This window comes from Marmota marmota, unplaced genomic scaffold (genome assembly GCF_001458135.2).
Source record: "Marmota marmota marmota unplaced genomic scaffold, marMar, whole genome shotgun sequence".
NCBI classification, from domain to species: domain Eukaryota; kingdom Metazoa; phylum Chordata; class Mammalia; order Rodentia; family Sciuridae; genus Marmota; species Marmota marmota.
The window spans coordinates 5,929,885-6,001,973 of NW_025999863.1; the positions used below are offsets into that span (position 1 = coordinate 5,929,885).

The 72,089-nt window shown below is 41.3% G+C and overlaps 6 protein-coding genes across 6 annotated transcripts; 4 read left to right on the forward strand and 2 right to left on the reverse strand.

The window, feature by feature from the left end:
• Positions 1–8,430: 8,430 nt before the first annotated feature.
• Positions 8,431–9,435, reverse strand: LOC107157563 (olfactory receptor 24). Its single transcript, XM_015503915.1, has one exon. The coding sequence runs from the start codon at positions 9,379–9,381 to the stop codon at positions 8,440–8,442; it is 942 nt and encodes a 313-aa protein (XP_015359401.1). The 5' UTR covers positions 9,382–9,435; the 3' UTR covers positions 8,431–8,439.
• A 12,372-nt stretch (positions 9,436–21,807) lies between these two features.
• LOC107157489 (olfactory receptor 7G2-like) lies at positions 21,808–22,800 on the forward strand. Its single transcript, XM_015503864.1, has one exon. It carries the CDS (start codon positions 21,829–21,831, stop codon positions 22,798–22,800), a length of 972 nt encoding a protein of 323 aa, XP_015359350.1. The 5' UTR covers positions 21,808–21,828.
• A 6,844-nt stretch (positions 22,801–29,644) lies between these two features.
• LOC107157565 (olfactory receptor 7G2-like) lies at positions 29,645–30,567 on the forward strand. Its single transcript, XM_015503916.1, is given in 2 exon segments — positions 29,645–29,900; positions 29,903–30,567. Coding segments are annotated over 2 exon segments (918 nt in total). The 5' UTR covers positions 29,645–29,647.
• A 6,441-nt stretch (positions 30,568–37,008) lies between these two features.
• On the forward strand, positions 37,009–38,502 carry LOC107157490 (olfactory receptor 7G2-like). The gene is made up of 2 exons (XM_015503865.1): positions 37,009–37,023; positions 37,516–38,502. Exons 1-2 carry the CDS (start codon positions 37,009–37,011, stop codon positions 38,500–38,502), a joined length of 1,002 nt encoding a protein of 333 aa, XP_015359351.1.
• Positions 38,503–47,175: 8,673 nt separating this feature from the next.
• On the reverse strand, positions 47,176–48,135 carry LOC107157491 (olfactory receptor 7G2-like). Its single transcript, XM_015503866.2, has one exon. It carries the CDS (start codon positions 48,112–48,114, stop codon positions 47,176–47,178), a length of 939 nt encoding a protein of 312 aa, XP_015359352.1. The 5' UTR covers positions 48,115–48,135.
• A 17,318-nt stretch (positions 48,136–65,453) lies between these two features.
• On the forward strand, positions 65,454–66,401 carry LOC107157566 (olfactory receptor 7G2-like). The gene has a single exon (XM_015503917.1). It carries the CDS (start codon positions 65,463–65,465, stop codon positions 66,399–66,401), a length of 939 nt encoding a protein of 312 aa, XP_015359403.1. The 5' UTR covers positions 65,454–65,462.
• Positions 66,402–72,089: the final 5,688 nt, after the last annotated feature.

Below are 72,089 nucleotides of genomic sequence, written 5' to 3' on the forward strand. Positions count from 1 at the left end.
TCACTTAAGATGGTCGTCCAGATGCTAAGCAAGGACCTTATGTTGGCCAGTGCTCCTACATGGGAAATCTAGAAGCCCCTAGGTTAGCACCCCAAAATGGCCCTTGGTCTCGGGTGCCCTCCCACACCGTGGATGCTCCGTCTCTTCTCACTTAAACAAACAATACTCCTCTCCCTCTGGCCTTCTGATGTTGTCTGTGGATTTTGTTCTTTGAATCTGTGGGACAAGAAGCCAGAAAGAAATCGGTGGTGAGCTACTGGGGTCTGCTGAGACACGGCTGGGGGTCCTGGCCCACCATGAAAGGCTGTATCAAGGGGCCCAATAGGAGCAGAGACAATCCAGCTTTGCCATTGGGACCCTGGGAGCTGACTCGGGAGGCACCCCCTGCTGTGACTAGCTGCTGTCACTGAAACAGGCTTTCTGGGCTTTAGGGGACTGCAGGTAGAAGCAGAGGATCTGGTCTCATGTTATGAAAACTCTGGTTTCATAGTTACTGTGTGTCAAATAAAATATATTTAAAATTTAAAGTGAAAACAACACTAATCCCGTCTGCATAAAACTCTTACATGAAAATGGGCATAGTGATCTTTGTAACAGCCAAAAGTAAGTTGAGTGTTCCTCCAGGAGAGAATGGATACAATGCAATGGGATATTATGTAGCCACCAAAAGGAACGGAACACTGAGATAAGCTAGAGTGTAGATGAACTTGGACACATTATTCTCAGTGAGAGAAGACAGGCAAAAAGATCTCACGACATGTGATTCCACTGCCACAAACTATCCACAATCACCAAAAGACAGAAAGCAGATTGGCAACTGCCTATGCTGGAGGATGGAGAGTTGGAATAGAATGTGGCGATTACCCACTGGTTCTGGGTTATTCTGGGATGAGATTGTGTATGTGTGTATGTGGGTATGCGTGTGCGCGTGTGCAGGGGTGGGGAGGGGGGATTGAAGCCACCACCTCCTACATACTCGGCAAGTACTCTACCACTGAACTACATCCCTATAAATATATATATTTCTTTTTAAATTTTGAGAAGAGGTCCTGCTAAATTGCCAAGGCTGGCCTTGAACTTGTGATCCTCCTGCTGTTGTTACCAAAGCTCAGTCCTTATCCCCAATGCCAGTCAATAACAAGAACATCTGGAATGAAGCCTTTGAATAGCTTCTTTAAAAACACTCTGTTCTCCCAAGATGGGCAGAATCACAGCCTCTCATAGTTATGCACGGATTGGAGAACAGCACAGCGTGTACCGGGTTCAGCATGTTGGAAATTCCTAGGTGTCGCAAGGAATCGAACACGTGCTCGGAAGTGGGTGGGCAAGGCAAACTCTTCTTCTGCCAGAGGGCGTGCTACAGAACCTGGCTAGCAAGCGCACCTGGGTGGCCAGGCGCCTATTTTTATCCCTAAAGCAGTGCTCACGCTTGCCCTGAGCTCAGGGTTACAATTTATGCAATTAGCTAATTTAAAAAGTGTGTGTGTGTGGGGGAAATGGCTACAACTGGATCTTACATCCCAATTAGAGAGAAATACTATATTCTGAAAAGGCCCCACTGGAGTTCCTAATTCTCACAAGCATTACCCACAAAAGCTGGCAGCCACTGGTGGTCTTGGAATGTACCCCTAAAGTAAAGGGGGGGACTAATGTACTCTCAGCCCTGGGAACCTGTCAGGTACACAGATCGTAGGGGAATGTTGAGTGATCTGAATTCCCAATTATCCTGCCAATAATGTTTCCAAGTCCTGCCCTGGTGTCCACCTCTTGGATGAATGGACTCTATGTCCCACCTTTTCCCATGGATGCCCCAGCATGGCCTTGACTATTAATGTGGGTGGCTGCTGTCACTTTATTTTTAGTTGTGTGATCGCTTTCTCCTCCTCCCTCTCCTCCCTATGGAAGCAGGCCATAGAAATGAGAATTTCTTCTCCCCAAGGTGGGTCATACAAACTCATCTTCCTTGACCTTCCTGTCTTGGATCTCATCAAAGGAATTCTCTGTTCTACCTAATCGGATCATAAGCACATTCCAGAGGGGTCCCGTCCTGCACAGTAGAAGAAGAAAGGCTGCCCAGAGAGGCCAAGAAGAATCTGCCGAGATAGACTCGGATGTCCCCCCTTCCTACTTTCAGCTAGCCTGTTGGGGTTAGGTCACATTCAGAGGTCCATGCTTCATAGAACCTAGGCATGGAAATGGATAGTCCACTCTGGGTCTTCGATCTGAAGTCTCTGGTGTCATGTAAAACTAGGATCAAATAAATTTGATGCTTTGTTTTTTTGCTAACCTTTTTTTTTTTTTTTTTCGTTTAGGGATGATGGGCAGGAAAATCTGCCTCTAAGCCAGAAAGACAGAAGGAAATTCAAAGAATCAGTGGGCTAGTGGGGGAGGGGAGATGTGATGAGCTGGGAAATGCAGGATGTGTAAGGTCACTTTCCAAGTCCCAAGTTGGGAAGTCCCTGGACTTGTGGCTCCTGGGAACTGAAAAGGGCCGAGTGGGGTGGGGCGAGGTCCGAATTAAGCAGAATGCACCTGGAGCTGAGACACTCTGCCAACTTCCTTCCAGAGAACTTGAAGGATGAGAGCCAGCAATCTATGCATTCCTGCTGCCCTCGTGTGTCTCCGTTTGGAACTACAGGAAGTCGGAGTCCAGTCTCAGAGGACCTTTGAGGATGCCCTCACTGTCCAGTGACTCTCCTAAAGAGGTCAGCCAGGGGAATGTTGGCATGATGGGCAGCCTCTAGGACTGGCTAAGATCCCAGAGACCCTCACTTCCTGACACTGGCTTCCAGTGAAATCCCTCCTGAGCGTGGAGGGGTTATAGATACAGAAAAAGGGATGGGACCTCACCTTTGGTTTTAGACTGCAAGGGTCCTGACCTTGGATTTCTCTGTTCTCCTCCTCCTCCTCTTCCTAATCTTCCCTTCCTGTTCTCCTCTCTTTATCCTACTTCCTCCCCTCCTCTTTTTCTTCTACTTCTTCCCCTTCTTCTTCCTCCTCCTCCTCTCCTCCCCATCTCCTCCTCCCCTCCTCCTCTTCCTCCTCCTCCTCCTCCTCTTCCTCCTCCACACCCGTGACTCTGGGTTTCTGCCATCAGGAGATCATACCTTTTTGTTCAATCATATTTCTACATGGTTGCCTGTGCTTCATCAAACCTATCGGTCCAGTCTCGATGGACATGTCCAGACCAATGCCAAGGTCCAGCTTTGAGGATGCCCTCAACCTTCCTCTTCCTCCTCTGCTCCTCCCCCTCCTCCCTTTCCTCTTCTTTCTCCCTCTCTCCCTCTCTCCACTCCTCCTCTCTGCCTCTGCCCATATGTCTGGGAATTGCTGTCCTCCATCAGTGAGGAACAGGTCTGCTCAGGGAGGTTGGCCGTAGGTCCTCTAGCCTGGTGAAGACAGGCTGGCCACAGCCCTAGCTGAGACCTGGGCTGCAGCCACGGGAGAGGACTGGGTAGCTGAGCCACTTCCAGTCTCCTGACCTACAGAAACTGCGGCAGGTCAACTGTTGGCTGTTTAAAATTGAGTTATAAGTTGGGCTCATAGTACTAAGTGTGTGTGTCCTGAAAATGTGTTTAAATGCTAACTTGTTCCTCGCGGTGCACGTGCAGGTCCCTCTCTCTGGCACGCTGTCCCACCTCCTTCACAGGACTGTGTCCTGATTCCCAGGTTCAGGTCTCAGCTCAGAAGTCTCCTTACTGAGCAGCCCTCAGCAACCCCAGCTTGAAGACCTCTCTGTTTCTGTGACATCACCTGGGTCATGCCTTGAAAGTCCTGCTCTTCCCAGGTATGCAGTTTGTAGTTTATTGTCATTGTCCCCAGAGGACTGGGAATGGTGGTTTTATTTTTCCTTTTTTACAGATTCTTTTTAGTTACATGTGACAGTAGAATCCATTTTGACGTAATTGTACAACATGGGATATATCTTATTCTAATTAGGACCCCCCTTCTTGTGGTTTTGTTTTGTGTGGTTTAGCACAGACAGGTCCTGACTTATGGCTCAATGGTACTGAGACGTAATGACAGTGTGAAAGTGACCACACTCAGTCTCACCATTCAGAAACCAGACTTTGAATGTTGAAGTTTGGTCTTCTCCCAGCCTGATGGTGAAGCTCTCTCATGATGCTGGGCAGCAGTTTGAACCACAGCTCCCAGTCGGCCACATGATCAAGAGGGGGAACACTGGACCCCAGAATTTGCTGCATTTAATAAGTTGCAGCAAGGAGTCAACACTTTATTAAAAGTTGGTTGCAGGATATAAAAGCAACACCATAAATCAAAGGCATTTCTGTACATCAGTGACGAATCCTCTGAAAGAGAAACTAGGAAAACTACCCCATTTACAATAGCCTCAAAAAAAAAAATACTAGGGAATCAACAAAAGAGGTGAAAGACCTCCACAATGAAAACTATAGAATGCTAAAGAAAGAAATTAAAGAAGACCTTAGAAGATGGAAAGATCTACCTTGTTCATAGATAGGGAGAATTAATATTGTCAAAATGACCATACAGACTTAATGCAATTTCAATCAAAATCCCAATGGCATTCCTCAGAGAAATAGAAAAAGCAGTCATGAAATTTATCTGGAAAAATAAGAGACCTAGAATAGCCAAAGCAATCCTTAACAAGAAGAGTGAAGCAGGTGGCATCACAATACCAGACCTTAGACTATACTATGAGCAATAGTAACAAAAACGGTATAGCATTGGCACCAAAACAGACGTGTATACCAATGGTACAGAATACACAGAGACAAACCCACATAAATACAGTTATCTCGTAGTAGACAATGGTGTCAAAAACATAGAAGAAAAAGTAGGCCCAAATCTCCATTCTGTTGGATTAGGCCCTGACTTCCTTAACAAGACTCCTATAGTGCAAGAAATAAAATCAAGAATCAATAAATGGGATGGATTCAAACTGAAAAGCTTCTTCTCAGCAAAAGAAACAATCAGTGAGGTGAAGAAAGAGCCTACAGAATGGGAGCAAATTTTTACCACATGTACATCAGATAGAGCACTAACCTCCAGGATATAAAGAACTGAAAAACCCCAACACCAAAAAACCAAATAACCTAATCAATAATGTGCTAAGGAACTGAACAGACACTTCTCAAAAGCTGATATATGAAAAAATGTTCAACATCTCTAGCATTATAGAAATGCAAATCAAAACTACTCTAAGATTTCATCTCACTCTAGTCAGAATAGCAGTTATTAAGAATAAAAGCAACAACAAGCATTGGCAAGGATGTGGGGAAAAGGCACACTGATACATATTTCTGGTGGGACCACAAATTGGTGCAACCAATCTGGAAAGCAGTATGGAGATTCCTTGGAAAACTTGGAATGGAACCACCATTTGGCCCCACTATCCCACTCTTCAGTCTATACCCTACAGACTTAAAAGCAGCATACTACAGGGACACAGCCACGTCAATGTTCATAGCAGCTCAGTTCACAATAGCTAAATTGTGGAGCCAACCTAGATGCCCTTCAGTAGATGAATGGATAAAGAAACTGTTTTTTATATACACACACACACACACACACACACACACCACACAATGGAATGTTATTCAGCATTAAAAGAGAATAAAATCATGGCATTTGCAGGTAAATGGATGGAGTTGGAGAATATAATGCTAAGTGAAGTTAGCCAATCCTCCAAAACCAAAGGCCAAATGTTTTCTCTGATAAGTGGATGCTGATCCATAATGGGGGACTGGAGGGAGCATGGGAGGACTGGAGGAACTTTGGATAGGGCAAAGGGGAGGGAGGGCAAGGGAAGGGGCATGGGGGTAGAAAAGATGGTGGATTTAGATGGACATCATTACTCTAGATCATGTATGAAGACACAAATGATGTGACTCTGTGTATAACCAGAGACATGAAAAGTTGTGCTCCGTATGTATACTATGAATTGAAATGCATTCCGCTGTCATGTATAACAAATGAGAACAAATTAAAAAAGTTGGCTTTGTGTTAAATGATCTTGTCCCACTGTAGGCTGATGTATGTGTCCCGGAGTATTAGGTAGGCTGGGCTGAGCTAGGAGGTTTGGTGGGTTAGGTATAGACAATGCATTTTCAGCTTAGAATAGTTTCAACTTCTGATAAGGTTTATTGGGTTGTAGCTCCATCACAAATTGAGAGGCCTCTGTAATTTTATTTTTGAGAATGAACATCAGTAAAACTGACGTTTTTCATATGAGTGTACAGGTCTTGGAATCTTATCCTACATAGACATTTGTGGAATCTTGGTAACAAGCACGCCATTTAAAGACTCATGGACTTCCCTTGGGAAATGACAGTCTTCTCAAATTCTCTAATTTATTAACCAGCGCATCTCTTTAATGTTGCTGCTCAGCAATCAGGATATAGAACAGTCCTGTCACCCTGCAAATTGCCGTTAGAGTCGCAAGAAAGTGGTTTTACTCTCTCCTGCTTACCCTTTGTAAACAACGCCTACATGATAGCTTGCCCTTGGTAAATATTTGTTGATTGAATGAGGGAAACATATCAATGCCAACAAGTGATGAGAGTGGATATTGTAAGGGCCACCAGAGCAGATCTCTGGTGGAGTGGTGGTCTTTTTTCTCCTCCTCCCCACTTTATTTTCTCTTTCTTTGCAGTGCTAAGCGTTGAACCCGGGGCCTCATGCATGCTAGGCAAGAACTCTACTAGTGAGCTACACCCCGACCCCTTGGCCTTTATTGCTTAATATCGAATGATACAGAGATGAGATGACAGAGAGGATTTAGCTGACAAATCCAGAGCAGTTTTATTGGCACCTGCAGCATCTCCCATTCCACAGGAGAGGGAGGGGGCAAAGGGGAAAAGATGCTTCAGCTCAAGCGGGCTACAAAGAGACAGATTTTCACAGGTTTCTAGGAGCCCCCAGGTTGTAGTAGTGTCCCAAGTCTCTGGCAATTCTAAGCCTCTCCCAGCCAGCACTGTTACCACTTGCATGCACATGGCTAGAGAACAGAGGGAACTTCCGTGGTCTTTGGTCACTCCAAATATGCCTTAACCAGACTCAGGGACTTCCCTTGGGAAACGACAGTCTTCTCAAATTCTCTATTTTATTAACCAGCACATCCCCAAGTTGATATTCTTTGCCTTCCCAACCTCTGTTCTTATAGAGATGTGCAGCCGAGTCTGGGGGCTCCTAGTTCATCTGTGAAATCCCAATTTATTTCCTTGGAATAAAAGCAGCCAAAGCAAATTCGATGCACGATTACTCGAAGCCATTCTGCTTAGGATGATGTCAGCTTCACAGCACCGTTTGAAAAGTTCTGGTCCTTTCCAAGTCACCGTTCATTCCCTTTTAGCTGCCGTGTCCAGATGAGCACGAGGATTGCCCCACAATAGACCTAAGTTTGCAGCCTTCGTAGGGACTGGAGTGTGATGCAGTGAGACAATTCAAGGAAACATGGCGAGGAGGCGTTAGGAGCTCCGTTGCTGGCTTCCCCTGGGCGGGCAGGATCTGTGTCCACCAGACAGTGATTCCTTGTCCTTTCAGGGCAAGGTCCGGGTCCTTTTCTCTTCTTCCTGGGCCTTTCTCAATCTTTCCCTAGTGTAGCCCGCCCCGCGCCCTTAGCTCATCCGGAAGGGGGATGCTTTGCACCATAGGCTTCCTGATTTGGGCCCTTGAATGTCAAGTTGTTAGGAGAAAAGTCAGACTCTCAGGTCGGTTTCCAAAATCCACCCTGACCTGGCATTCCCCAGCGGCTTTGGCTACGACTGGATTTTCACTTCTCAAAAGCGTCTTTCACTAATATTTTCTCATATGGTTGTCCCTGTCTGAGATGCTCTTTTTCCTTGTTTTTACGTGGACAATATTTCTTATTTGGATCTGGGATCACCTCTCCCAAGGAAGCTTACTTAACCTTCTCTTCCAGACTCTTACCTTTCCCTCAAGGTTCGGATTCTGCTTACTGTAATCACCTGGGCTCTGTCCTCCCCACGCTTAATGATAAACTCCACACTCCAAGGATCCTGTCTTGTCTGCTTGCCGCCCTGTGGCCAGCACCTAACATCAAGCCCTCAGTGAGTAAGTACTTAACAAACAGAGTCACATGGCCCTAATGACATTCAGTCAATGACAGACTGCATGTATGACAGTGGTCCCAATGAGATCAAGCAATGCACGACTCTGCGTACTGAGTACTATCTAGACTATGAACCAGGGCACCTCCAATTGGGAAGGGCTAGACTCACCCTTCTGGGAAGGTGGTGTGAGATATACTCGGCAGGATGCTCACCGGTTCCAGCATTTGGGGGAAATAGTTATAAAGCCTTCTTAAGATTTCCTTTTGAACTTCTGCATCTCAAAATCCAAAGTGGCCACTCTTCCATCCCATGCAATTCCAGACTTTGTTCCAAGCTCACACATGTTTCGTTTCTCCTCTCTGGGAATTCCCCAGTGTCACGGTGGTCAGGAAGATGAGCTGACCTTTCTGTTGATGAGCTTCCTCAGGGCCCCCTTCAGGTCCCTGTTCCTCAGGCTGTAGATAAAGGGGTTCAGCATGGGGGTGACCGCTGTGTACATCACAGCGGAAGCCTTCTCCTTCACAGCTGTGCGCACAGAGGAGGGACACAGATACACCCCAATGGTGGTCCCATAGAAGAGGGCCACCACAGAGAGGTGGGAACTGCAGGTGGAAAAGGCTTTCTTTCTTCCGCCCGCAGAGGGGACCTTCAGGATGGCCACAATGATGCGAGCATAGGAGGCCAGGATGCAGACGAAGGGTGTGGCTATCACCATCCCGGCCACAATGAGGACGAAGATCTTGTTCACTGATGTATCTGTGCAAGAAAGCCGGAGAAGAGGAGTGAGGTCACAGAAGTAGTGGGGCAGCTCATTGTAGCCACAGAAGACAAGGCGGGCCATCAGGAGGATGTGGGTGAGGGAGAGGAAGCAGGAAGTCACCCATGGACCCCCAGTGAGCAGTCCACAGAGGCGGGGGCTCATGATGGTGGTGTAGTGTAAGGGGTGACAGATGGCCACGAACCGGTCATAGGCCATCACGGCGATCAAGACGCTATCCATGATACCAAAGAAATGGAAAAAGTACATTTGGGTCAGGCAGCAAGGATAAGAGATGGACTTGCTCCTGGTTTGAATGTTCACCAACATCTTGGGGACAGTGTTGGTGGCCAGGCAGAAATCAACCAAGGAAAGGTTGGCCAGAAAGAAGTACATAGGCGTGTGGAGGTGGGAGTCGGAGCCGATGGCCAGGATGATCAACAGGTTCCCGATGACAGTGACCACATACATGCAGAGGAAAAGGGAAAAGAGAAGAGTCTCATGTTCTGGCTTTTCTGAAAGTCCCAAGAGGATGAATCCAGATGCACTGGTTTGGTTCCATGGTTCCATGGGGGTGGTGCTGCTGGAAGCATTGAAAGGGAAGTTAATGGAGGTCAGGGAGATAATTTTAGGAGGTCAGATAGGATCACACCCTGGTTCTCATCTGGGTTAATTAAAACACCTTGAACTTTTGTCAAAGTGCTTATATTAACTCATCTTTCAAGGCTTAGTTCCTCTTCTGAATATTACCACTTCATACAGAGATCGAGAGAGTGGATCATGCATGGACACTTGCGGCAGAATTAACCAAAGGGTGTTCTTCAGCATAAACAAATTGAATCAAGAAAGACATGATGTCCAAGGAGCAGTGGTCAGCCAAAAAGTTGGCATATAGGTAGAAAATCTATAACCCAAACACTGAGTTATCAATAGTAATATTATTTAGAATGTGTATGTATAAAAAGTGGATTGAAATATGAGGCAACCAATATATTTATGAAAAATGCACCAAATCTGCCCGGTGCAGTGGCGTGTGTCTGTAATCCCAGTGGCTCTAGAGGCTGAGGTAGGAGGATCGCAAGTTCAAAGCCAGCCTCAGCAAAAACTGTGGTGCTAAGCAACTCAGTGAGACCCTGTCTCTAAATAAAATATAAAATAGGCTTGAGATGTGGCTCAGTAGTACAGTGTCCCTGAGTTCCATCTCTGGAACAACAACAACAAAAAAGGCACAAAATCACTAGCCATCAGAGAAATGCAAATCCAAACTACAACCAGATATCATCTTATTCCAGTTATAAGACCGATTAACAAAACTTTAAAAAGTAAGAAACGCTGGTGAGGATGTGGAGAAAAAGAAACCCTAACACACTGTTGGTAGGTACGTAAATCAGTACATCCACCATGGAGAACAGCATGGGGGGCTCTCAGAAAAAGTGAAACCCAATTACCGTAGAATCCAGCTCTCCCTTTCCTGGGTATGTAGCCAAAGGGAATGAAATCATCATACCTAAGAGGCACCTGCATACCCATGTTTATTGCAGCATAATATCAAATCAATCTCGGTGCTCACCAAAAGGTGAATGGAGATAGAAAATAGAGCATGAGCACAAGAATATCATTCAGTGACAAAGAAAGAGGAAAGCCTATTGTCTGCCGCAGTGTGTGGACAACATAATACTGTGTAAAATAAGCCAGATGCAGAAAGAAAAGTACTGCATGGAAATAAAAAAAAGTTGACCTGAACATAGAAAATATATAAGATAAAAAAGTAGAGTTAGAATAAAATCTAAGTCTAAGGTTCTCACATTGTAAAGAATAGACCTGTTGAGTATGCTGCATTTTCTCCATCAGGCATACGTGACTAAAACATAAGGATGACCACTAAACTAATGGATACTGCCTGGGCGACTTCTAAGGTGGCAGTCGGGGTATTGCAGAAAGGCGTGGGCCAAGCCAAGCAGGAAAGGCGAAGCCCCCCATAGCTGCTGGCTCCACACCCACAGGGTCAGCCAACTGCAGGTGCGATGTACTTTCAGAAGTTGCATCTGAAACAAGCCAGGCACAGAAGGACAGGTACAGCATGAGTCTTCTCACCTGGGGAGGCTAACAACATCTCTCTGAATATGGAATACTGGTTTCTAGAGGTTGGGAAGGTGGGGAGGGTGGATCAAGGGAGGCAGGAGGCTGGATTTAACAGAAGTGTCCCATAGGCGTGTGTTGAAATGCCCCCTGACCCCTCAATACATGCAACTTACGTGTTAATCAAATCCCAGTTCAGGGGTGGTGCAGGTTAGAGTCTGTCTGCAGTACCTATGGATTTCCGTCTTGGGAACCGCTCGCTTCTCAAACTCAAATGCTTTCCAAGCTCCTGGCTTTTATTTTTTGTGCCTCTGTGGTCTCCTGATCCTTGAGGGAATCTGATAAAAGTCACAGGCTCTCCTGTCAAGAAAAAGAAACACTGGGGTGTAATTTTGCGTATCCTTTCAGGGTTGATGATATAAATTCCAAAATACGAGTTGCTTTGAAAAGCTTCGGTCCTGCACCTTTTTTCAAGACTTCTTTCCCAACCATGACTCCAGGCTGAAACCCACACCTGCGTTGCTTCCACATATTCAACATCCTCGTGGGGACAGCCCTCAGGCAGAGGGAACATTGGGAAGCAGACCTAAGTGGGTCAGATGGACCAGGACTTGGATCCTGGCTCTGCTACTTACTACTACGCTCTTCCAGTGTCGCCTTCCTATGTTTATAGTCGGGAGAGGCCCCTGAGGTTTCCTAGAGGATGACATGGGGTGGCGCAGGAAGGGCTATCTTAGGGCCAGGCACCAAGTATGGTCTCGCCAGTGTCAGGTAGTGTCACCTCAAGTCTAAAGAAAGAGGTGTGAAGCTGGGAGCCGTGGTGTGTGCCTCTGGATCCCAGTGGCTTGGGAGGCTGAGGCAGGAGGATCACAAGTTCAAAGCCAGTCTCAGCAAAAGTGAGGCCCTAAGCATCTCAGTGAGCCCCTGTCTCCAAAATAAAATACAAAAAGGGCTGGGATGTGGCTCAGTGGTTAAGCACCTCAGGGTTCAATACCTAGCACCAAAAATAAACAAACAAACAAACAGATAAATAAATAGATAAATAGATAAACAAATAAAAGAAATAGGTGTGAAAGAGACAGACCTGGCCACCAATGGACATATGGATACAGAATTCACGTCCATATAGACAACAGAACATCATTTGGTCTTGAGAAAGAATAAAATTCTATGATTAGTGGCAGCATGGGTGAGCTTAGGTGACATTATGGGAAGAGAAATAAACCAGTCACAGGAAAACACATACGTCATCTTCCTATATGTGGAGGCTAAAAGGTAGATTCCACAGAAGCAGAGAAGGAAACAGTGGTTGCCCGGCTAGAAAGGGTTTGGGGGAGGGGACAGAATGACGTTGTTGATTGAGAATAAAAAAGAGAGCTGGGTGCGAGGAATAAGTTTTTTTTTTTTTTTTCTGCAGCACAGTTGGGTAACTGTACAAACAATTCATTGTATGTTTTTAAATGGCTAGAAAGGATTTGAAGGTGCCCAGCACAAAGATGATAATGTCCTAGGTGGTGTGGATGTGAATTAGCCTGATCTGGTCATTATAGGCTGCATACACCTACTGAAATATCACACTATAACCTACAAATATGCACACTTCTTATGTGTCCATTAAACATGATGAAAAATAGAGACACTCCTGGGTTTGGCTCAAGGAGTCACCATTTATGAGTGTTCTTGAGAATTGCCTAGAATCTTACTTTGTCAAAGGGGATGATATTCTGTATAATTTTTAGGGTTGTTTTGAGGACTAAACTTGTGGAGAATTCTCTGCATAGATTCTGACATTAAATAATATTGTTATGATGAGCAGTCTCTTCCCTTTTTACTTCTTCCTGGATGGCAAGCTCAATATGTAAAAAGTAAAGTCTACTTTCCTCTGGAGCCTCTTCTTTCCACGAATGGAATCCCCATCCTTCCGACACCCACACTGGAAACTGCAGCCTTTCTTCCCTCCTTACTTCCTTGGCCAAAGGTGATGAGTTGCTCTGTTCTGCACGAGTTGGACGATCTCTATAGTCGTTCCCACCCACTCCTCTTCCATTTCTGAATTCACAGGTCTTTAGCGAGTGCTCACAGATCCTTTCTCTTTCCTCCACTAGTTTCATCTTCTTGAAGGTTAGTTTGTAGCATGTCGTTCTCATTCAGTTACTCATTAGCTCCTGTACACAATGAACACCTAATGATGACTACCCCAGAACAGGACCTGGGCTTAGTAGTGGGGACAATGATGTGAAAACACACAGAGAATCGAAATCAAGGGTTATTTGCTCATGTTTGTGGCCAGTGTCTTGTCTGGGATGTAATGATACACACAGTTTTTCAATGCATGCATGAAAAAACAATGGTTCTCTTTTTCCTACTTGCCTTCTCCAGTGACAGCCACTGTTCTTAGTTCTTTGCTAACTTGCTAGTCACAGTCACCCAAAGGGGTTGGTGCTGCTTCACATTAGAAGAAATGGAGGCACCATGAGACTCATAAAAATCAGACGACACTTCCAATAGGGTAGGTGACAAAATTCACCAAAGGAGTCCGAATCCAGAGCATGCATTCCTCACCTGTGCATTTCATGAATCATGAATGAACAAATCCATTTGTGGTTTAGGGAGGGAGATGAACTCTAAGGGTCATTTCTTTAATTATGCAGACATGGTCTTAATAAAGAATCACCCTGAGGATTACAGAATCACTCAGGAAACACAGTCAGGCACTGATTTTCAGAAATTCTGGGGTCTACATGATATCCTTGAGTTGCTCCCTATTTCCCACTGATCAAGGTCCAAATATTGAACTCTATGTTCAAAAGTCTCCTGGATCTTTGGCAAGTCTATACTTGGTGACTACCCTTCCCCTCTAAGTGTTCCTCCAGCTGCTTGGGAGCAGATGCTGATCCTCCTCAGGGTCCATTCTTTTCTGCTATTTCCACCTTCCATGCTTCTTCACATTCTATAATATTTAATAATGTCCTAACATGTGCCAATTACTGCAGTTGGCACTTTACATATCTGGCATATCATCCTAACAACAAATTGTGATCCCTGATTTGCAGAAGAGGTGCCCGGGGCTTTAAGAGGAGACAGGATGTGTCTGAGCTCCCACAGATTTTTCAGGGGTTGAGCTTGGATCCTAATGCACGTCTGCCTGGGTCCACAGCCCACAGCCTTTTCCCTGAACCATGCAGCCGCCTCGTGGTCTCTCTCCTGGAATTCCTGTCTCAGACCCTTCTCCCTCAAATCCTTCTACAGGTCAATGTCAAAGGGAGTTTCTTATTCTGTGTTCTGACGTCACATTAGAAGTTTATGTCATTCTATGGTAACCTGATGTGAAAACATCCTTTTGACCAAAAGAACATTTTAATATCCAAAGACATTTTTAATAACCAAAGAAGAGCTAGTAAATATCCTTTTATTAAATTACTAACTGAACCAATCAGCTGATCTGACTTCCTCCCTCCCTGACACCCGAGTTTTTGCCCACTCACTCTGTCCCTCCTCCTTCTTTCAGAGCTCTTAGGAAAAGTCCGGGGAGCTGGAAGATGCAGGTGTTCCCTTCGTCTTCTCAGTGAGTCTCCACTCAAGGAAGCACCACTCCAATCCTATCTGGTGCCATAGACTCTAAGGGCACTCAGCCTGGAGAGATCAGGAATCTCCAAGGCTTTCACAGACTCAGTGTTGGGAAGAGCCCAACTCTGGTCTCGGGAGCTATGCCTGACAGAACCCTTCTGTTCTCTGCTTGGAAAAGATGGCCCAGTTACTAAAAAGAACAATGTGACAAAGCATGTTTTTTGGAAAAGGTTTGGTAGCATTGCCGCTGAAGGAGGCCAAGCTGAATGGATGAGTGGCCACTGGGATAGAATCTTGTGGCCTCTCTGAGATCAAGAGCCTGCCCCTCGAAAATTCTGTGAACCCCTCTCCAGTCTCCCTCCCTGACTACTTACTGGGCTTTCTTCTTTCTTCCAGACACCACCACTCAGGCATTTGTTAAACTGGCTGGGTTTCCTCTCTTGTGAGGGACGGCAAAGAGGCTGACCAGAAGGATGGTGGGCCAGAAGGATGCCTCGTGGGTTCACGAATTGGTATCCTCCTGGCCCGAAGAAGAGAAGCAAAGGTGGGGAATAAATTGTAGGAACTGAGGGAATATTTACAATTTCTGAGCCAGCAAAAGTCAATTCCCGAGACGCCTTGTTAGACAAATTGTCCAATTTCACCTCGAGTCCCTGAATAGTTGCTTCCTGTGGGGCTGAACTTGGCAGCCAAAAGACGACACGGACCATCTTAGGTCTTCAGGAGGTGACTTATGGACAAGTTGCCAACTTTCTCTGCACCCTCTCCTCTGGGAACAAACTCTGCTCCATTCCTAAACTCCCTTTCTAAGGCTCAGTCCTTTCATCCGAAAAACTCCTTTCGTATTTGCAACCTCTGCCCCATCCCATCACTTAAAGAACAGGAAGCAATCCACACATCTCCCAGCGGCCTGTCACCTAGCAACCAGGCTGCCTCCATCCTCACTTGGCCTCTGCAGTGGCCTCTCTGTAAAGGCATCAGGGCTTCCTTGCAGTTCTGCTGAAGCAGGAACTAGGTTCTACCTGATGGGATCCCACAGAGGGGCCTGGCTGCCTGAGTGCAGCCGGATGCTCCCTGGGCATTGCTACCGTGTGACATTCTGGGCGTCTCTGCTTTTGCAGGTTTAGGAACTCAGATTTATGAAGTCACCCAGGAATCATAGGGTTCTGTGCTCATTCAATGAACACTCTTAGAAGTAGTCAACACATGAATCACTAGTTTTTAAAAGGCTTTAGTTACGTAAATACCCCAATATAGACAGAAATAGAGCACAGTACTAGTTTGAGCCCTATAAAATTGCCCATATTCTTCTATCATTTTGGGCAACAATATTCACAATTTTTCACATAATCCACTTAATATAATGAAACTCCACATGCTCTTCACTCAGTTTTAATGCACAGCTCTTATGAATTTCACTGGAATTTTCTTACACTTTATATTCACCCGTCATGTTTGTCTGCGTCACTCTTTCTAGAACCTCCTGTTTGTAACATTGCAGTGCATCTCCTTCCAGATCCTCGCTCTTCCCGACAAGGCATCCACCCAGTCTGTAAGTCCACATTTATTCTCACCTAGGACACCTCATTTGTCACACTCTCTGGGCCATCAGATGCATCATGCCTGCAATCGTGGAAAATGAGGATCTTTTTATCCTACCTTTGTTTATTAGCTAGAATATTTCTACCAAAAGAAACTTCCCTTTATTAACTCATTGCTCTGAAATCTGATTTTATTGTAGTGCTGGGGATTGAACTCAGGGCCCTCTGCATGCTGGGCAGGTGGTTTACCCCCGAGTCACGCCCCCCAGCCCGCTCTGCCTGCTCTGAGGGACTGTTTATATGGGACAGCAGCACAAGTGCTCTCTCTCCTCTTCAAGATTCTTTCCCTTTGCCTGATGGCTTTCAAAACAATGATTTGGTTCCCCAGCCTCTCTCAAGCACGACCAATGAGTGAGCTTCCTTTTCTCTTTTTTAAGCTCATTATTATAAACTCATTATTTTTTGAACCATTGGTCACTTGTCCTGCTGGTTCTCATATTGTCTTGTAGTTTTTCAGTAAGAGTCTTTCAAGCTGCCCCCACCCCCAGAATTCTTTAAAGAGCTCCAGATCTAAAAAAAAAAAAAAAAATCATATTTCAAAACCACAGTGTGGCTTCCAGTTATGTTTCTTGCTTCTTGGTTGATCATTATTTCTAGACTTTAAAATAGACAAAGTCAGGAAATAGATATTTAAAGACAAAATATATCAAGTGTTCAGGAGATCATTTTAATTCAAATTAGGGGTTATAGGGCCTTTTTTTGAGACAAGATTTTGCCATGTTGTCCAGGCCAGTTTCAAACTCTTGGGCTCAAGTGATCCTGCTGCTTCATCCTGCTGCGTAGCTGGGACAGCTGTGCCAGCAAAACTACTTGGCCATATATATGCATTTTTTGCAGTGCTGGGAATTGAACCCAGGGTCTGGAGCCTGCTACGTAAGCACCTGCCATGACCTGCATCTCCAGTTCCTGGGATTATTGGTTTTTAATTTAAAAATTGCTTTTTTATTCAAACTGGAAATCCTTTGGATGTTCTTAAATTCTTAGTTCCCAAGACAACAAATTAGCAGCATTATTTTATAATTTCCCTAAGTCGGTTGCAGCAAAACAACATCAGCATTCTCACCAAAAATAGACTGCTAAAAATAGATTTATTTGGGAGGATTAAAAACATTCTAAAAAGAATGTATCCCACTAAGAATATTCAGTTAAGTTATGATAGTTTTAAAGTATCTACAGAAATTTCCTTTCTATTATAAAGCCTCCAATGAAACATACAGGTTACTTGTTTCATTTTGACTTTTATGTTTAAGTGAATTGAATATAATAAATGTATAAAAACCTAGCAGGTTTCCCAAATTACATTCACAAAAAGAAGAATTCAGAGATGTCTAGATTTTCCCTCTTCCATTATATTCTATCCTCCTCCTCAGTTCAGTTCTTCATAAGTAACAATTTTTATTTTTTCTGGTTTCTTCCATGATTGTATTCTCAATAAAAGCAAATTTGTAATATTGTTTGGACCCTTGGTACATTTAAAAATTAAGTGATTTTCTTACTGTTGAGTTTTAAAAGCTCTTTATATATTTTGGATAGCAGTTCTTTCATCAGGCATATATTTTTTTGAAGATATTTTCTCTCAATCTGGCTAGTTTGCTCACTCTATTGCATTGTGTGTGTGTGTGCGTGTGTGTGTGTGTGTGTGTGTGTGTGTATGTGTGGTACTGGGGATTGAACCCAGGGGTGCTCTACCACTGAGCTTCATCCCCAGTCCTTTCTGTTTCTTTATTTTGAGACAGGGTCTCACCTAAATTGGCCAGGTTGGCCTTGAATTTTGTGATCCTCCTGCCTCAGCCTCCTGAATTGTTGGGATTATAAGTGTGCACTACCAAACCAGGTATGGACCTGACTTGACAGCAAGTTTTGTAAAGCAGAAACTTTTATTTCTTGATTTAAAAAATTATTATAATTCTGAATACATATTATTCAAAATAATGAAATTCTCTGTGCTCTTGCTATATACATATGCTGATCGTATCCACCTATCCTTCTCTCCCCTCTCATTCTTTCCCTATCTCACCCTCCTCTAAGCCCCCTACCTGGTGTCGGATAATCCCTCTTCTACTTTCAGGATGTCAAATTTTTAAAGTTCTTCGGTCCTCACACATGAGAGAGAACAGGCTACACCAGCTTTCGGGGTCTGGCTTATTTCACTTAACATGATGTCCTCCAGTTCTACCCACTTTTCTGCAAATGACAAGATTTCATGCTTCTTTATAGCTGAATGCTATTCCATTGTGCATCGATGCTGCATTTTCTTTATCCATTCCTCTGTTGATTAGCACCTGAGCTGATTCCATATCTTGGCTGTTGTGAATAGTTTTTCACGTGAGTAAGCAGGCATCCCTTTCACACACTGACTTCATTTCTTCATTTCCTTCAGCTTTATACCCAGTGCTGGGATATTTGGATCAGAGAGTGGCTCTGTCTTCAGTCTTTTGAGACCTCTGTGCTCTTTTACACAGCGCCTATACTAATGTACACTCCTACCAACAGTGTAACACGGTTCCTTCGGCACTTTACCAGCATTTGTTGCTATTATTATTTTTTGATAGTAGGGATTTAACTGGGTTGGGATGGTATTTCATTGTGATTTTGATTTGCATTTCTCTGATGACTACAGACATTGAGCATATTTTTCATCCTTTTTTTTTTTTGGAAAATGTCTATGCAGATTATTTGAACATTTTAAAACTTGTATTATGTGTATTTTTGTTGTTGAGATTTTTTGAGTACCTTATATATTACGGTTATTAATCCTTTGTTAGAAGGATAATTAACAAATATTTCTCCCATTATGTAGTTTGTCTCTTAAGATTTTTTTATTAGTGCATTATATTTATCCATGATATTGGGTTTCATTTTGACATACCTTTACAAGCACGGGATATAATTTGCTCCAATTCTGTCCCCAGTTCTTCCTCTTTCCCTCCCCCTCCCTCCCCCATTGCCTTTCCTCTACTGTTCTGATATTTCTTTTATAGTTTTTTAAATTAGTGCATTATGGGTATATATAAAAGTGAATTCACTGTGGTATATTCATATTGAGTATATATAGTTGGATTATCCCACCATTCCTCCCTTTTCTTGTCTCTCCTCCCTCCCCCTCAATCCCTATCCTTTGCTCCATTGACTTCTATTTTTTTAAAGATGTATTTATTTATTTATTTTGAGAGAGAGAGAGAGAGAGAGAGAGAGAGAGAGAGGATGAATTTTTATAATATTTATTTTTCAGTTTTTGGTGGACACAACATCTTTATTTTATTTTTATGTGGTGCTGAGGGTCGAACCCAGCGCCCTACTAAGCGTGTTACCGCTTGAGCCACCTCCCCAGCCCATGACTTCTATTTTTAATGCTTCCCCTGGGTACAGAAGCTTTTCAGTTTGATTTTAACCCCATTTGTCTCCTTTTGCTTTTGTTCCCAGTTCCCTTGGGTATCACATCCCAAAACCATTGCCTATATTAAAGTCTTGAAGTGTCTCCCCTAAGTTTTCTTCTAGTGGTTTCATGGCAGGTTATATGATTCTGTATGTCGAAAACCAAATGCTTCACCAGATTGTGTAAGTGAATCCCATAGAGTTGCAGAATACAAATCAGCACACAAAGCAAATGCACTTTTGTACACCAATCACAAGACTGCCAAGGAAGACCTCAGGAAAGCCCTCCCATTCACATTGGCCTCAAAATTAAAATACTGAATAAAAAATTTAACCAAGGAAGTAAAAGATCTCTACAAAGAAAATGACACAACACTGATGAAAGAAATCAGTGCTGTCATATGAGCCACAGTAACCAAAGCAGCACAGGGCTTGCATAAAAACAAGACACGTGGATAGAACAGAATAGAGATCCCAGAAATAAACCCGCACATGCGCACGATCTTATTCTTGATAAAGATGTCAGTGACTTAATCTGGAGCAAGAACAGAGCTTCCAATACAGGGTTCTGGGCCAATGATATCCATAGGTCAAAGGCTGGAAATGAACACTTCTCTCTTGCTGTACAAAAATCGGCACAACATTGATCAAAGACCTAAATGTAAGGCATGAATATCTGGAAGTACTAGACAAAAACTTAGGGGTGTGGATAATAATAGTGTGGATACGACCCCTGTCATAGTTAATATGAATTTTCAAATTGATTGGATTAATACATGGAGAAGACTAAGAGGCTTCAGGTGTGTCATTGAGGGTGTGTCTAGAATGATTGGCATGTGGGATAGCCAATTGAAGTGGACACCCTCCCTAAGTGTGGGCGGCACCATTCAATAGGCTGGAGGCTTGGATGGACAAGTAGAAAAACAAGGAAGCAGCAGCAGATACCAGCTCAATTCTTCCTGAGGGTTCTTGATTGCTGTTGCTGTCACCTGAGGACATCAGACTCTTGTTCCTTCACTCTTCCAGAGGACTCTGCCAGTGATTCTCCAGTGAGTTTCCAGAATCCTTCAGTCTCGGGCTGGGGTAGAATTATTGGTCTTACTCTGAAGCTTCAGCCTGTTAGACTACTCAGCTACTGGTTCCTCCAGCTGTCCAGCCTGTAGACGGCTACTGTGGACTAGCCAGCTTCTGGTTGTGTAAGCCAATCTAATAAATCCCCTTGTTATAATCAGACCTCCCATCGGTTCTGTTCCTCTATAGAACCCTGACTAATACGACCCCCCAAAGCACAGGAAACAGAAGTAAAAACAGACAAAGGGATTGCATCAAACTAAAAAGTTTCTGGACGATGCCCGTGTATATATAATTTGAAGTCAGCAGCATTAAAGAAACAGATTAGAATGTTCTGGGCAAAATGTAGAGAACAAAAATTAAGATTCAACAAACAATCAATGACAATTCAGAAGAGACACCTTGAATGTTTGCAGTTTTCCATCCTAGCCATCTCTATCATTGTATTATGTATTCTCAAGTGCCTGAGCCTTATTTTCACCCCTAAATTGAATCAGTTTTTCTAATATCATGACATAGGTAGAGATGCTTTTGTTTATAGCCAAAAGGGAACACTGTCATTTCTTAGTGTAGTGCCATGTGTTACGAGTGCAAGGTCTCAGAAATTATGAGCATGAACCACGGAGAGAGCTGGGGGAGGTACTGGACATCTGGGGTCAGGAAATCTGTCCCTTGGTATTCTTTACTTTCATAGTCTGGGTCTTTAAGGATGTGTCCTCCTGGGAGGAGAATGATAATGAAATAGCTGCTCTAATGAGGAGCTCTGGATATTGAACCCCAGGGATAAGAACTGCAGGAGTCCTCCTGGGAAGCCAGGAAGCAGCACCTGCACCGCCTCCTCCCAGAGATGAGCCTTCCTGACCGGGAGCCTGCTGCCTCAGTCGACCTGTCGACCTGTGCTGAGAGCAGACCTTCCATCTTCAGCAGCCAGGTGAGATGCTGAGTGTTATCAGCTCTAAACACAATGTGGGAAAAAGTGTTGCTGTCCAGTAAAGAGCATGGGAAGGAGAGTAGGTATGAGCACCGACGATAGGGCAGAAATAGGAAGCAGAGGTGAGCACTGAATGTTGTCTTGGCCTCAGAGTATACAGGAAGGATAATCTTTCTTTTTTGTTTAAAGAGCTGGACATGAAATTTATCTGCAGTGCTTGTTCAGACACGTCTTGCTGGTCCACAGCTTCAGATCTTATCATCAGGAAGGTCTGGGTCATTCCAAGATTTTTCATTTCTACCAAGTCACCATCCGATACTCTTTTTGGTTGTATAGACACCATTCATCTTATTTTATTTTTGCCCCATATTTTTCATAACATTCACCAGCAACATGGAACCCAGAAACCACACAGCTGTTTCAGAATTCCTTCTCCTGGGACTGACAGAGGACCCAGCCCTGCAGCCCCTCATCTTCAGCCTGTTCCTGTCCATGTACCTGGTCACCATCCTGGGAAACCTGCTCATCATCTTGGCTGTCAGCTCTGACTCCCACCTCCACACCCCCATGTACTTCTTCCTCTCCAACCTGTCCTTCAATGACATCTGTATGGGTACTACCACGATCCCCAAGGTGCTGGTGAACATCCAAACTCAGGATCAAAGCATCTCATACACAGGCTGCTTCTCCCAGACCTGCTTTGTCTTGATTTTTGGTAGTTTAGAAAATTTTCTCCTTGCAGTGATGGCCTATGATCGCTTTGTGGCCATCTGTCACCCCCTGAGGTACACAGTCATCATGAACCCCTGCCTGTGTGTCCTGCTGTGTCTCCTCTGCCTGCTCCTTAGCATTGTGCATGGCCTACTCCACACTCTGATGTTGCTGCAACTGTCCTTCTGCACAGACCTGGAGATCCCCCACTTCTTCTGTGAACTTTCTCAGGTCATCAAGCTGGCCTGTTCTGACACCCTCATCAATAACCTCCTGGTGTATTTAGTGAGTATCATATTTTTTGGTGTCCCTCTCTCTGGGATTATTTTCTCTTATATCCAAATTGTCTCCTCTATTTTGAGGATCCCATCAGTGGGTGCAAGGTATAAAGCCTTTTCCACCTGTGGGTCTCACCTCTCAGTTGTGTCCTTATTCTATGGGACAGGTTTTGGTGTGTACATGAGTTCTGCAGTGACTGACACTTCCATGAAGACTGCAGTGGCTTCAATAATGTACATTGTGGTCCCTCAAATGCTGAACCCCTTCATCTATAGCTTGAGGAACAGGGAAATGAAGGGAGCTCTGAGACATCTCATCAGTGGGAGTCCTTCTCTGGGATTGTGTCATGGCTTTAGGTTTGGGTCTCTGGAATGAGCTAAAGTGACAGGATGCCTGCTCTTGCATCATCAAGTTCCTCCAAAATGACAAGCTAATATGGTGTCTAAATACATGGCAACTTGGATTTCAAACCTGACTGCCATTTGTCCAGGTCTGTGATATCTGTTTGGCAAATGATTTCAATCTCATCTCTAAACTGCATTGTGTTGTTCTGACTCCACAGAAGGAGAGCCCAAGTTGGGTGTTCAATTTTTAGCAATTATTGATGGATCAGTTTTGGAAGGAGGAACACTGGAGGAGTAGGAGAATAGGGCAGGGAGAGGTCTCAGGAGGGCTGTGTTACTATCTGAAGAACAACTTATGCCTGATCCCACGGTTAGGGCCAGGTGGGTCGCCCCCCCACAGATGGACCTAATGTGAAGCAAATGTACTATTTCACAATCTACTAAGAGGTTACTGAGACTCATCCTGGACTATGGTATCCACATGATGGAGAGATTCACAGTGGGACGTTCATATATGTACATAGGAACGTTATTTCAGATCCCTTCCACTGTCTTTCCTATTCCTATCCCCCCTCTTCCGTTTATTTCCCTTTGTCTGATCCACAGAACTTCTAATCTTCCCCCTGCCTTGTTGTGTTTAACAAATTTATGTATTGAAACTACTATTGTGAAATTAGGAAAACTAGGAAATTTCTAAAAAAGACAATGAAACTTTCTTACAGTACATGCTTAGTCCATAGTCATTACAGGTATTGTTTTAGAAACATCTTAATATAACATTAAAGATGTATTTGTGCTCCCTGACCTATACATAGAATTGGGACTTTAGTATCTATATTTTGGAGTACATTCTCTTTATTATCACTTGTTTTTATACAGGATATGGACAAATAGATATCTTTAGAATTAAGTTGTATTTTTTTGAGTGAAATTGGTGTCATTCTTTCCCAGATTTTTTTTTTTTTTTTTTTTTTTTTGCGGGGCACTCAACCTCTGAGCCACATCCCCAGCCCTATTTTGTATTTTATTTAGAGGCAGGGTCTCACTGAGTTGCTTAGCACCTCACCGTTGCCGAGGCAGGCTTTGAACTCGTGATCCTCCTGTCTCAGCCTCCCGAGTTGCTGGGATTACAGGCATGTGGTACTGCGCCCGGTCCCCACAATGTGTGTTAGGATAATGGGACTTGTGAAGAAAGCACAGTCCAGTACAGAGGAGAGGCGTCTCCATATGTGATTAGCACTTGAGACAGGTGTGAGCAGGAAGGGGTGGAGGGAGAACAGTGGCACACTTCCGTGTCTCAGGGAGAGGACATCAGCCAGTACTAGTTGAAGGGAGTAAGGGACTTGTCCAATTCAAGGCCTTTTCCTCAACTCTCTATCCTGATAATCTTTCATAACAGGGACATCACACTCGCCAAGTGTGAGTTTCCTGCTAAGCCCTTTGTATTGACTCAATGTGTTAAGCCCCTGCCTCCAACGTGATTGACATATGCAGGTGGGCTTTGCTCAGCCTCCTGCTCGTCTCTGCCGTCTTCTTCACCCTTCTACTGCAGCTGCACCCTGAACCCGGCTGTCAGGGGCTTGTGTCTTGCTCATCCTAAGACCCATTTTAGGATATACACTAACAAACTGTCATTTTTCCTTTAGTTCTCCCCCACGAAAACCCTGCATATTTTATTTTCTCATTTCTCTGTTTTGGAAAAAAAAATATGTGCAACACATCAGCTTAAAAGATAACGGTTTGCAGAAGCTACAGAGGAAAAAGGAAAACAAAAACCTCCTAAAAATCAAAGGGAAATCCATAGAGGAAAGGGAACAGGGAGTGGGAGGTGAGGAAGGAGGGGGAAGTGATGGGGAGTGATATTGGCTAAACTGTGTTGTTACATCCTGTGCACGTACAAATATGTAATGCCAACTGTCATCAGTATGTGCAACTATAATGCACCAATGCAAAGATGGAAAACATACACATAACTGTGAAATGTTGAAAGTCAAATAAAAATGTTTTTTTTGTGAAATAAAAAAAGATAATGGTTTAATCTTCAAGCAATATTTGAAATATTCAAAATCGTAGTCAGACAGCAGCTTTGGCTTCAGGAGGTATGTTCTCAGATCAGGAGCGTGGGTCCTGCTTCCACACTCCACCTGGCTTCATCCTACCCACGTGGCCACAGAACTGGACGCCTTGGATGTTAAAGGAGGCTTAAAGGTGTTTCATTCCAGGTGGGAGTTTTCAGAAGGCCCTTGATGGAGTCCTGTTGACACCTGAGTATTCCTGATCTGGCACTAGCATAGCTTACTTCAGAAGGCCACCGTGAGGTGTGATATCGTTGCTTCAAACGCCCACGAATTTTTCCTAAATGCAAAACCCTTTGTAGACCCCTCATCCTGCTGTAGCTATAGTCTCAGAGAGATCTCTGTATTTGTTCTACCCATTCTTCTACCATATTTTTCTGAGGTCATTCCAATCGAGCTTTGGTCTAATTACTTATGTGGCACGTCCTGGGTTGTCCTCACCCATCAGCAGTCAGCTCTGTGCTCCTTAACTCAGCGTACTGACATCGGTGCTTCATATTATGGAAAGCATCACAAACCCATCTACCAAACCAACAGTGATCTTGGTTAAATTGTTTCTTTGGGACTTTCTTGAAACATTGAGGTGCTGTAAGTCCACAGTCCTGGTCTTGGCAGTGCTCAACTCTTGAGTTCACTCATATTTTTCAAGTAAAAAGCACTGTGCAGAAGAATAAAACTAGATGCTTACATGTGATTGGTTATAAATACCCACTCAAAATGGATTAGCCACTTAAGTGTAAGTCTCAAAGCTATCAAATTATTAGCAGGAAATGTAGTAGAAATCCTTTAGGATGTTGGAAATAAAACCCCTATGTGTCATCAGTTGAAATATTCACTCAAAATGGATTAGGCACTTAAGTGTAAGACCCAAAGCTCTCAAATTATTAGAAGGAAACAGAGTAGAAACCCTACAGGACATTGGCCTAGGCAATAATTTTTTTTAAGTCCCCAAATGTAAAGGTTACAGAACAAAAATTGACAAATTGGACAAAGTGAACCACAGAGTGGGAGAAAATATTTGTAAACTACATGTCTGGCAAGGTGTTAATATCCAGAATGCGTATGGAGCTCAAACAACTTAACAGTAAAGACACCAATAACCCAATTAAACAATGGTCTTGTGTATATATCTGGCAGTCCGCATCAATCACATGGATTAAAATCTTCTGTGGAAAATATAAAAAGCAATCTTAAGGGTCAGTCGACATCAATCTTACATGAAAAGGCTGAGCATTTGCCTTTTTGCCTTACATTAGCTAATATTAATTATAGTATTTATATCCAATATGCTACATATTTTCACATCCTAAAATAGCTACAAGTCTTCCTGATATCAGTAGTTATGTGGAGATGATTTCATTTGTAGTTTAAAAGGACCACTTTAGGGGCTAGGGAAGTGGCTCAAGCGGTAGTGCGCTCTCCTGACATGTGCAGGGCACTGGGTTCTATCCTCAGCACCACATAAAAATAAAATAAAGATGCTGTGTCCACCAAACTAAAAATAAATATTAAAAAGGAGCACTTTACTTATTAGAGAAGTGACATGTGTTATGTAAGCAAGGGCCAAGAAACAGAGATGAGCAGACACCATGGTGACAGCTGGATGGCTGGATGCCTGGCCTCAGGGGTCAGGAAATCAGCCCAAACTCCTCACTGTATATTCTTGGTCTTTAAGGATGTGCACGTCTGGGATCAGGATGATAGTAACATAGCTGGTCTAATGAGGAGCTCTGGATATTGGGCCCCAGGGAAAGAGAGGCTGCAGGAGTCACATATGACCGCCTCCCTCAAAAAGCCCTGCCCAGCCAGGAAGCAGCCTCTGAGCTCCTCCCAGAGATGAGCCTTCCTGACCAGGACCTGTCGAGTTGGTCGGGCTGTCTGCATTTCCTGTGGGCACATCCTCCATCTTCAATATCCCAGGTGAAATATTGATCACTATTGCTTTTTAAAAATGTTTTTATTAGTGTGTTACAATCATACATAATAGTGAGGTTCATTTTGACATCATCCCATACTGAAAGTCCCTTATTTTTGTCACCAAAAGCTTATCCTTGTCCCCGATGCCAATCCAATAACAAGGACTAGATTTTGAGAAAAAGGAGGAAGTTTTATTGCTTTGCTAGCAAAGGAGAAACAGGACACTCTTGTCCCAGAGACTGTGTTTCTGCATCAGGGGGTACAGGGGGTTTTTAAAGAAGCTATTCAAAGGCTGCATGTCAGGTGTTTCCTGTCCGGGGGTTTGTAATTTAGGAGATAGTCATTTCTTTTTTGAATTTAATTTTATTTGTTCTTTTTAGATATAGTTGACCAGGGAGATAGTCATTCTTAGATCTTCTGGTGCCATCCCTAGCGTCTGAATTCCTTGGTTCCTGTGTGTGTGTGTCGGGGTGTGCTCAAGGACAGAGAACTGGGCCTAGGATGGGAAAAGGTGATCCTGCTTCCTGCGAGGGTAGGGAGGGGAAGAGGGAGAAGAGGAATAGAAAACACAACATCCATTTAAATAAAGCCTCCGTGGCAGAGCAGACAGTCAGGCAGGACGCTGCAGTTGGTCAGTGTTACTCTGTCACAGTTAGTGCTGGTATCATTGATGTTTCCTTCTGATTATTCTCCATGACCAGCGTTTCCAGAGGTAGTTCCAGTGCATTACATGCTTCCTGGTATTTTCATTTGTCGTATTGGGGATGTTTTCTTTCTTTCCTCTTCCCTCAACCTCCCCAACATGTTACTTCTTTTTGAGGAATAAATAGCCATGCCATCATTTGTGACAGGGGGAGAAAAAAAAGAACCCAATAGGAAAAGTCAGTGTGAGGGTGGCGAGGATGTGGCGAGCACTGTGGCGAGCACTGCTTTTGTTCAATTCATTTCTTATCGTGAAAAATCCCCAGGTTTTTTCCAGCTTCACTGAAATATGATTAAATATGATTTTATCTGTTTGAGGTGCACAGTGTGATGCTGTACCAACCTTGCAAAGTCATAGTCAAGCCAATTAACACGTCCTGTTGCGTCATCCAGGTTCCTCGCTCAGCTGGAGACTTTTCCCCTTGCACAGACACGAGCTGGAGCTTGGATCACACTTGGACTGTGTGAGTCCAGTGTCACATCTAATGGTAAGTGCTGCTGCAGCCAGACACTTCGGTCTCTCCTAAAGGCCACGACTCTAAGTGACCCTCCTAGTAGGGCTCTGATTATCTTCTAAGTCTCTTATAAAGGTAGGTTATCTTATAATCTGTGTTCTGAATACCAGCATATGGCTATTAGTTTTATCTGTTTTCTTAGAAAATTATGCTTATCACTTTTTATTATTTAGCTGACCCCCTCCCTTTTTTAAAATGATACGCTACCTATTACCTCATGGGAAGAACTCTCTTAGGATGCAACAGAGTCTCATAGATAGAGTTGCTCAGCTTCTCCTAGAATTAATTGCTAAAAGAGGTGGCTTACATTTCTAAGGGGAAGTCTTAAGAGCAACACATCTAGAAGCAACTTTTTCTAATCCTTGTTCAGTTCTATTGGGCTGGATGCTATCTACCTGCCATAAGTTACTTTGTGTTTTGAATATAACCCTTGCTGCTCGGTCACTGCAATTTATTTTTTAGAGGGGCATGTTTCTTTCTCTTCTCTCCCTGCTCCTCCCTAATCTCTCCCTTTCCCTAATCTCAGGGAAACAGGATTACCTTTTTGACCAATCCTAGGCACAGCTATCTGTCCTTGAGCACATACCCACAACAGGAACAAAGTAATCCAGACTTTGGGGATATACCAGAAGATCTCAGAAATGACTGTATCCCAAATTAACAAGTGAATTACAACTCCAATGAGAATAAGAACCTCTTTAAAAGTCCCCTATTCCTGCAGATGGACAGAATCACAGTCTTTGGGACAGGAGTCTCCCCAGTTTCAATAAACTTTCTTTTTCCTTTTCCTCAAAACCATGTCCTCGTTATTGGATTGGCATTGTGGATCAAGGACCAATCTTTCAACAATAGTGCTGGACACACCTTTGCAATCCAGGGAAAGACTTAGAGGCTTTGGTTAGAAAGGAAATATTAAAATTGCAAAGGTAAATTATGAGATCTGAGTGATCATTTAGTAATGCTAATTCTGTGCTATCCAGGGCATTAACAGGTTGATCAATAAAATCAACTCATCAGTGAACACATCTGAGTTCAAATCCAGTGTTTGCCAAGTACTCACTGTTTATTTCACATTCATGATGAAGCCTCACCTTGAGTCCCTTGTGGGTAAATGGGGGTGATAGTAAGAAGTAACACACCTGCTCTTTGACATAAGCTTCAGAGATTCCGAAGGCAAGGAAAAGTGTGGGAACCATTGCTTTAGAAGATAGATTTCGTGATTTTATTCTCATCTTTTCATTTAAGGCAAAGAATAATTCTAATTGAAAAGCCATGTCTTATGTTTTGTTTAATTCTCAGTTCTTAGCACAATACATGAGACAGTTGATGTCAATAAACCTGTGCTTCAAGGGAGTGGAGGAAGAGGAGTGAGGGAAGGAGGGAAGGAGCATGGAGGAAGAATTAGAAAATAAAAATATTTGAATATTCACTTGGCATCATAAGAAGGTTCTGCACTGAATATACATATTCTCAAAAGTCAATATATATCAAAACTCCCAGAGAGGCTTTTTAAAGTGTAGAAGTGGGTCCTTATCCTCAGAGTTCATGAGGAGTCAGTCTGATTAGGGAACAAAAAACCTGTACTTTTAACATGTTTTCAAATGCTGCTGCTGCTGGTTCATACATTTTAATCCACTCAATATTTCCCTCCATCAGATTCATCAACAACATGGGGGCTAGAAATGAAACAGATGTTTCCAACTTCCTCCTCCTGGGACTGACAGAGGACCCAGCCCTGCAGCCCCTCATCTTCAGCCTGTTCCTGTCCATCTACCTGGTCACCATCCTGGGGAACCTGCTCATCATCCTGGCCATCAGCTCTGATTCCCACCTCCACACCCCCATGTACTTCTTCCTCTCCAACCTGTCCTGGGCTGACATGGGTTTAAGCACAAGCACGATTCCAAAGATGCTGGTGAACATCTCACCTATGCAGGGTGTCTCTCCCAGGCCTGCTTCGTTTTGGATTTTGCAGGCTTAGAAAATTGTCTTCTTGCAGCAATGGCCTATGACCGCTATGTAGCCATTTGTCACCCTCTGAGCTACACAGTCATCATGAATGCCCGCCTCTGTGGTCTGCTGATTGTATTATCCCTGGTCATGAGCCTTGTGAATGCCCTGCTGCTCAGTCTGATGGTCCTACAGCTGTCCTTCTGCACAGCCCTGGAGATCCCCCACTTCTTCTGTGAACTCGCTCAGGTCATCGAGCTGGCCTGTTCTGACACCCTCGTCAATAACCTCCTGATATATGTTGCAGCTGTCCTATTTGGAGGAATTCCTCTCTCTGGAATAATTTTCTCTTATATTCAAATTGTCTCCTCTGTTTTGAAAATCCCATCAGTTAGAGGAAGGTATAAAGCCTTTTCCACCTGTGGGTCTCACCTATTTGTTGTCTCCCTGTTCTATGGGACAGGTTTGGGGGTGTACATTAGCTCTGCAGTGACTGACTCCCCCAGGAAGACTGCTGTGGCTTCAGTGATGTACTCTGTGTTCCCTCAGATGCTGAACCCCTTCATCTACAGCTTGAGGAACAGGGACATGAAGGAGGCCTTGAGGAAACTCTTTGGTAGGATAGGTTCTCTGCTATGATGTGCCATTTTCTTTGGATTTGGGTTTTAGAGTAAGGTCAAGTGACAGGAATCCTGGTGAGCCAGAATGCCTGACTCTTTTTTTTTTGTCAAATGGCCAGATGAAATAAAAGCTAAATATATTCCATCTTGGGTTTGTTACCTAACCCTGATTTTCTTTCTAGATCAGGGTGTTTGACAAATGTCTCGACTCTTTAAACTCCATTTCTTTGTTCAGGTCATAGAGTCAGAGGCGGAGCTAGGTGTTCCAGCTTTAGTGATTTTAATAGATACAAAATATTTACTAACATATAATTTTTCTTGACAAATAGCAAAGACACAACTTATGGGCTTCACTGTGATGTATAATCAGAACAAGTCAACTGGGATATCAACCACATTCCTTTTGTTGGGGACATTCAGAATCTTCTCATTTTGAAATATCTATCCATCATTGTCAACCACAGTTGTTCTACTTTTCTATGGAACAGTAAAGAAGTCATTTTTCCTGTCCCACTGTGCCTCTGTACCCTCCCTTTCTCCCACATCTTCTGAAACTCTGGTCACCACCAAACTCTGGTCATGAGAATTAGCACCCACATATAAGTGAGAATGTGTGGTATTTTTCTTTCTGGGCCTGACTTCTGTTCACCCAATATCTTCTGGTTTCATTCATGGTGCTGCAAATGATAGAATTCCACCTTTTAATGTCAAAATAATAGTCTACTCTGCATTCCACTTACTTTGTCCATTCACCCATTGATGGGTGCCTGGTTTGATTTCCTCTCCAGTCTACTGTGAAGAGTGCTGTAATACACAGGGAGTGAGATGTCTCTTGTATGTACAGATAAAATCACCGCTGAATACATACCCAGTAATGGGATTGCTGAATCCAATGGAAGTTGTTTATACATTTTCTAGGGAAGTTGCACACTGCATGCTATAAGGGGTCTAGTAATTGACAGTCCAACCAACAGTGCATAAGAGTTCCCCTTTCTCTGCATCCTCACCAGCATTTGTTATTTTTTGTCTTTTTAATAATAGTCATTCTGAGGTGAGATGATATTGTTGTGTTTTGATTTGGGTTTCCCTGATGATTAGTGAAATGGAACTTTTTTTCTCATACAGTTGTTGTTCATTTATATATCTTCTTTGAGAGATGCCTTGTCAGGTCATTTGTACATTTTTAAATGGGAATTTTTTTGATGAGGAGGAGCTGTGGAATTCGTTCTATATTCTGGAGAGACTTAGGGATGCTTTTATGGGTCAGTCTCAGAGGCAGGAATGTAGTAGAGGGAGGATAGGTCAGAAGAAGGCCAAAGAGGCTGTTGTCATATCTGGAGGCTGGCTTCTGTCTTTATTGCATGTTTATGGTCTCATCCATTGAACCCCAGGAGAGGCCCACAGTGCAGAGAAAGAGCTACATTCTGAACCCTGTTTCATAAATATTGGGACCAGTCACTAGTGGACCATATTCTTCTGAGGGTAATATCAGCATCTAATGTACTCAGTTAGATAATTAGATTATCTCAGAATTTGAGATAATGTTAAGAATCTGAATATATCAGTGAGGACACTAAAGTTTCCAATAAAAAGGAAACCTGACTCAAACACTAAAGAGAGCTCATACTAAAGAGAACTGACTGGTGATTGTTGACCACCACTGATGAATGGCCACATGAGAACCTCAGAGTGGGCATGTACTTGAATAGTCATTCAGTCTACCATAATGTGGGTCTTCCTAGGACTTGCTCTTCCAGGGTCACCTGGTGGTTACTGGTGTTACGGCAGATACTGGTGTTACACCTAGATGTGGCTGCCAGAGACAGAAACCTGAGCATCCTTCCCTGGGTCAGTTGATAATAACATTTCCATCGTGTCAACCAGATGACATCTCTTTTATGAATCATTTTACGTCACTCAAAATGATATGTGTAGGTTCTAATTCCCTCAGTAACTTAAATGATGAGAAGGTGAATGTTGCTGTTGCATACATAGGAGAAGTGTCTTGGGGAGTGGTGGCTTGTCCTTGACTATCTGGGTGGGCCTGGAACTCATTCCATTACAACCCTGCTGGGATCATTAGGTGCTGTTTATAGTCATTTGGTGATTCTCTGTGCTTTGCTTGGGAACTTGGGCCTTGACAGGGAACTCGTGGCTTACAGAACTGTGGCACAAGGTATTTCTCTTCTTTATAAATGAAACTTCTCTGTGGTATTCTGTTATAGCAGCACAGAATAGACAAAAAACACTGTTTCAGGATTTTTTCTCTTCTGTGTTTAAATTTTGATTTGCAGATCTTATGTGAGTGAGAATGAAGTTCTCTTCTTATTTCTGTCTGTGAGCTCATATTTTTCTAATATAGAAGGCTCTCAGTGGTTTCTACCAATCATCAATCACCTCTCTTGTCCTTCATTAAGTTTAATGATTCCTTTTCTTGTAATTTTTTTTTTTGATACCAGGGATTGAATTCAGGAGCACTCGGCCTGAGCTACATTCCCAGCCCTATTTTGTATTTTATTTAGAGACAGGGTCTCACTGAGTTGCTTAGTACCTCACTTTGCTGAGGCTGGCTTTGAACTTGTGATCCCCCTGCTTCAGCCTCCAAGCCACTGGGATTAGGTGTGAGCCACTGCGCCCAGCATGATTTTAATAATAAAAAATCCAGCCAAGAGGCAGCAAGGTAGCATGGCTCACTTGCTTCCTGGTAGATTTTCTGAAATCTTTAGCTATTCTATTATAATCCAGACATTTTAATAATTTCTGTTTAGCCACATTTCTCCAATATGGAAGTTCCACTTTTGCTCCAGGCTTCAACCACCTAATCTCTTTGAGAATGTTTTGCCCTATTACATGGAGGCAGTAACATTTTTTCCATAATTTGTTGAGCACTTTGATCATCCCAATCATTTTTTTGGTATGCAGAAAAATTTGTAAGTTGTTTTATGGGAACTAGCTATATCTTTTAAAAATTTATCGATTATTTCATGTGTTCGAAATTAATGGTGGTAGTAAGGTGTAGACTGACATAATAATGCCATCTTGTCTCACGTCATTTTGAAATAATATATCAAAGCACCACTGATTAAAAAATCAGTTCAAATAGAAAGGGTTAACATGCAATGAAATGTATGATAAACTGAGAAAATGATGTGACTCCATTTTTGAAAACCCAGCTTCTACCTCAAGGCCTGTCCAAAGGGAGGGGGCATGGCCCTTGTCCTTGGAAAAACCCTCAGAGCACTCCTAGACACATAGCCATCCTGCCGAGTTGTTTGTCTGTAAATTGCGGGAGAGATCTGTGGCACCAGGTGTCATTGACTCAGTTACGCTAGATGAGGACCCATAGCATCCCCCTAACAACCACCAATCAGCGAAGACAGGGAAAATACCTGAAATTCCAGGTGACTCCCCCCCCCCGCCCCGCCCAGTAGTCTTGGTGATTGATAACATGTTAGGAAACCGTGTAGATTAGCGCATACAAACCAATCAGTTAAAATGTATCCACCTCTTGAACTCACCAATTACCCTTACTCAACTTGTTCCCGCCAGTGAATGTGCTAATCAATGTTAAGAGTTGTTGTTTGATTTCCCGTGTTATGAAATGATTTGCTGTGTGATGTTGTGACGCATAGAGTATCCCCCCAAAACCTATAAATCCTCACTGAACTAAGGGCCGCGACTCACTCCCTGGGACTGCTGCATTGGAAATGGTTGTGAGTCCAGGCTCGAGCTTGCAATAAAGACTCTTGTGGGATTGCATCGGATTTGGCTCCTGGAGGTCTATTGGGGTCCCACGAATCTGGCATTACAAAACACGTGAAAATATTGAACTCTTTAAAGTGAAAATTTGTAATTAAGTTTCAAAATGGAGAAGTGTCTTCACCTAACTATGGTTGAAACCTGACTGTGTTTACTGGATAAACTGTCTTGCCTGTGATGTAATTTCCCAAAACTTTATAAAAATCAAGTCATGAGTTCATGGGTTGAACTAATTTATTTCCCCTGATGTGAAATAAAATGTAAACTAGCACTATTGTGATGAAAATTATATCCACATTAGTTACAGATTGTAGATTGGAATCTGATGAATTAATTGCTCAGAATATAGATTAAGTCTCAGGAAACATTCAATGATACTTAAGAAAAAAAGGAATGTTTCCATATTTACATTATATATATAGCTATATCTTAGCTATATTTACAAATGTATTTTACATACACACATAGAAGAGCTATGCTCTGTACATAAAACTAGAATTAGTATTCAGAGAGGCCATTCCTTCTACTGAGAATGAAAAAGGGAGACTGGGATACAGACGAGGGTGGCATGTGATGAGACTGGCAGGCGGTGAGAAGTGGATGAGTCACTTGGTTTTGCAGAGCGAGGGACTCAGCCATATTGAATTCTGTTTGTAGAGTCTTGGCCTTTAAGGATTTCCAGTGCCATAGGATTCAAAAACTAATAACAGCCTTCGTGTAATAGGGAGCTTTGGATATTAGGTCCCCAGGGATACAGAAACTGCAAATTCCCTGTGACCAGTCGGGAGACAAGAGCTGGGAATCCCCTCAGAATTCATCTATTTGGCTTGAGCTCAGAGTCTCACTCTGTCCCTCTGCCTTCCTGAGGACAGATCTTCTGTGTCCATCCACCATCCAGGGGAGATGACCATGATCACTGCACAATGATGCCAGCCAGGTAACCTGAAGTCCCTTAGGCAATGGGAAGGAAGTAGGAATTGAGTACAGTTTTATCCTGGTGATGCCGCTGTGAGGAAAATACCTGAGGATGATCCAGACCAAGTCTCCCAGGGCACTCTTGTGCCTGGCTGTCTTTCACCACTGTGATATGTTCTTTGCTACCTTTGTAAACTCATTCAACACAGCTCTCAATCTGGTGGTCTCCTCTATGTACATAATGACAAGAACCATTTTCTTCTTGAGCATAAACCCTCCTTTTTCAAAATGGATGAATGTGACCAAATTCTTCACCATTTTCTTTGCTCTTTGGGTGGTGGAGGGGAGATGTGTCGGTCAGCTTCACCTTGTCTCTATCACCTGTCATACATCTTTTTGTGGAGGAACTTGGGTGTTGTCTCTGTTTTTTGGCTGTGAGGACATGGAGGGGGGATGCAGAGACCTAGGCAGACTCAGTAAGCTACTGCCCTTATCTACTTGTTTGTTATTTTAAAACCATAGACTATTTTTAATTGTAACAGTGACACAGAGTGTGTAATAATAATTTAAAATATACCACCATTCACCCTTTCCCAGAACTCATAAATGCTGATGTTCTACTAGTATCAATTTAATCATTTTTAATTAAAAATGATATGTACTGGGGTTGGGGTTGTGGCTCAGTGGTAGAGCACTTGCCTAGCATGTGTGAGGCACTAGGTTTGATTCTCAGCAACACATGTAAATAAATAAAATAAAGGTCCATTGACAACTAAAAAAAATTTAGAAAAAATAATATGTACTGAAGGGCTCATTACATATTTCACTGTATTCATCATCTCTTCTCAGAAGCAAGATCAATGCAACAAATTTCCTTGTGCATTTTTTTAAGATATTATATGTGTCCATCCTTTTAGGTAGGGTAAAAGGAAAACTGTATAACATCAATGAGGCAAAAAATGGAGAAATGAATTTAGATGTAAAAATTATAGCAGAACACCATGTGGTAGTTAAAGTTAATAAAATTATGAACAGCAATTTTTCAAAATCACATAAGGAAGTCAATTGTAAAATGACATGAACAATAAGATGCTTATAATATAGACCTTTGTAAAATAAAATACTATAAAATTGCTTGTGGAAGAATAGTATGAAATACAATAAAAATATGAGGAAATCACATGTATGTGTTTGTTAAGTTATAACTCTTTACCCTGTGAACAAAAGGAAATATAATTGTATGAACACATTCCTCCACATACATGTTTTATTTATTGCAATGATAAACCCTAATATGAAAATGGAAAAAGGTTCAAATTTGATAATCGACTGGTGGATACTCAGACCTGTGTGTTATTTTGTGTATCTTTTGTTATGGTAACATTTTCTACAATGGACCAAAATAAAAAAATCTCTGTAGAGGTTTGTTAAATATTTAAACATTATTTTCGTGAAGGACCCTGTGTATCATCCAAGTTTTACTCTTGTAAATTTTCAATGTTTATATTGATTTATACATCTAATTTGTTTTCATCATTTAAATCATTTTATTTGTATTATGTCCATGCCAAATTAATAGGGATGCTATTAATACTGATTTCCTTTCCTCTGGACATGACCAAGACTCCCATGAGGAAGTTAGCACATGAAATATGCTGCCCTTCAAATTTGCAGTTTTAATTCCAGGGATGTTCTGTTTCTCTGTCCTCTTTTTCTCATTTGTCCCAGGGACAACTTCCTTCCTAGGCAGAAAATATGCATGTGTCATGGAACACAAAATGTCCCAATGGGAAGTGTCATGGTGAGGGCCCCAGGTGCAGTGTGAGTGCTGGCCCACTTGGGTCTGTCCATTTCTCATCACTGTAATAACAACTCTGTAAGTTTTATGACAGGCCCTGTGATAGGATGAGGGCATTGGGGCTATTTAAACAGCTGAAAAATTTTCTTCTATTTACAAAGCAAATGCTGGAGTATGGATTTCATTTAGAGTGTGTGAGTCCAAGAATTAACTGGGCTGAATTAATGTGTCCAAGGAAGGAGGTGAGGGACAGAGAGGATGAAAGGAGAGATAAGGAGAGGGAAGGATGTCAATATTCATCTAGGTTAAAAATACAGAAGAGAGTTTTTCCAGAGCCCCATTCTCCAATGTGGCCATGTGTGGGAGGGAGAGCTTATTAAATGGCGGATTGCTGGACTTCATCCCTGGAGCTAGTTGTCCTAGGTATGGAATGGGGTCCAAATATTTCTAACAAGTACCCGGGTGATGCTCCTAATGCTGTGACCCTGAACTAAGGATTTTATTGTCCTGTCACCCATCTTTTACATCATATTCATCAGTGGCACCAAACCCAGAAACCAAACAGCTGTTTCAGAATTCCTGCTCCTGGAACTGACAGATGATCCAGCACTGCAGCCGCTTCTCTTCAGCCTCTTGCTGTCCATGTACCTGGTCACGGTGCTTGGGAACCTGCTCATAATCCTGGCCATCAGCTCTGACTCCCACCTCCATAACCCCATGTACTTCTTCCTCTCCAATCTGTCCTTTATTGACATCTGTATAAGCACAAGCATCATCCCCAAGATGCTGGTGAACATCCAAACACAGAGTCGGAGTGTCTCCTACACAGACTGCCTCTCCCAGATATTCTTTCTCATGGCTCTTCTTGTCTTGGAAAATTGTCTCCTCACAGCAATGGCCTATGACCGCTATGTGGCCATTTGTCACCCCCTGATGTACACCATCTTCATGAATCCTTCCCTCTGTGTGATGCTGGTTCTGATCTCCCTCTTCATCAGCACTGTGGATGCCCTGCTGCACACTCTGATGGTGCTGCGACTGTCCTTCTGCACAGACCTGGAGATCCCTGACTTCTTCTGTGAACTTTCTCAAGTCATTAAACCTGCCTGTTCTGATACCCTCATCAATCATATTTTGATTTATTTTTTCTCCGTCATATTGGGTGGTAGTGCTCTCTTTGGTATCATTTTTTCTTATGCTCAAATTGTCTCTTGTCTTTTGAGAATGCCATCAGCTGGAAGAAAATATAAAGCCTTTTCCACCTGTGGGTCTCATCTCTTTGTTGTTTTCTTGTTCTATGGGACAGGTTTTGGGGTGTACATTAGCTCTGCAGTGACTGAGTCATCCAGGAAGACAGCAGTGGCTTCAATGATGTACTCTGTGGTCCCTCAAATGCTGAATCCCTTTATATACAGCCTGAGGAACAGGGACATAAAGGAAGCATTGGAAAAAACACTTAGTAGAAAAATGTTTTTAAGGTAATTTTCATCATAATTAAACCCGGTTTCTAGAATGCATGTAAATGATCATTTAGCACTTTCATGTAAAACTTTTAAGCCTTTCCCTGTGAGGTAAACCATTTTTATATGCAGAAAGGCTTGCATTTTTTGTGGGCACTGTTAGGTTTGAAAAATAAAGACTGATAAAATGGAAACAGGCAAGATTAATGGCCATTATTTTCTAAGAAGATGAAATGCTGTTGTAAGTCAGAATGATCTCTCCATGTATAGAGTGTAAACAATGAATTCTCACAGGAGAATCTGAGAGCCTGTAACTGGGACAGAACTGGTGGTTGGGCACAAGGAAAAGTGTTCAGCACCACCACCATTGGACAGCTCCAACACTGGATTCCATGATGTCTTCAAGAGTAGAGGTTCTCTGTCTTCAGAGCACCTGTGGGGGTGAGTCACCTGAGGAGTACATGCACACTGAGGTTCATAGGTATCCCCCCCAAAGTAATAAGTTTTAATCTTTAATCGATATGTTGCAAGTATGTGCAAGTAAGTTTTGTGTGAGATTCTGATACTGTTTCAAGTCGGAGCACATAGAGATTGATATTTCAAGAACAGGACAATGTATTCGTAATGTGCAACATAAATGACCCTGGCTCCAATTTGCTTGTTCGTACATTATATATTTGGTATGTAAAACTTGTCAGTAGCTTAAAAATTGTGGTAGTATAATAAAAACATACATGAAAATCAATGGATTAAGAGGAATCATGGAGTATTTTTGGAGAGTTCTCCACTCATATTTTTCTCTGTGGTCTCTAATATTAATAGTTTTCCTGAATTTTCTTTTCATCATTTAAAAAATATTCTTTAGGAGAACAGTAGAAAAGAAGAGAAGAAGTTGGGGTCAGGGAAAGGAAGGAAAGTACCGAAAGGGTATATACTTGGAAACAAAACTGAGCAAATTATATTATGTTCTTCTAAAAATATACCACAATGAATCCCAATGTTATGTATAAATATAAAGTACCAATAAAACTGAATTAAAAAGAAAAGTAGAGCATTGTTAAATTACTCTGAATCCTATGAAATTGCCCATAGTTCATTGTGCAATATCCCTATCATTTTTATGGTAATAATTTGCTTGTTTTTAAAATGTTTTTATTAGTAGATTGTAGTTATAACACAATGATGACATTCACTGGGACATATCTGTACATGAATATAATAGTTTTGGTTCTCTCTCTCTCTCTCTCTCTTTCTCTCTCCTTTGTGTGGGATGCTGTGGATTGAATCTCAGGCCTCATGCATGCTAGGTCAGTGCTCTACCATTGAACTGCACCCCAGCCCTCAATTGCATGTTTTTTTTTCATGCTTGCATGTATCCGTGCAACATTTATGAGATAGTTTTACTAAAGAAATTGCCTCACTTTGAACTAGACTTTAATCTTTGTGTATGAATTCTGTTTATGATTGTTTTTGCATCATTGTGCTTTGAGATTCAAACCTGCTGTTCATTGAGGCACCAGTTAATTTCTTTGAATGGCATATAATTTGATATTATATATATTGAAATCAAAATATGTCCATTCTGGGCTGGGGTTGTGGCTCAGTGGTAGAGCGCTTGCCTAGCATGTCTGAGGCCCTGGATTCAATTCTCAGCACCACATAAAAACACATAAATAAAAAAGAGATATTGTGTCCATCTAATATAACTAAAAATATTTAAAAAGTACAGTTATCTTGTTTGCTGTTGATGCAATTTTCAGTGGCTAGTTTTCTTCTCTTTGTGGATTTTTAAAAAATGGTGTTGTGGATCAGACCCAGGGCCTTACACATGCTCTACAAATACTACTACTGAGCTATAGTCCAAATTTTTGACTAGAATGAATTAACATATTTGAATAATCTTGTACATGTCCCCTGATGGAAATAAGCAAGAGTCTTACCCTTGGAGTGGAGTTGTTTTGTATTTTGGAGACTTTCCTCTCTTTTGGGTAGTTCCAAAGTGCTTTTCTAAGTAATAGAACCAGTTTATATTCCTAATAGAATGTTTTTGTGATTCAGATAATTACGAGCACACAAAGTTGCTGGTGAACATTAAAGTACAAATCAGAGAAGCTGGAGAACAAAACTGACAAAATTATACTCTGTTCCTATAAAATATATCTCAATGAAGGCTGAGGATATAGCTCAATTAGTAGAGTGCTTGCCTTGCATGCAAAAGGCCCTGGGTTTAATCTCAGCACCACACAAAAAATCATAATAAATCTCAATATTATGTATAATTATAATAAAAGTCAATTAAAAAGTAAAGTAAAACATTGTTTAATTACTCTGAATCCTATGAAATTGCCCGAAGTCGATTATGCAATATCCTGATCAGTTTTGTAGGTCTCCCTTGCTTGTTTTCAAAGTGTTTTTATTAGTGGATTATAGTTATACACAATGATGAGTTTCATTGTGTCCTATTCCTACCCAATAAAATGATAATTTTGGTTTGTGTGTGTGTGTGCGTGTGTTGTGGGGGGTGCTTGGGATTGAATCTCAGGCAAGTGCTGTACTACTGAACTACACCCACAGCCCAGATCAGGCATCACCTACTCAGGATGTCCCTCCTAGATCTCCTCTTTTTTTTCAATTTTGCAGGCTTGGAAAACTGTCTTCTTGCAGCAATGGCCTATGACCGCTATGTAGCCATTTGTCACCCTCTGAGCTATACAGTCATCATGAATGCCCGCCTCTGTGGTCTGCTGTGTTGCAGTAATTCACTTGCAGGTCAGCATGGGAAAAGAAAGAAGAAGCAGAGCAAGCAAAGAAGCAGCAGAAAAAAAGTCCTTTATTGTGTACAAGCAATCTTTTTATAGTATTGTGAACAAAGAAGGCAGCCTTCCAACATCAATAAATCAGGTCTTTCAGCTAATTAAACATAGCATACAGAAGTTTTACTTTCTAATCAGAAGTGACCCGCTTCTCATGGCTAATCTATTCTCGGCCCGGAGTATGTTGAGCTCTGCTCTTTGTTAAGAACAGATAATAAAATTTTTCTCAGCGCCCTCCCAGCCCACTTGGCAGAACATCCCGTTTGCAGGCAAGTCCTCCCAAGGACAGCAGACACCTCGTTTTCAAGCATGTCCGCTGTTACCTATCTATACCTTGACAGAATATCCTGTTTGCAGGCAGACTCCATCAAGGACAGTAATAGTAACGCAGTTACATCTGATTCTCTACACTGCTGATTGTATTTTCCCTGGTCATGAGCCTTGCGAATGCCCTGCTGCTCAGTCTGACCATCCTATGGCTGTCCTTCTGCACAGACCTGGAGATCCCCCACTTCTTCTGTGAACTCGCTCAGGTCATCGAGCTGGCCTGTTCTGACACCCTCGTCAATAACCTCCTGATATATGTTGCAGCTGTCCTATTTGGAGGAATTCCTCTCCCTGGAATAATTTTCTCTTATATTCAAATTGTGTATTCTGTTTGGAAAATCCCATCCGTAAGAGGAAGGTATAAAGCCTATTCCACCTGTGGGTCTCACCTGTCTGTTGTCTCCCTGTTCTATGGGACAGGTTTTGGAGTGTACATTAGCTCTGCAGTGACTGACTCCCCCAGGAAGACTGCAGTGGCTTCTGTGATGTACACTGTGGTCCCTCAGATGCGGAAACCCTTTATCTACAGCCTGAGGAACAGGGACATGAAGGAGGCCTTGAGGAAGCTCTTTGATAGGATGGGTTTTAGAGTAATATAAAGTGACAGGAATCCTAGTGAGCCAGAATGCCTGACTCTTTTTGTCTTTTTGTCAAATTTCACAGGTGAAATAAAACTAAATATATGCCATCTTGGGTTAGTTACCTAACTTTGCTTTTCTTTCTAGATCTGTGAGGCTTGACAATTGGTTTCAACTCTTTAAACTCTATTTCTTTGTTCAGGTCATAGAGTTAGAGGCTGAGCTATCTGTTGTAGTTTTAGTGATTTTATTAAAATATTTATATAAAATATTTTTCTTGACAAATAGCAATCACACATTTTTATAGACTTTAGTGTGATTATAAACAGATTAGGTGAGATGGTATATCAACCACCTTGAATATTTTGTTTTAAAATATTTATTATTTCTTTTTGTTGGGAAAATTCAGAATCTTTCATTTTGAAATATCTATCAGTTGTTGTCAACCATAGTTATTGTACGTCACCATAGAACATTAGAAGTCATTTCTCTCATCCCACTGTACCTCTGTACCTGTTGACCCTCCCCTTCCTTCCACATCTTCTGAAGCACTGGTAACCACTTTCTGCTCTCTCCTCCTGTGAGACTACCATTAGCACACACATGTAAGTGAGAATGTGTGGCATTTTCCTTCTGTGCCTGACTTCTTTTCACCTAGTATCTTCTGGTTCCATTCATGCTGCTGCAAATGACAGTAATCCACTTTTTCATGTCTGAATAATACTGCAGACTGTATTCCACTTCCTTTCTCCACTCACCTGTGACTGGCACCTCATTTGATTTCTGTCTTGGCTACTGTGAAGAGTGCTGCAATATTCAGGGAGTATGATGTCTCTTGTATGTACTGATAAAATCACCTCTGGATCCACAGCCAGTAGTGAGATTGCCGAATTGTGTGGAATTTCTATTTACAGTTTTTTAAGGAAGTTGCACACTATATTCTATAATGGGTGTGATGGAGACAGTTCCACCAACAGTGTATAAGAATTCCTTGTTTTCTGCATCCTCACAAACACTCGTTATTTATTGTCTATGAAATAATAATCGTTCTGGAGTAAAAATAATATCTCTATATGGTTTTGATTTGGGTTTCCCTGATGATTAGTGAAATGGAACACGTTTTTCATGCAGTTGTTGTTTATATGTATATATTCTTTGAGAAATATCTAGTCATGTCTTTTGTACATTTTAAAATTGGATTTTTTTTTGAGGGGGAGGATTTGTTCTATATTCTGGTAAGTCTTAGGATGTTTTTATGGCTCATTCTCAGAGGAGAGGTGTAGAGAGGGTGGATAGGTCAGAAGAAGGCCAAAGAGGCTGTTGTCATATCTGGAGGCTGGCTTCTGTCCTCATTGCAGGTCTTGGGTCTCATCCATTGAACCCCAGGATAGGCTCAAAGGGCAGAATGGGAGCCACATTTTGTACAAAATTTAATAATTATTGGGACCAGTCACTAGTTGGTCATATTCTTCTGGGGGTAATATTAGCATCTGTCATACTGAGCTAATTAAGATATTTGAACTTTGTCAATGAGGACACTCCAGGTTCCAATAAAAAGGAAGCCTGACTCTAATGTGCTCAAACACTATAGAGAGTTTATACTGAAGAGACTGGTGATTGGTGAAAACCAAGGAGAACTGGCCACATGATAACCTCATTATGAGAATCTCAGAGTTAGGGCAAGTACCTGAATAGGGAGCAGAGTGTCATTCAGTCTACCATAATGTAGGTCTTCCTAGGACTTTCGCTTCCAGGGACACCAGGTAGTTGTAGCAGATTCAGGTGTCACAATTCAGGTGGTTCCCAGGAAGAGAAACCTGAGCGTCCTTCACTGGGTCAGTTGATAATAACATTTCCATTTAGTCAATCAGATGACATCTCTTTCATGAATTGAATTATGGCACTCAAAATGGGATGTCTGAGTTCAAATTCTCTCACTTGTGCCATTAGCTTAAATGACAGAAGGGTAACTGTTGCATACATAGGTAAATTATCTTTGAGGAGGGGTAGCTTATCCTTGACAATCTGGGTGAGCCTGTAAATCATACTGATGGGATGATTAGGTACTAATTAGTCATTTGGTGATTCGACCTTTCAAAGGTCATATTGAAATGCAAATGTCATTGTAGTAGTTTTGAGAACTGGGGACCTTAGAGGTGCTTAGGCCAAGAGAGGTCTGCCCTCATCAAAAGATCAATGATGCCATACAAAGGGCTTTCAGGGGGGTTTGTCTTCATGTGCTGTGTTTCCATGTGAGAACACATTGGTGTCTTCTGTAGGATGCCACATTCAAGGCACCAACTTGTAGGAAGAGACAGGACCCTTAGCCAGACTCTAAACTTCATTTTCTTTCTATTTTATGGAATAGTGAAGCATTGATATTAGCTCTTCCTTTAAAATCTGGAGAAATTCTACAGTGAGTCTGTCCAGTCTTGGGCTTTTCTTGGTGGGGAAACATTATATTACTGGTTCAAGCTCATTATATGTTATACCCCTATTTATGCTTTTCTGTCCTCTTTGTTCCATCTGGTAGGTCATACATGTCCAAAAATTAATCAATTTCTTCAAGATTTTTCATCATGTCCAGGATTTAGAAAATTTTCTATTTTCTCACTGAGTATCTATGCCATTAGCATGTAACTCAAATCCCTCATCTAATCCTATGATTCAGGCATTTGGTCTTCTAATGTTTTCCCAGAGATCCACATATCATTTTATCAAAGTTTCTTTTCTATGTTCAATACTGTCTGAAGTCATAGATCATCTACCTTTTCTTCAATACCTGATATTCTTTCTTTCACTTGATCTAGCCCACTGGCAATACATTCAATTGAGGTTTCTTTGTTTGTTTGTTTATACTGGGGATTGAACTCAGGGGCACTTGACCACTGAGCCACATCCCCAGCCCTATTTTATATTTTATTTAGAGACAGATCTCACTGAGTCACTAAGTATTTTCTTTAAAATCAGGACTAAGACAAGGATGGCCACTCTCATCACCTCTAATCAATATAATTCTCAAAACTCAGTTAGAATGGCAATCATCAAGAATTTAAATAATAAAAAATACTCGTGAGAATATGGAGGGAAAAGTACACTCATATATTGTTGGTGAGACTGCAAATTAGTTCAACCAATTTGGAAAGCAATATAGGAATTCTTGAAAGGCTAGGAATGGAACTGCCATATGACCCAGCTGTTGTAACCCACAGTATTTATCCAAAAAAACTAAAATCAACATAATATCATGATATAGACACATCAGTGCTTATAAATGTGCAATTCACAATAGCCAAATTATGGAATCAGGCCAATTGTCTGTCCACAGATTAATAGAGAATAAAATTTTGTATATATACACAATGGTATCTAAGCCATGAAAAGGAAGTAACGGCATTTGCTGATAAATTATAGAAGAGGGAAACATCAGGATAAATGAAATAAGTGAGACCCAGAAAGTCAAGGGTCAAATGTTTTCTCTCATATGTGAAAGCTACAGCAAAATAAGGAGAAAAGTGTGGTGGGCAGTTACATGAAAATATAAGAGAGATCAGTGGAGTAGAGAAAGAGAATTCAGGAGGCAGGAGGAGGGATGGGAAAGGGAGGGAACTGCAGAATAAAATTGATCAAATTATGCTCTGTACACATATAACTATACCACAGGGAGTTCCACATTTATGTATATCTTCAAAGAACTAATTTTGAAACAATCAAGAAATACAAGACGGACCAGAAGAGTAGAGGGGAAGGAGGAAAGGAGAGGAGGCGGAAGTACTGGGAACTGAAATGTTGCAAATCTTGATCCATACATGTGTGGTTATGTCAAAATAAACCCTGATATCATGTGTAAGTATCATGTACTAATAAAAATATTTTAAAAGACATTAAAGAATTTAACAAGTTCAAAATGACACAATTTATTTAATGAATTTGTTTAATGAATTTTGCTTGCTTACCTAATAAAGGTGACAAAATCATGCAGCTGAATCCCGTGAAAAAGCCAGTGTGTTGGCACACATGACCCATGACTATCCATTTCAAAGGATTCAGGGAAATCAAAAAATATTGAAAATAATAAATATAAATTTCAGTGGAGCTATTTCCTGGAAGAGGAGAGAGGAAGATGGAACTGCAGGATTCGTTACACATATTCTATCTTTATTTTTAACCTGATTTTCTGTATGGTTTTTTGTTTTGTTTTGTTTTTTGTTTTGGTGGTGCTGGGGATTGAACCAGGGCCTTGTGTGTGCTAGGCAAGCACTCTACCAACTGAGCTATAACCCTAGCCCTTGTACATTTTTATTACATTACAACACAATTAAGCCTGCAGGTAAGTTTTATACACTAAGTGTATAATTGATGGTATGTTAATTGAGGCACATAGGAATGCGTTCTCTTTTGTTCTGGAAACATTAATACCGGTCTTCCCACACTTGAGAGCCTCAGAACCTCACAAAGGGCTTATTTATGAATCACTACTTTAGACATCTCCACAAAGATTCAAGCTCAACAGTTCTTGAGTGAGATCAGTATGAACATGGTCCTCAGGCGACACCCCTGAAGGTGCTCTGTGGTCACCAGGGGAGGAAGCTCTGCTCTGGAAGAGACCACAGGGATGGCAGGGAGCTGTCCACCGATGGTGGTGCTGAACACTCTTCATGTGCCTCACCTCTTGCACCAATGACACGCTCTCACATTCTCCTGTGCGATTTCATTTCCACACCTGGAGAGATGGCTCTGAGAAGCCTTTTCTGTTTGTTGGGAAGTAATGATCTTTAATCCTACCTGCTTGTTTTCTCTTTCACTGCTTTTTTTTTTTTTTTTTAAAAAAAACACCTAATATCTCCTCTAAAATGAACATCTTTCTCCACAGAAAAAAATGGTTTTCCTCATGAATACAACATTAAAAAGTTTTGCATGAGAGTCCTAAATGTTCACTGGATGCACTTTGGAAATCTGGCTTAAATCTGATGAAAATCACCTGAAGAATGTTAGTCTACTTAATTTTTTCCTCAAAGCTTCCCTCATATCCCTGTTTCTCAGGCTGTAGATAAAGGGGTTCAGCATTTGAGGGACCACAGTGTACATCATGGAAGCCACAGCAGTATTCCTGGATGACTCAGTCACTGCAGAGCTAAAATACACACCAAAACCTGTGCCATAGAACAAGGAGACCACTAAGAGATGAGAGCCACAGGTGGAAAAGGCTTTATATTTTCTGCCAGCTGAAGGCATTCTCAACAGAGAAGAGACAATTTGAGCATACGAGAAAATGATTCCAAACAGAGAACTACCAGCCAAAATAATAGAGAAAAAATAAATCAAAATGTTATTGATGAGGGTGTCAGAACAGGCAGGCTTGATGACCTGAGCAAGTTCACAGAAGAAGTGGGGGATCTCCAGGTCTGTGCAGAAGGATAGACGCAGCACCATCAGTGTGTGCAGCAGGGCATCCACAGTGCTGATGAAGAGAGAGATCAGAACCAGCATCACACAGAGAGAAGGATTCATGATGATGGTGTACATCAGGGGGTGACAAATGGCCACATAGCGGTCATAGGCCATTGCTGTGAGGAGACAATTCTCTAAGACAAGAAAACCCAAGACAAAGAAGACCTGGGAGAGGCAGCCTGTGTAGGAGATGCTCGGATTCTGTGCTTGGATGTTCACCAGCATCTTGGGGATGGTGCTTGTGCTCAAGCAGATATCAGTAAAGGACAGGTTGGACAGAAGGAAGTACATGGGGCTGTGGAGGTGAAGATCAGAGTTCACAGTCAGGATGATGAGCAGGTTCCCCAGGATGGTGACCAGGTACATGGCCAGGAACAGGCTGAAGATGAGGGGCCGCAGTGCTGGGTCCTTTGTCAGTCCCAGGAGGAGGAATTCTGAAACAGCTGTTTGGTTTCTTGGTTCCATGCTAACAATGAATCTAAAGCAAAATATGGGTGACATGACAGGTAAAGTTCTGATTCCTGGGCTCATGCAGCAACAGCATGACCTAGAGACTTGTTAGAAATGCTGATATGTGGACCCCACAGCAGGACTACAGAGAATGAGCTCTGGGGATGAGGAACAGCAATGCATGATTTAACAGACTCCCTCACGTGCTAATGTTTGAGGATTGCTGCCCAAGCTTCTCTCTTTTAAATGAAAATCTAAATGAATTCAGAAATCCTTCCCTTTTCTCTCTCCTTCCTTACCTTCTTCCCTGTACACATTTATTCACCCTAGTTTTTATTGGGAATTAACTTTCTCACACCTGGTGAAGAGTGATGAGAATGTAATAAATAGAGATGACTCTTCTGTTTCAGAACTATTGTATGCTTTCAAAATATATACACACAAAATTACGAAGTCTGTCACATCCTTAGTGAATTTATCTCTGTATGGCGGTAGGTGGCATATGATTGAAAGAAACAAAAATAACGAGGGTAGAACCGAAGATGTGTGGGCTTGTATAAATGCACAGAAAGCAACAATTTGTGCTCAGAAGACAACAACATAAAAGAGCTTTAGCTTTGGGTTTTCTTATGGGAACTCCCTGTAGAACGTGGATCTTCTTTCAGAGAGGAGTAGCCATCAGAGCATAGATAATTTGGGGGAATTATTAGATTCACACATGCTGAATTATTTTTATCCTCTAGCATTTGTTTTGTAAGAGAAACAAATTCTTTAATTGGAGGTAGAGGACCTGCAGTCTATGATTCAACAAGCCCTCTGAATGTCTTTGATGTATGATGATTTTTTTAAAAAAAATTTTGGTACCAGGGGTTAAACCCAGAAAGCTTAGCCATGGAGCCACATCTGAAGCTGTTTTTATTTTTTATTTAGAGACTGAGTCTTACTAAGTTGCTTAGGGCCCCTCTAAGTTGTTGAGGCTGGCTTTAAACTTGCAATCCTCCTGCCTCAGCCTCCCAATCCACTGGGATCAGAGTCATGCACCATCCAGGCAATGTATGATGCATTTTAAGAACCACTTCCTTAAAAAGTAAAATAAATAAATAAATAAATAAACCCAAATCATGGGTACTGTGTACTCAAGTGAATTTTATGATATTTTCCTCTGCTGTTTTCTTCCTCCATCCCTTTTCAATCATTCCTCTTTTCCCTCCACTCTCTTTATTAAAGTAAATTTGATTGTCTGCCAACCCTCTTTAATGTGCAAAATGCTGAGAATGAAACAAAAGACAAGGCATAACTTTTCAATCAAAATTATTCAAAGATATTTTTAAAAGGCCAGAATGAAATTTTGAATTATTTTCTATAGCATTTGTTCCCTTTGGCTTGCTTCAGACTGTCTGTAGGTCTTGTCACATTACACATGTGTTAGTTAGTATCGTCCTCACTAATCCACGAGGACACTACGGTCAGGTGAGTTTACAGCTTGAATGTGAGATCCACAGAGACCAAGACTGGCTTGGAATGGAAGGAGACCCTCAGAGTTATACAAAAGTACATACAAGAGGAAGTGAGGGGAAGGGGAAAAATAATACAAGGGGGACAAATGAATGTCAGTAGAGGGGGCAGAGAGAGAAGAGGGGAGGGGAGGGGAGGGGAGGGGGGATAGTAGAGGATAGGAAAGGCAGCAGAACACAACAGACACGAGTATGGCAATATGTAAATCAATGGATGTGGAACTGATGTGATTCTGCAATCTGTATATGGGGTAAAAATGGGAGCTCATAACCCACTTGAATCAAAGTGTGAAATATGATATATCAAGAACTATGTAATGTTTTGAACAGCCAACAATAAAAAATTTAAAAAAAAAGAAAAAAAAAAAAGACTGGCTTGGGCTCAGACTACCGCATTGATTCTCGACTAAGTCCTCTTCATGCCTCTGTAGAGTACAGAACTTAAACTCTTAAATGATGACTCAGACCTCATCGTTTTCCTATGCAACTTTAATGTTTCCTTCCTGACCAAAACCCCTAGTCTTTCTCTTGCCTTAAAAATACGTCAGTCTCTACTCATGACATTAATGGTAGCAGGCAGATGACATTCATCCATGTGAATCTGAGGGAAGATTAGAAAACGGTGCCCGCATAGTTGAAGCTCATAAAACTACCCCATAGTATCATAAACCATCTCTGTTAGCAGTTAATTCTAAGGAATTCAGGAAACTCATCATGGGATTCTCTGTCTCATCTTAAGGGAGTTCTTCTCTTAAGTTGATAAGTGGCATATCATTTTTTTTCAAAAATCTGTGAAAATACATAAAATGGACATCTAAAAAACAGATGAAAGTGTGATATTCAGAAAAGAAAATGTTATAAGATAAACATACTTAGAAGTTAATCAGGGTCCAACTATGAGCATGCCTACAGGGCAATCATTCCTGTTTGAAAGGGGAAGATGCTATACAGCATTTACCATTGGGTGTCACATTGGTCTCACACACTGTGAAGGTAATCAAGACTCCCTCACATGCTTGTGAAGGGGAAAATCAACAACTCTATGAGAAGCCTGGATGTTGTATTTGTACAAGGCAAACTATGTGGTGGATTTGTTAATTAACTTGACCGTGGCCACTACTATATATATATCTATATATAGATATATATAGATATATATAGATATATATAGATATATATAGATATATATAGATATATATAGATATATATAGATATATCTCCAAACATCACTTTGTATACCTTGAATATATGCAAATTTGATTCAATTATGCTTAAATGAAACTGGAAAAAACTTTGGGAGATGTTTCAAGGTGAGAAATGGGTAGAACAAAGTGCCTGGAGCAGGGCTTCACTTATCAGACTCTCATACTGACATTTTCTGTTGGGTTCTTTATGGAAAGTCATGAACAAGGGGCACTATTCATTCATCAGAAATGGGCCATGTGTCAGGGAAGTTGAAGAAAGGGACCATCCCTAGCCTCATAAATGCAAATATTAGGGAAGCATTTAAAGTACTAAAACTACCTCTGGGAGTGATGGTCAGGTAGAAAAAAATATCAAGGAAACCTGATTGATACCAATATTCATTTAGTATGAACATACGATGAAATACATATGAATTGAAATTTATCAGACAGGTCTGGGGCTGTGGCTCAGTGGTAGAGCACTTGCCTCGCACGTGTGGGTCATTAGGTTCCATCCTCAGCACCACATAAAAATAAATAAACAAAATAAAGGTATTCTATCTACAACTAAAAAAAATATTTAAAAAAAATTTAAAAATTATCAGATAAGATAGATACATGAATAACATTTTCAAAATATTAATTAAAGGACTTTAGTTACATGACTGGCTTCAAGAAGAATGTGGTTCAACATCTCACCTGGATATTAAAGATGGAAGATGGGTCCTCAGTAAACACAGGCAGACTGAAGGAGTCAATGGAATCCTAGTTAGGAAGAGTTACTGGGAAGAGCTCAGCTGTTGCCTCCTGACTGGGGCAGGGAGGTTGAGTGAGGTGGTCCCAGGCTGACTTCTAGTCTCTGTATCCCTGGGGCTCAATATCCAAAGTTCCTCATTAGACCACATATTTTACTAAGCATCCTGATCCCAAGAGTGAATGTCCTTAAAGACCAACTTTGCGGAAGTGAGGGTTCCAGGATGGCTGACTCTTGACCCCCGAGGCCATGTTCACACCACTCAATCCTCTCCACTGTGTCTGCTCAACTCCATCTTGCAGACCGTGCCCACCTAACATGGGGCATTCCTCTAATGAATTCAAGGTCTCCTTTTAGGTCAAAATTAAAGTCATCTCTATTTAATTAATGCTTTTAGGAATCTTGGCTCCATTTTAGCTGTGACTATGTCATTTATGTGTGTGTATAAATAGCATATTTATAAATATTTTCTAAATTTCTTTTAGTCATATTTCTGTTGCTGTAAAAAAAAACATGAGGTAGATCATTGAAACAAGGAAAGGTTTATTTTTGCTCATGGTTTTTGTGTTTGTTTCATGGTTGTTTTGGCTATTGTTTTGTGCCCATAGCAACTCTGTGTATCATAGAATGAGCGTGTGGTAGAGGAGGTGCTTGGTTTGGATTTGGAATGTCCCCCTCTAAACCTCCTGTGTTGAAATCCTCCTGCCTCAGCACGGTTCAGAGGTGGCACTTTTAGGCAATGGTTGGTAAATGAGGACTTTGACCTCATTAGTGGATACTCTATTTGACAGATTAATTTATTAATAGCTGGATGGATTACTGGGAAGCAGGATATAGTTGGAGGAAGTGAGTCACTATTGGCATTCCCTGGGAGGGATTATTCTCTCTCTGCCCTCCCTGCTGCCTGGATGCCACAAACTGAGCCGTTTTCCTCTTTCAGGCCCTTCCAGCATGAAATGTTTGCTTTGGAGCCAGCTGACTATGTACGGAACCCCCGAAACTGTGAGGCCAAATCAACCTTTACTTGTCAAACTAGTTCATGTCAGGTATTTTGTCCACAACAATAACAATCTGACTAACACAGATATTGGGGTCATTGCTGTGACTATACCTGACCCTGTTGTACACAAGCTTTTGGAACTCGTGAAAAGAGTTTGTAAAATGTTGGAGGTGCAGGATAGAGAAGATGTAGAATGTAGTGAGCAGAGTTTAATAGGAAATTCTGTGGGATCTCAGAAGATGAGAGTCTCATTAGAAATGTGAACAGTGAAGAATATGCTCACAGTGTTTCAGATGGAAATGAGGATTCTAAAGGGAAATGGACTGAAGTCCATTTATGTTACATTCTGTCAAAGAACTTGTCTACATTTTGTTTATGTCCTGAGACTTGAGGACACATGAGGCTAAATTTAAAAGTGTTGGACTAATTAAGCTGAAGGAGGAAATGACAAGACATCACAGGATTCAGGCAGTTGCATGAGTATTGTTGGGTGCTTTAGTCAAGTTTAACATTAGAAGCAGGAATTAAAGAGAACAAAAAGGTTTGAAAATTGTGTTTGGACCCAAAAGCACGTATAAAATTGGGGCTCAGGAATGTGATGCTGCTGAAGACATTACTGCCACTACAGAGAAGTTAAGTACTTTGCATCCTGACAATAGGCAAGATGTTTTCAGAGAATCTCAGAATCGACCATACACTGCTCATCTCAGGCTCAAGAATACAAAAATAAAACTCACTTGAAATTTTTGCTGTAAGAGGAGATTGGCAGCAGCCTGTTCACACAGGGTCACCTAACAAGTTTTCCATTCAGGATTCATTTTCCCATGCACTTGAGCTGCCCAGGCACTCAAGTCCACTGCAGCTGTGATCCAAGGTAGCTACTCCTCAAGCTGATGACAAAAGCCACATGGTGTCTTGAAGGAGACTTTGGATTTGGACTTTTTTTATTTTTTTTAAGCAATGTTGGAACTCTGAAATCTATGGGGACTCTGGGAGATAGAGTGAATGCATTTTACATTGTGAATTGGTCATGAACATTTGGGGACAAGAGGTAGAATATAAGGTTTGTATTTCAAATGTCTTGTCTACAACCCAGTTGTGCCAGGTCAGTGGGGTAGATTGAAGAAAGGCCAAAGACAGTGCATGGAGGTGGCATGGGAGACACATGATCTATGAAGGAAAGCTTACAAGAGATCAATGACTGCGCAAAGAGGAGTTCAGTATTAGCAGACTGAACCAGAAGCACCTCTGTGCCTTACAGTGCTTACCAAGCAGCACCTCCTCTCCCTCATTGGGAGATTCTGAAGAAGCAGCTGCTGGACAAGTGACACATTTCATTTCCACAGTGGCCCAAGTTCCACCCAGGTCCCCACTGTTAGTACAGAAGCAGCAATATCACTAGCATTTAGTTTATTGAGTGACCAGTACTCCGAGGAGCAAATGTCCCTGTTTACATGCAAGAAAGCAGCTTCTCCAAATAATACTCACTTCCTCTTGTTCCCAGTGTGCATAAGAGAAACCCAGTGTCCTTCAAGATAGAATGTGACTGGACATTCAATCCCACTCTTGCTCTCTTGTTTCTTTATCTTGTCTAGGTTTGGGGGAAGAAAAAGGGAGCATACAGGAACATTGGGTTTTGTTGAACCCCATTTCTTTGATATTATGCATACCCAAAACTCAGGCATTGAAAGGCTGGTCCCCAATGCAGCCATGTATAGAGATGGGACTTTTAGATAATAATGGATCATAAGGGCTCTGACCTCATCTGTGCATTGATTGGTCCAATAGCCAGAGGAATCATAGTTGAGGATTACTGGGAGGTGGGACTGAGTTGGAGGAAGCAGCTCACTAACAATAAACATTTTTAAAAAGGGCTGAGGATGTAGTTCTGTGACAGAGCACCCTCAGTTTCAATTCCTAGTACCATAGAAGAAAAAGGCAAGGGTGATGAATTGATTCTACATCTTGGTTGTTATTTCCATCATTGCGTTTCTGAGAGTCCATGTTTCAAGGTTCAGCACCTGTATTTTATTTCCAGTGCTCTCTGAGTTTACATGATATGTGCTTACAACCAAAAATAGTCTTTCTGATGTGGATAAAATTTGGGTAGCTGTTTCTGCTATTGTGAATGACACTGAGTATGTGCTTCCTTATGTCCTGGTGAAAATGATGATTAGTTGTATCTCTGAGAGTAACTGATTAGCCATGAGGGTCTAGCTTTCCTCATGTGAGTTAGAGGGATATAGAATTTTTCAAATTCAAGTTCATCTCCTCCACCCCATAGTGTGATGACCTTACATTCACTTGGTGACATCACCCTTACCAAGCATGAGCTGCTACCTGAGCCTTTTGTACTGATTAAATGTTTTAATTCCTGCAAGTCCAACAGCTTTTGAACTATTTAGACATATTTGCCAAGTGTCCTTCTATCTATCTTTGCAATATTCCTTTTCTACCGACTCCCATAGGTGTACAAGCAGCCTGGAAACTGGTGTTGGGAATTTTTTTTTTTTATCCGAATAGTTGGTTTAAGACACAATAGCAAGTTGTTATTATTTTTGTCAGTTCTTTCCAAATGTTTGCTTATTTTATGTTTCCTTTAATTCCCCTGTTTGAGTTTAAAAATGTGCAACCTATGCTCAATATCATTAGCTTTTGGGAAAATGTAAATAAAACCCACAATCGGATGCTACAGGGAGAATGAAAATTGTGAAAAAAAAAGAGATAGGAAGTGTTGGTGAGGACATGAAGAAAGAAGACTTGTATCCTGTTGAAGAGAATGTGAACTAATACAGTCATTATGGGGACCAGCAGGAGGCTCCTCAAAAAGCTAGAGATACAGCCAACATGCGCTGGTGTATTTCCCCTGTGTTTTCCTCTAGCAGTTGTAAAAATTCTGGTCTAATTGCTTTGATCTATTTTAAGTTGAATTTTGTGCTGATTGAGAGACAGGAGCTGGGTTTACTCTTCTATATACAATTATCCATCCTCCCCACCACCATTTGTTTAAAAAGCTGTCTTTCACCCATGTATGTTTTTGACACCTTTGTCAAGGATCAGATAACTGTATATGTGTTGGTTTATCTCCTTGCCTTCTATGGTTTTCCGTTGGTCTGCATGTCTGTTTCTGTGCCTGTACCATGCTGTTTGTATTACTATCTCTCTGTAGTACAATTCAAGGTTGGGTATTGTGGTACTTCAGCATTGGTCTCATTGGTCAGAATTGCTTTGGCTATTCTGGGTCTTTAATTCATTTTATTAATTTTAGAATTGATTTCCTAATTCTCTGTAGAAGGCTCTTGGCATTTTGCTGGGATTACATTGAATCTGTAGTTTGCTTTTGGTAGTATGGCATTTTGAGAATATTAATTTTGCCTACTGAAACATCTTCTTGTGACCTCTTTAATCTCTTTTTCTAGTGTTCTGTAATTTTTCTTGTAGAGGTCTTTACCCTCTTTGGCTAGTTTTATTCCTAGGTATTTTTTTTAATTTATTTTTTTATTGGTTGTTCAAAACATTATAAAGCTATTGACATATCATATTTCATACAATAGATTCAAGTTGGTTATGAACTCCCAATTTTACCCCAAATACAGATTGCAGAATCACATCGGTTACACATCCACATTTTTACATAATGCCCTATTAGTAACTGTTGTATTCTGCTACCTTTCCTATCCTCTACTATCCCCCCTCCCTCCCCTCCCATCTTCTCTCACTACCCCATCCACTGTAATTCATTTCTCTCCTTGTTTATTTTCCCATTCCCCTCACAACCTCTTATATGTAATTTTGTATAACAATGAGGGTCTCCCTCCATTACCATGCAATTTCCCTTTCTCTCCCTTTCCATCCCACCTCATGTATCTGTTTAATGTTAATCTTTTCTTCCTGCTCTTCCTCCCTGCTCTGTTCTTAGTTACTCTCATTGTATCAAAGAAGACATTTGGTATTTGTTTTTTAGGGATTGGCTAGCTTCACTAAGCATAATCTGCTCTAGTGCCATCCATTTCCCTGCAAATTCTATGATTTTGTCATTTTTTAGTGCTGCGTTAAGGTCATCTTGAGTGTGATTCTTTCCCTTGTTTCTTTCTAAATGGGTTTATTGATTTGGGGTAGGAAAACAATTAATTTCCAATATAAATATTGTGTCCTGCTCCTTTGCCAAATTTGTTTATCAGATATTCTGTTGGATTTTTTAGTGTCTTTTAAGTATAGGACGACCACTATAAATAGGGATAATTTGACTTCTTCCTGTCCTATTTGTGTACATTTTATGTCTTTTTCTTGTCTGGATAAAATTTCAAGTACTGTATTGAGTAGGTGTAGTGAGATTGGACATTGGTTTTCTTCCTGATTTTAGAGGAAATGTTTGTAGTTCTTCTGCATTTAATATGATGCTGGGTTTGGGTTTGTTATATCAGCCTTTGTTATGTTGAGGTGAATCCCTTCTTTTCCTATTTTTTTCCAGCTTTTTATCAGCAAGGTGTTAAATTTTTTAATTAAATTATTTATTTATTCTAATTTGTTATACATGATGGAAGAATGCAATTCATTTCATATTACACATATAGAGCACAAGTTTTCAAGTCACTGATTGTACACTTTGTGTCTTCATACATGTTCTTAGGGTAATGATGTCTAACTCATCCCACCATCATTTCTATCCCTGCACTACCTCCTTTCCCCTCCCTCCCCTTTGCCCTATCTAAAGTTTCTCCCATGCTCCACACCCATTGCCATTATGAGTCAGCATCCTCATATCAAAGAAAACATTCGGCCTTTGGTTTTTTGGGATTGGCTTGCTTTACTTAGTATTATATTCTCTAATTCATCCATTTATCTGCAAATGCCATGATTTTATTCTGTTTTAATGCTGAGAATGTTCCAATGTGTATATATATATACCAAAGTTTTCCTACTCATTCATCTGCTGAAGGGCATCTAGGTTGGTTCCATAATTTAATTATTGTGAATTGTGCTGCTATAAACATCACTATGGCTGTGTCCCTGTAGTATGCTGTTTTTAAGTCCTTTGGATACAGACCAAGGAATGAGATAGCTGGGTCAAATGGTGGTTCCATTCCAAGTTTACCAAGGAATCTCCATACTGCTTTCCATATTGGCTGCACCAATTTGCAGTCCCACTAGCAATGTATGAGTGTGCCTTTCCCCCCACATCCTTGTTAACACTTATTGTTATTTGTATTCTTGAAAGCTGCCATTCTGACAGGAGTGAGATGAAATCTTAAAGTAGTTTTGATTTTCATTTCTCTAATTGCTAGAGAAGTTGAACATTTTTTCATATGTTTGTTGATTGATTGTATATCCTCTTCTGAGAAGTGTCTGTTCAGTTCCTTGACTCATTCATTGATTGGGTTATTTGATTTTTTGGTGTTAAGGTTTGTGAGTGCTTTATATATCCTAGAGATTAGTGCTGTATCTGATGTGCTTGTGGTAAAGATTTACTCCCATTCTGTAGGCTCTCTATTCACCTCACTGATGATTTCTTTTGTTGAGAAGAAGCTTTTTAATTTGAATCCATCCCATTTAATGATTCTTGGTTTTAATTCTTGCACTATAGGAGTCTTGTTAAAAAGTTTGGGGCCTAATCCAACATCATACAGATTTAAGCCTACTTTTTCTTCCATTAGACGCAAGGTCTCTGGTTTAATTCCTACGTCTTTGATCCACTTTGAGTTGAGTTTTGTGCATGGTGAGAGATAGAGATTTAATTTCATTTTGTTACATGTGGACTTTCAGTTTTCCCAGCACCATTTGTTGAAGAAGCTATCTTTTCTTCAAAGTATGTTTTTGGCATCTTTGTATAATATAATATAACTGTAGTCATGTGGGTTAGACTCTGTGTCCTCTATTCTGTATCGTTGGTTTACAGGTCTACTTTGGTGCCAATACCATGCTGTTCTTATTAGTATTGCTCTGTAGCATAATTTAAGGTCTGGAATAGTAATGACACCTGCTTCACTCTTCTTGCTAAGGATTGATTTGGCTATTCTGGGTCTCTTATTTTTCCAGATGAATTTCATGATTGCCATTTTCATTTCTATAAGGAATGTCATTGGGATTTTGATTGGGATTGCATTGAATCTGTATAGTGTTTTTGGTAGTATGCCATTTTGACAATATTAATTCCGCATATCCAAGAACAAGGTAGATCTTTTCATCTTCTAAGGTCTTCCCTAATTTCTTTGTTTAGCATGTTGTAGTTTTCATCGTAAAGGTCTTTCACCTCTTTTGTTAAGTTTATTCCTAAGTGGTTTTTTTTTTTGGAGGCTATTGTAAATGGGGTGATTTTTCTAGTTTCTCTTTCAATGGATTTGTCACCGATGTACAGAAATGCCTTTGCTCTATGGATGTTGATTTTTATATCCAGCTATTTTGCTGAATTCATTTATTAGTTCTAGAAGATTTCTGGTGGAATGTTTTGGGTCTTCTTGGTATAGACTCATATCGTCTGCAAATAGTGATAATTTGAGTTCTTCTTTTCCTATCCATATTCTTTAATTTCTTTTATCTGTCTGATTGCTCTGGCTAGAGTTTCAAGAACTATTTTAAATAGAAGTGGTGACAGAGGGCATCTCTGTCTTGTTCCAGTTTTAAGAGAGAATGCTTTCAATTTTTCTCTTTTTAGAATGATGTTGGCCTGGGGCTTAGCATAGATAGCCTTTACAATGTTGAGGTATATTCCTGTTATACCTAGTTTTTATATAGCGTTTTGAACATAAAGGGATGCTGTATTTTATCAAATGCTTTCTCTGCATCTGTTGAGATGATCATATGATTTTTGTCTTTGAGTCTATTGGATTGATGAATTACATTTAATGATTTCCATATGTTAAAACAACCTTGCATTCCTGGGATGAACCCTACTTGATCATGATGCACTATCTTTTTGATATGTTTTTGTATTCAATTTGCCAGAATTTTATTGAGAACTTTTGCATCTATATTCCTTAGAGATATTCCCCTGAAGTTTTCTTTCTATGATGTGTCTGGTTTTGGAATCAGGGTGATATTGGCCTCATAGAATGTGTTTGGAAGTGTTCACTCTTTTTCTATTTCATGAAATAGTGTGAGAAGTATTGGTGTTAGCTCTTTTTTTTTTAAAGTCTCGTAGAACTCAGTTGTGTATCCATCTGGTCCTGGGCTTTTCTTGGTTGGTGGGCTTCTGATGGCATCCTCTATTTCCTTGCTTGAAATTGATCTGTTCAAATTGCTTATATCATCCTGATTTAGTTTGGGCATATTATATACCTCTAGAAGTTTGTCGATGCCTTCAATATTATCCATTTTATTGGAGTACAAATTTTCAAAATAATTTCTAATTATCTTCTGTGTTTCTGTAATGTCTGTCACAATATTTCCCTTTTCATCACAGATGGTTGTAATTTGAGTTTTTTCTCTCCTTCTCTTGTTAGCCTGGCTAATGCTTAACAATTTTATTTATTTTCTCAAAGAATCAAATTTTTGTTTTGTCAATTTTTTCAATTGTTTCTTTTGTTTCAATTTCATTGATTTGAGTTCTGATTTTAATTATTTCCTGTCTCCTACTGCTTTTGGGGTTGATTTGTTCTTCTCTTTCTAGGGCTTTGAGATGTAATGTTAGGTCATTTATTTGTTGACTTTTTCTTCTTTGAAGGAATGAACTCCATGCAATGAACTTTCCTCTTAGAACTGCCTTTATAGTGTCTCAGAGATTTTGATGTTTTATCAGAGTTCTCATTTACCTCTAAGAATTTTTAATCTCCTCCTTGATAGCTTTTGCAACCCATTGTTCATTCAATAGCATATTATTTATAGTCTCCAGGTGTTGGAGTAGCCTTTATTTTTTAATTTTAGTATTGATTTCTAATCTCATTCCGTTGTGGTCTGATAGAATTCAGGATAGTATCTGTACTTTTTTGTATTTACTAATATTTGCTTTGTGGCATATGATATGGTCTATTTTAGAGAAAGATCCATGTGCTGCTGAGAAGAAAGTGTATTCCCTCGTTGATGGATAATATACTCTATATATGTCAGTTGAGTCTACATTATTGATTGTATTATTGAGTTCTATAGTTTCTTTGTTTATCTTTTGTTTGGAAGATCTATCCAGTGGTGAAAGAGGGTGTTGAATTTCATTAAATGTTTCTCTGCACCTATTGAGATGATCACATATTTTTTTCCTGATACTATTCATGGGGTGTATTCCATTTATTGATTTCCAACTTCCTGCATCCCTGGATGGAAATTGTGTTGATCATGATGTATAATCTTATTGATGTGCTTCTGAATTTGATTTTCAGATATTTTGTTAAGGATTTTTGCATCTATGTTTGTTAACAGTGGTCTACTTTATGCTACTCTATCCTGAACTGATTTTTAAAATGGACATGTATGTTTCTTTCATGTTCATCAAGGACATTGTTTCATAGTTTCTTTCTTTGATGACTCCTTCTGGTTTAGGTATCAGTATGATACTGGCTTTGTAGTGTTAATTTCTATGGAATAATTTCAGGAATGCTGGTGTTCATTTTTCTTTAAATGATCTTGTAAAATTCAGCTGTGAATCCATCCGGTCTTCAGCTCTTCTATGATGGAACTTTATTTTAATTACTGCTTCAATCTAATTGCTTGTTATTGGACTTTTCAGAATAATATTTCCTTGATTTAATTTGGTAGGTCATATATGTTTAGAAATTTATCCATTTTTGGCAGATTTTTCCAATATTTTGGTATATAAGTTTTCAAAATAGTTCCTACAGATCTTCTGGATTTCAGTGTTGTCTGTTGTAATATCTCCTTTTTCATCTCTAATTTTATTAATTTGAGACTTCCTTCTCTTTCTTTTGGTTGGTTTGCCTAAGAGTTTATCAATCTTGTCCATCTTTCAAAAAGCTAACCCTTAATTACATTGATCCTCTGTACTGTTTCCTTCTTTTCTATTTAAATTTGGCCCTTATCTTTATTGTTTTGATCTTGATTTATCTCAATTATTTATCACAGCAGCTACAAATTAACTCACACAATATCTTATCTAATATTTACAAATACATCATACTCACATGCAAAGGGAATATCTTTATACCTAAAATTTAATAAGGCTTTCTGAAATCATTAATATAAAAGAGATGCTTTTGTTTGTAACTTAAAAGGAAGACTGGAAAAATGCCTGGTCTTGCATGATCAGGGCCCGTGCAATGCAGCTGAGCAGAGACAGGGCAGAGAACTGAGTGGTGCAATCATGGCCCCACGGGGTCAGGAACCAGCCACCCTGAATCCCTTACTCCTGCAGAGTTGGTCTTCAAGGACCTGCACTCTTGGGATCAGATTGCTTGTAAAATAGCTATTTTAATGAGGAGCTCTGGATGTTGATCTCCAGAGATACAGAGACTCTAGGAGTGACTGTGGGACCACCTCATTCAGCATCCCTGCCCAGCCAGGAAGCAGCACCTGGGCTTCCTCCCACAGAGGAGCCTTCCTGACCAGGGTTCCACTGCCTCATTCAGTCTGTCCTCATTTCCTGGGGACCCATCTTTCATCTTCAATATCCAGGTGAAGTCCTGAACCACATTCTTCTTGAATCCAGCAAGGTAATGGTAGCTCCTTTAGTTAATGCTTTGGAAGTGTGATTCATATATTTAATTAATTCACTTTCATTTTTTAAAATTGTTACACTATAATTATTTCACATTCATATATGCACACAATAGAAATTTTAATTTAGTTATGATTTAGTTCATTTTATTGATGCATATCCATTATACAGAATGGTGGATTCCTTTGTTGCTCATTCAGACATACATGAAAACACTGTTTGATCAGTTTTCTTTCCCAACACCTCCCCACACTCTCTCCTCCTCCCTCCCTGTGACACCCTTCTTCTACCTTAACGGCCACCCTTCTACTTTCATGATACATTCCTTTCTTCTCTCTACTTTATCCACATGAGAGAAAACATGACACTTTTTCTCTGAGTGTGATGTTTTATCTTAATTGTTACCTGATTGGATTGAGAGACACGTGGGAAACGTCGAGGATTCAGGGACTTCTGGGAGTGCCAATAGCATTTGCAGTAACAACCCACCTGTGGGCGGGCAAACTCAGGGGGGACACCAGTCCTGAAGGAGGGCAGCACTGTCCAGTAGGCTGGAAGCCCAGATGGAACACAAAAGGAAGAAGGAGGAAGCTGCGTGAATATAAGCTCCATCATTTGGGGACCTCAGACTCCGCTCCTTTACTCTTCCAGCACAGACTCCCACCCGAGTTTCTCCAGGAATCCTCAGAGATTCAGCCTGCTCCTGTGTCATTGGTCCCTCTTAATCTGAGGCTCGAGCTTCCTGGATTGAGTAGCTGCTTTTCCCTCTGGCTCTCCAGCATGCAGATGGCCACTGTGGGACTATCTCGCTTCTGTGTAAGCCAATCTGATAAATCCCCTTTATGATTAAACATGTCCATATCCAGTTGGTTCTATTCCTGACTAGAACACCCTGACTAATACCCTGTCTGATTTATTTTGCTCAAAGTCACTTGATTTTAATTTGTATGTACTTTGTCATTTGCCCACGCCAAATAAATATCGTAATCTCTCATGTTTCCCCCCTATTTTTCTAAATGACCATTAAGCCAGAGGGAATTTTACCCATTAAGCACCTCCCTGATATTTGTGTTTCTTGTGCTAGTTTTGTTTCCTTGCTTTCTGCCTTTCTCAGCTTCCCAGACACATTGTTTCTCTCTGAGAAATGGATACTTCCAAGGTCAATAGTTTATGACAGTCAAGAGAAACCAATAGAAGATATCAGTATGAGAGTCCCATGTGGAGATCACTGTGCTGGGTACTTTTGTTCTATGTGTTTCTCATCATGAAATATTCCCAGTTTTTTTCCCCACATTCATAGAGCAAAATTGAATAAAATTTGTGTGTGTTCATGGTGTACAATGTGATGATCAGGTGCACATTGTATATTTTGCAAAATGCTGACCACCGTCAAGTTAATTAGCATATCCAACGTGCAGTCCCTATCATAGAAACAGAACCTCAGGCTTCTCATAGAGTTGATGACTTTGCCCTTCACAAAGCATGTGATGAAATCTGGATGGCATTCAAAGTGTGTAGGACCAAGATTGCACCACACGGTAAATGCTGTCATAGCATCTTTTTGTCTCCCTCGGAGGACAGAGACCATGGCTCTGTAGTAAGCTCCTAGTTGGACCCTGATGTTCTTATAATTATATTTATTTTATAAGGTTCTTTTCTCTGAGTATCATAAAATCATTATATTTTGATCTGTCTTCTTAGATGTCCATTTTCACTTTTCAGTCCTTTTGTGTGTGTGTGTGTATGTGTGTGTGTGTGTGTGTGTGTATAAAATTTATATGTCACCTATCAGTTTAAGAGAATTCCCTTAGGATGAGATAGAGAATTTAAGAGATTAAGGAGCCTCTCTGCCCTTAGAATTAATGGCCCAAAACAATGACATTCAGTGCTGTGGAATAGTTCAGTGAGCTCAAGAATAGAGACTGAATTTTCTGTCTTCTTCAGGTAACAGGGCTGGGTACCATCCACCCCAGAGATGGACATACTTTGAAGACAAGGGAAAGACTAGAGAATTTGATCAGGAAGAAAATGTTAAAATTGCAAAGAAAAATTATTAGACCTGACTGAGCATGCAGGAATTCTAGCATTCTGTACTGTCCAAAGGCATTTACAGAGATTGATTCAGAGTCCACCCAGCATTTGGACTATTGGGGCTTGGCCCCTGTCTGAGCCAAGCACCCAGTGTGGGTCTAACATCCATGATATAACCTCACCTTGCCTAAGGGTCCTCAGGGGTAAGTGGAGAAGATATTAAGGAATGAGACATCTACAACCAAAAACTCCTGAGACAATTCTGAAGCAAGCCACAGCCATGGAACCATTTCTTTAGAAGACAGATTTCAAAATTCCATTCTTTTTTATATGGCTTAGAAAAATCCTGAATTGAAACTATATATTTTTCTTGGCTTCATTCTCTGCACTTGGGATGATGCATGAAGCGGTGTTGGTGGTCAATAAAAGTTTATTTAAATAAAGGGCATGGAGGGAAAAGGAGGGATGAATGAAGAAGAGGAGATGGAGAAGCGGTAGAGGAGATGTGTGAACACTGAGTTCACAGTAACTATCAGAAAGGTTTTTTTTTTAAGGTACTCATTCTCAAAATTCAGCATACATCAGAGCTGTTTAGAGGGCTTGTTGAAATATATACCACCATCCTCCTCCTCAGCATGTATTATTAGTAAATCTGGAGTGGGGACAAAGTAGGGACAAAGAAAGTGCCTTCATTCCTATAATCTTTCCAAATACTGTTCCTGCTCTGCACATTTGTGTGTGTGTGTGTGTGCAAGTGAAAGATCTTCATTTTTTTGGTTCTAATTAGTTATACATGACAGTAGAATGCACTTTGGCACATGATAAATAAATGGAGTATAACTTCTAATTCTCCTGGTTGTACATTTGAAGAATCACACTGGTCGTGTAATCGTGTATGTCCAGTTAACTCTACTATCCTTCCTACCCACTCCCTTCATTCCCCTCTGCCTAATCCAAAGTACTTCTGTTTTTCCCTAGGCCCCTCCCTACTGTTAATTAGTATCCACATATCATAGAAAACCTTAGGCCTTTGTTTTTGGGGGGATTGGTTCATTTCACTTAGCATGATGTTCTCCAACTCCATCCATTTACTGGCAATTGCCATAATTTCATTCTTCTTTAAAGATGAGTAGTATTCCAGTGTGCACATATACCATAGTTTCTTTATCCATTCATCTGTTGAAGGATACCTAGGTTGGTTCCACAGTTGAGCTATTGTGAATTGAGCTCTGCACACATTGTTTATCCATCTGCTTCATTCTTCAGATTCACCAGTGACATGGGACCCACAAACCAAACAGCTGTTTCAGAATTCCTTCTCCTGGGACTGACAGATGACCCAGCCCTGCAGCCCCTCATCTTCAGCCTGTTCCTGTCCATGTACCTGGTCACCATCCTGGGGAACCTGCTCATCATCCTGGTGGTCAGCTCTGACCCCCGCCTCCACACCCCCATGTACTTCTTCCTCTGTAATCTTTCCTTTAATGACATCTGCTTAAGCACCACCACAGTCCCCCAAATGCTGCAAAATATCCACACACAGGACCAGAGCGTCACTTACGCAGGCTGTCTCTCCCAAGCCTGCTTTGTCATAATTTTTGCACTCATGGAAAATTGTCTGCTTGCAGTGATGGCTTATGACCGCTATGTGGCCATTTGTCATCCCCTGAGGTACACAGTCATCATGAACCCCTGCCTCTGTGTCTTGCTGGTCCCGGTCTCTCTGCCCATGAGCATGGTGGACGGCCTCCTGCAGAGTCTGATGATGCTGCGGCTGTCCTTCTGCACAGACCTGGAGGTCCCCCACTTCTTCTGTGAACTCGCTCAGGTCATCAAGCTGGCCTGTTCTGACACCCTAGTGGATAACATCCTGATCTATGTTGCAATATGCATCTTTGCTGGTGTTCCTCTCTCTGGGATCGTTTTCTCTTACGTTCACATTGTGTCCTCTGTCTTGAGAATGCCATCAGCAGAAGGAAAGCACAAAGCCTTTTCCACCTGTGGGTCTCACCTGTGTGTTGTTTCTTTGTACTATGGGACAGGTTTGGGGGTGTACATTAGTTCTGTAGTTAATGACTCCCCCAGGAAGACAGCAGTGGCTTCAGTGATGTACTCTGTGGTCCCTCAAATGATGAATCCCTTTATCTACAGCTTGAGGAACAGGGACATGAAGAAGGCCTTGAAGAACCTCATAGGAAAACTGGCTTCTTTTCTATGATTTGTCGATTGCTTGAGACTCGTGTTTCCAGAGTCAGCCAAAGTGAGGGGATTCATGGTGAGCCGATGCCTGATGCTTCTGTCTCCACTTTCTTCTAAAATGACAAGAAAATATAGTGACAGCTGCTTTTCAACTTCTCTTTCAACTTCCCACTGCTTTTTGTCTTGCTCTCTGATGTTTGACTCAGGATTTCAATTCTCCAAACACGAATGCTTTGCATTGGTTTAAAAAAAGCAGACCCTGAAGGAGGGGTCTAATTTTAGCAAATCACAAATATTTTTAGCGAATGTGGTGCCTTCTGTAAAGTAGGGAAGTTGGAGGAGGTGAATGGTGTCACATGGAGAGTGCAGCTTCCCCAGATCCTGTGGTTGTGAGGAAAAGATATTGAAGTGCATTTGTACTCAGAATTCATATTTCTCATTGTTTATGATGTTTGCAAAATGATTTCAGTCTTGAATCTCTGTGTAATTGCTTTGAGTCCATCAAATGCTGCCTGGGTTGGGGGTTGAATATTAGTGATATTTTATGGATCAGTCTCAGAATAAGGAGAGTTGTTGAAGGCTGGTAGGGCGGGAGAAGATGTATGCAAGGTCAAGGTCATGTCTAGAGACTATCTTCAGCCTGATCCCATGGTTAGGGCCACGTGTGTTGCACCTCTCACAATTAGACTGACCCTAAGGCAAATGATGTGGCTATTCATACTCAGGTAGGTAATCACTGAGATGTTCCCTGGAAGGCTGCATCCTGATAAGGTCACACCCCATCACCCTTCTCAGTTTCAATATTTATAAAATTCACATCAATTGAATATGTCAGTGTCTTGAAGTTGTTTTGTGGTACTTGGACACTGTGTGAAATGCCATCGCTTCTCATAGAAAAAGAAACCCTAACTCTGATACACTGAGACAAGGAGGAGAAATATTGTTCATGTAGAGAATTTCCGATGTAGGATTATGTAGCTCTGGAGATGACTGCTTCATTGTATCCCACGTGGGGTGGTCTCTGTGATGGGCTTTTTCTCCTCTGTTTTCCAAGTTGGTTGCAGCTTTGCAAAATCCCACAGAAGCCATCTATGTCACCGAATGAGTAAGTGAGGACCCTCAAAATGATAACTTTCTGTCCCAAATCTCCTCACTTGTTCAATGTACATACGTGATAGGAGCATTTCATGTTGAAATGGATTTTATTTTTTGCAGAGAATCATCTTATTCCAGATAATATAGATGAGCCTTAACTGTAATTTCGTATATCATTATAAGATACACAGAAGTGGGAATAGAAACTGGATTAAGGCAGGCTGTTTTGATTGCTTATAATTTAAAAAAATTTAAATTTGTTTTAATTATTTAGACATGATGGTAGAATGCATTTATGCACTTTGATAGTTCACACATAGATGAGACATAATTTCTCATTTTTCTGAGTCTACATGTTGCAGAATCACGTTGGTCATGCAGCCACATATATACATACAGTAAGGATTTATGTTTCATTCTACTGTCTTTCCTATCCCCACATCCCCTCCCCTCCCCTCCCTTCACTTCTCTCTACCTAATCTAAGGTAACACTATTCTTCCCTAGTGCCCTCCCCAACCCCCGTCTTATCATGAATTAGTATCTGCATATTAGAGAAAACATTCGGCCTTTGGTTTTTTGGAATTGGCTTATCTTATTTCACTTAACTTTTTGACCTTCAATGTTATAAATGGATTCTGGGTCTTGGTGGCACTTCTGGGGGTCCCTTATCTTACTGGGTTTAGCAGGTGTTCATTCCTTTTCAGTCCCATTCTTAAATGATGTGAGGTTACAACAAAAAATAATTTTGCATAGTCATTATTGCTAGTTTGAATAAAGCTGGTTGAGCATTCTCTTGCATGTTTCCCGATGGAGTTTTGACATGGTTTTGTTCCTGCTGGTGGAATTATTGTCTGTAAGGGTATAAATTACCGCTTTGTGCTGTTAGGTGGAATTTTCTTCAGGCAAGTGGTTGAACTAACTTGCCTGGCCACTAGGTGAAGCTGGTGTTCCACATAATCAGTGAACTTCCATCTCCCAGACCATCTTAGTGGTGTGAAAAATGGTTTTGCTAATTTACTTTTTTTCTGCCGCTACTCATTTATTTTTTGCTTTTCCATGTATTAAATGAGCCACTTTCGCCATTTTGGATGAAGATATTTCCTTGAGGTGTTTGTCTTTCCTGTTAATATACCGAAGGTCTTTATTTGACTAGAGTCAACCCCTTTTAGTCATGTGACTGCCAAGTCTTAGTTCATCTGTTTGACTCATTTACACCAGCGTTACAGTGAGCAGTGGAGGCCAGGTGTTCCCTTTACTAGGGTTGAATATGCCTGTATTTCCTTCAATGCTGTGGGCTTGTCATCTCGGTCCTTGTTTCTGATGCCAATCCAGTGGTGAGAACATGGTATTGGGAAAAAGGTTTTGTGCTTTAATAGCAAGGAGAAATACAGATAACTCCTGTCCCAAAGGCTGTGATTCTCTCCATCAAAGGGAGCAGGGGACTTTTAAAGAGGTGATTCAAAGGCCACATTCCATGCCTTGGATTGTAATTCATTCGTTAATTTGGGAGATGGTCTTTTTTGAGATCTTCTGGTGCCATCCCCAAACTCTGAATTATTTGGTTCCTGTGGTGGGTGTGGGTCAAGGACAGAGAACTCTGTCTGAAATGGGGAGGAAAGGTAATACTGTTTCCCTGAGATTAGGCAGTGGAGAGATTAGGAGGAGGAAGAAGAGAAAGAGAAAGAAACATGTCCTTTTAAACATAAGTCGCAGTGGCAGAGCAGCAAGGGCTGTGTTCAAGGTATAAAATGGACCAGTGCTACAGGCTTAATAATTATAGGAAACAAAAGCTGCAATTCTACATTATAAAAGGTTTAGAGTTTCACACTTAAAGGCGTGGACTTTCTAGTGTAGCAGCAGGTCCACTTCACCTTTAGGATAGAGTCCTCCCTGCTCTCAGGTGATTTTAAAGGGGCTTGTTTTTATTTTCCTCTCCTCCCTCTCCCCCTCCCTAACCTGGGGGCAGGGAACAAGATTACCTTGCCTTTCCTAGGCCTCCTTATCACTTCTTGAGCACACACCCACTACAGGAAGGAGAAGTCACTGGAAAATCTAGGACAGGACTGTCTCCCAAATTAACAGGTGAATTTCAAGGTACCATCAGGGCGCACCTGAAATGTAGCCTTTGCACCGTTTCTTTGAAAGTCCTCAGTTTTCCCTGATGGGCAGAATCTCCGCCTCTGAGACAGGAGTCCTCTTGCTTCTCCTTTGCTAGCAAAGCAATAAACCTTCTTTTTTCTTTTTCTCAAAACTGTGTCCTCCTTATTAAATTGGCACTGGGGACAAAGACTAAGCTTTCAGTGACACTAGAATTTGTTTTGTTTGTTTGTTTGTTTGTTTGACATCGGGTACAAATCCACAGATTTTTTTTTCCAATTCATCAATAAATAAGTTGTTTATTTATGTGCTCATATTTTTCTGCATTCTCTTGTTGGAATAATATCTCTCTGTAAGGATGGTCTTAGCCTAACTGTTAGGATAGCCTTAGCCTAAGCAACTCCATTTTAAGATAAACCTGCAGTCCCACCGGGCATAAGCCTTCAGAGCCTCCAATATGTCAATCAGGCATAGCCTGATAAAGACAAGTCACTTTCCACAACCCAGATATTAGTCAGGGTGAAGTCACAGGTGACTTGCCTTTGCCCTGATAAGAGTCAGAGGTGCAAGTTCAGGGTGGAAATCACCAAGCCATATGTCCTGGCTCTAAAATATAAGACACCACTAAGAACCCTGGTAACAGCTGATAGGGACCTAAAGGGTGAGAAGAAGCCCCCAAATTTAGTATAAATGATGGAGCAAATTAACACACATTAGAGCCACCTGAGAGCCTGATGAGGACCTGGACTAACATCCAACTCTTTTCATCATCTGCCTGATCCTCTGCGTCATCCTCATGGCTCTCAAACTCTGCAGTAGCCTCCTGACCCTAGTGGTGAGAAGAGCGACTTCTCCTACAACCATCTCCTCAGCCAGCTGTCAACTCCACCCCAGGAGAAGCCTCCATCGGTGCCTGACCTGATAACTAGTCTGAGTGAGGGTGCATCTGCTGGATTGAAGACCTAAGACTTGAGACTTGAGTTTAGCACACAGAGGGAATGTCTGTAATGAGTCTGTCATGATTAAGTGTGTTTGGCATTTTCATTATAATGTGCTTTGCTGTGGGTCTGTTGTGATTTTGTACATTTGGCGCTCTGCAGTCTTCTTGAATTTGAATTTCCAATTCATTCTTCATGTTTGGAAAGTTTTCTCACATTATTTCATTGAATAGATTGTTCATTCCTTTGATTTGGACCTCTATGTCTTCCTCTATACCAAGAACTCTTAAATTTGGTCTTTTATGCTATCCCATATTTCTTGAATGTTCTGCTCATGGTTTCTTACCTTTATCACTGTGTGGTCATTCTTTACCCTATAGGTTTGTAGTGCTCTTGTAGGGTTCCAAGACCTCTCCTTTGTGGGGAAGGACAATTGGAACATATATATTTATGTTAACAGATCACAATATCAACAATATACCACCTATGAACAATTTGTTGTTATTAAGACGTTTTCAATTTAGTCTTAATGTACAGAAATGTTGGATTCAATCATTATTTAAAATATAATCAGTATTTTTGTAAAAAGGTTTACAATTTCTGAGAGTGGACAATGAACTGGGGGTGGGGCATAGGACGATGTGCTGAGGAGGTAGGATGTGATGATATAGAGTTAATACATCTTAGGAAGTGTGGAAGGGAAATCTAGTGTAGAGGGTTAGTAGCAAGAGAACAGACTGGAAGTAATTTAGGGTAGGCACGTATGTAGGACGACAGTAGAGCACATAAAACAAACACATATGTATTTAGGAAAATACAGGATGTTAAAACAGTAAAAAGGGGAAAGAAAAATGAAAGAAGAAAAAGGAAAAGAAAAAAAATGACATATACAACACCTCTATATTATACTATTCAGATGACTCAGTCCTCAAAGCCGTGTTTCATGCAAAGTTCTTGGCTTCACATATGTTGGGGTGTGAGGGCCGGAGGATAGAGGGGGAGAAGCCAGGGTTGTAGCTAGCTTTAGAGCTCCATGTCTGTCCTGCTTCTCTTCTCCTCCAGTAGGTGGCGTTGTCTTCTGTAAGCTGTGTCTCTGCCCTCGGGATGGTGGAGGTACCCGGGTGGGAAGACTGGTCCTGGTGCAGGGCACCTGGGACAAGGAGTGGCACCGTCAGCCCTGCAGGGAGACTGCACCTCACGGGTCTCTTTCTGGTACCGCTGATATAACTTGAGTGCCCAGTCCTATCTCCCTCTCTACCTGGAGGTTTCCCAGCTCCTGGTCTCTCTGATGGGCTCCAGACTTTAGCCCCATCTCCCTCTCCCCTGGCAGTTCCCAATTGAGGAACCTCTCACCCCATGGCTCCCGTGGGTGGCTCCTTGGTCGCACTGCACACCTGTGTTGGGCAGCTACTGTGTTGGGTCACCACCGCTGGGGAGGGGGGAAGGTTGGAAGCCTGGTACCTGGCCACTGGAGATCCAATCTGGGAACTGCCCCCAGCTGAATGGCGAGAATGTGCAGCCAAGATGGCGGCGGCCTGCTTTCAGCACCGGGGTGTCTGGGGAGGTGGGGGAGCCT

Bases quoted from the DNA above. Each gene is read 5' to 3' on its own strand.
- LOC107157563 (XM_015503915.1), bottom strand. From the start codon at position 9,381: ATGGAACCATGGAACCAAACCAGTGCATCTGGATTCATCCTCTTGGGA.
- LOC107157489 (XM_015503864.1), top strand. From the start codon at position 21,829: ATGGAACCCAGAAACCACACAGCTGTTTCAGAATTCCTTCTCCTGGGA.
- LOC107157491 (XM_015503866.2), bottom strand. From the start codon at position 48,114: ATGGAACCAAGAAACCAAACAGCTGTTTCAGAATTCCTCCTCCTGGGA.
- LOC107157566 (XM_015503917.1), top strand. From the start codon at position 65,463: ATGGGACCCACAAACCAAACAGCTGTTTCAGAATTCCTTCTCCTGGGA.